At 42.4% G+C, this 72,089-nt stretch overlaps 1 protein-coding gene across 1 annotated transcript; it reads right to left on the minus strand.

Annotated features, from left to right (window-relative positions):
* Positions 1-13,410: 13,410 nt before the first annotated feature.
* On the minus strand, positions 13,411-50,097 carry LOC149450095 (butyrophilin subfamily 2 member A2-like). Its single transcript, XM_089692385.1, has 4 exons — positions 49,743-50,097; positions 31,544-31,885; positions 22,092-22,118; positions 13,411-15,352 (listed from the first exon to the last, which is right to left on the minus strand). Exons 1-4 carry the CDS (start codon positions 50,095-50,097, stop codon positions 14,745-14,747), a joined length of 1,332 nt encoding a protein of 443 aa, XP_089548511.1. The 3' UTR covers positions 13,411-14,744.
* Positions 50,098-72,089: the final 21,992 nt, after the last annotated feature.

Below are 72,089 nucleotides of genomic sequence, written 5' to 3' on the forward strand. Positions count from 1 at the left end.
AATATTACAGTGCCTCCAGCCGTTAAAATACGGCAAATATTTAGTAAACCAATAATTTGGACACCTTGACAATTTGATCACCACTTATTATTATACCTTGAATTCTTTTAGCCAATATGATTTCGTACCATACACACAAAATTTGCCTTATAATAGATAAATATAAAAATTTATTTATGTACAAAATTTATATATATATTAACACAAAACGCAAAAGACTGGTGATAAATGAATATTGGTACACACAATCAAAGATATAACCTACCAATGTAAGACACACTAATCAAGTTTCTAACTAATTACATCAATTACAATTTTTAAATGATATGATTATTTATTAAATTTATTAATAATTAATAATTTCGAATATCTCAAAGGTTATATTCTCGCACGCCGTGGCCATAGGATTGCAAGAAGTAAGCCCTTGATATGTGATACTCTGGTTATTAATATTCAATAAATTATGAAATATGGAAAAATTTATAATATGGCAATAAACAGTTTTTTTTAACAGTAACACAGTATCTGACTACAGATATCTAACTACCCAATATTGTTGTAATACACTAAGGTAATTTTATGATTCCACACAACAGAGAAAATAATTAATACAAAAATCAAATAAATATCTCACCACACCCGGAATTCAGACTAGGCAACTCTCCCGTGGATTTAGCTGGCAGTGGAACGCCTTTAGACTGATATATAGGCAAGTGATAGATTCAATAGGGGAGAATGTAGGAAGTTATAAGTTTAGAGGTTTAAAGTTTTAGGAAGTTTGAAAAGATGGAAGAGTAGTTATTTCAGCAGAGATCTTCTTCAGATGTCAGGTCTTTCCATGAGGTCTTTATGAGGGTTCCTCCTTTTTTCTTAAAGCACATGGGCTTTTATATCCACTAGTCCATTGTTCTAAGATACCTTCCCACCAGGCTTCCTGATTGGCTAGTTGAGAAATGTGTGTACATAAGCTATTTCTCACCTGCCCGCCAGGTGGCGGTCATGTATCACAGAACAATGTGAGTATTTGAGATGACTCATACCTTGGGTGGAATCTTCAGGTAATTTCAGGAATAAAATATACGGCTCTTTCCAGATATAGCAGTGATACCTATATTATTCTAAATAGGGACCATGGAATATAGGTGTATATTCGGTTATTCCTCCTTGAAGTACCATCCTGTTTGTTTCCTGATAAGACATGTAACTAATGCTAGTTTATAATACATCTTACTTCCCATCATCTCAATACTCAAGTTAGTGATATATAGTTCCCATTGCTGAGTATTTAGTGGTGTTTAAAGTCTATGACATCTTATTTATAATCTGTTTTTGTAATACATTTTTGTAATGATATACAGTGAACTTTTAGACTTAAATGTCCTGAATTTCACCCCTTTGTTTCAGAATCAACATTTTTCTCTGTGTAGGGAAAAAACTCTCTATTTGCATGGCCCTTGTATTGGGCTCATGGTAAACAATTGTTAATGCTTTCACCCTTGGTGAACAATAGTATATGGTAATAGTTTCAGAGGTCTGTTGGTTCATCACACTCTACAAGGTTTGGGTAAGCTCTCAGACAATCAGTTTGGTTCCTCTATTGTCATGTCCAGACCTTGTATATGTTTACCTGCTTATTGAAGTCTGAATAATGGTGTTTGATCACCCTTAGAACTTCAAAGTAGTATTGTCTCTAGGAGGAAAGAAAAACAATCCCTTCACCCATTCTCTCCAGTTCTTTAACTAGAATTCTTGGTGGTTCAACCAAGACAAAATTAACTCTTAACATCCGGTTATGCTGATCTGTTTGCCATATAATATTATGTCTTGATAAAAGTCATATTTTTGAGACATGATACAAAAGCCCACAACAAAATCCCCCTTTGTTTTTGGGGTATAGGCACGCGTAGAGGGGTGTCTGTATCGAAAAACATGAGTGGGACTTTTGGGTTAGAGTGATCGTTCGTCTTCTCTGGTGAAGGGAATGAAATTCAAAAAAAAAATTTCGATAATAAAATGGCAGCGGTCATGCTGGTTGTTCCTCAACTTGACTCGGCGTCTTTAGATGGACACTTCCGATGACGATCCTGGTCTTGTGATGAGGCCGGCCTGGCCTGGCACATCCACCTTGGGGTCCATGGGTCCTCCGCACGACAGGTCTCTTAGACGGTCTCCTAGGCGGGTCTTTCCCTCTGGACTGGCCCTTGGTGGCCTGGGACATCAGGTTATCGTCTCCGGGTCGATCTCTGGCATCTGGTCTTTCCCACAGGACATTATAGCTTCCTTCTAGGGTCCGGTCATTGACACCTCCGATCGCCGGTCTGGTCATAGTCTGGGCCTTCCTTTCTAAATTATTAAAATGAACAGTTTGAGTAATGGATATACATAAAATTATGTTACTGGATCCTGTAAGGCAAAAGATGAATTATATGTTTAAAGGAAATTTAATAATGATCTCAATATCTCCAGATAGGAATTGGTGGGTTCAGTCTTCCAACAACTGCAATTGAGACTTCGGCTGGCAAGCACGTAATTGATTGATGTGCACCCATCTATCACTGATTTCACCATACCGGGTAACCTGCAATTTATATGCGACCGGAGAGATTTTATCAATGATAGAGAACGGACCTTTCCAAGATGGAAGGAATTTCCGTTCCTTGATCTGGTCTCTTGCAAAGTTGTATAGATAGACCTTGTCACCAATCTCATATTCCTTCTTGGAGGTTTTGAGATCATAGTATGTCTTAGCACTAGTTGCAGCTCTTTCCAAATTTCGCTGGGCAAAGGCAAAAGCATATTGCAGATGTTTACGTAAATCCTCTATGTATTGGTGTGTGGTGGTAGCATTGATCAAATTTTGATCTGTAGTGCGATACAATAAGTGCTGGGGCAGTACCATCCGTCTACCTGTCATCAGTTCAAAAGATGACATTTTTGTAACTGTATTCGGAGTAGCCCTCAATGCCATCAGGACCAGTGGCAGTTTGACATCCCAATCTTTGCCTGTTTCCTTAACAAATTTCTTAAGGACATTAACGATGGTCTGATTGTATCGTTCTACACCACCACTAGAGGCTGGCCGATAGGCGATATGCAATTTCCTTTTAACCCCCAAAATTTTCCACAATTTGGCCATCACTTCGCTAGTGAAGTGCAATCCTCTATCAGACTCTATCCTCTGAGGTAAACCAAAACGTGAAAATACATGATTTATCAGCAATGCAGCACATGTCTCGGAGCTGTTATTTGGTGCTGGTATACATTCGACATACTTGGTGAATAAACATGTAACTGTTAACATATACCGATTTCCTCGTGAAGATTTTGTTACTGGCCCAATAAAATCCATCTGAAGGTCTGACCAAGGCATACATATCCCCCTCTTCTGGAGAGGTGCTCTGTGAGTTGGCTTGGTAGGTTGAAATTGGGGACATATTAGGCAACCTTGGCAGTATTCCTTCACATCACGTAACATATGAGGCCAGTAGGCATAATCCCGCAGGATCTCATACGTGATCTTTTCCCCACGATGACCGGAAGTGGGAGCATCATGGGCATGCTGTAGCATCAAACCTCTAAATTTAAGTGGGACGACCCATTGTTGTACGCCACCCTTTGAGGTTCGTATCAACAATCCCTGGTATAAAGAGAATTGGGATTTGGATTTCATTAAGATACGTAAATCCTCCTTCCCACTATATACTTCCTTATTTATGGGATTTTGGTTGGGATTTTCTATATGACTATAAAACAAGCCAATTATTGGGTCTTCTTTTTGGGCAGTAATTAAATCCTCACTAGGAGAATCGTGACTCCACTGTAATGCATTCGGATCACCAGCTGTTCTGGCCTGTTGCCTGGTGACAGCTTCAACCTGTACGGTACCTAAAAATTGATCAATGTCTAACAGTTCACCGGTGATTGCCCCTTCCTTGGCTAGAGAATCGGCCAGATCGTTCCCTTCTTTCTCGGCACCTAGAACCTTGGAGTGGCCTTTGGTCTTCTTGAAGTGCAGGGTGAGATCATTGGACCTTACCAGTTCATCGATGTGACAAAAGAGCTTACCATGTTTCACGGGTTTGTGATTACTCTTGTTCATGTTGTTTCGCTTCCACCTAGGGAAATACTCCACAAAACTATTCCTGACATAATTGGAATCGGTTATGATGGCACACTCTCTGATGTTGAACTCTATAGCCATCTCAACTGCTCTAAGAATTGCAGTAAGTTCAGCAACCTGACTGCTTTTTGGTCCAAGTTTGTATCCCACAGAAATTGGGGTGACACCTTGGGTCCAAACGATTCCAATACCTGCCACTAGTTGGAGCTGTTCCCCATCCTTGTGATGAAAAGCACAACCATCCACATATACACACGGCAGCTGTTTACAGTATTCTTCATCGTAAACCTTGTAGGGAGAGAACAGTTGTTCTTCCAGAAAGTCAGTGTCCGGGCCCTCCATAGTAGGCGTAGTTGCGGAACAATCATGGAGCTCGGCTAGGCCCTGGGCTACTGGACTTTCCTTGTTCTGTTTGTACCGAATTTCAAGAGGCCACCCTTGCAAAGACAAAGTCCAAGCAGTGATGCGGCTATTAGACACATTTCCTCCCTTGATACGTTCACTCTTTAAATACTGTAAAGGCTGGTGTGCCGTTTCAACAATGATTCTCTCTCCCTGAATGTAACTGCGGAAATTCTGTAATGCCCACACGGTGGACAATAGAGCTTTTTCACAGTCACTGAACTTTACTTCAACCGGGGACAAAGTTTTACTGGCATAGGCAATCACCTTACTGACATCATCACGTTTCTGGTAAAGAACAGAACTCATACTTACCTGCGTAAACCCTGTCTCTAGATAGAAATTTTTACCCCCTTCGGGATATCCGAGACACGGGGCTTGTGTGAGACGTTCCTTTAATTCCTTCATGGCGTCCTCCTGTTTCTTACCCCACGACCATTCGACATCCTTCTTCAGTAGGTGAAGCAGTGGCTTGCTTATCTCGGCGTAATTATCAATAAACTTACGCGAGTAGTTTACCATACCTAGGAAGGATCTCAATTCTTTAAGGTTAGTAGGGACTTTACAATTCAGAACCGCCTCAACTTTCTTCTTTTGTGGGTTCAAACCTTCAGCAGTAACTTCATGGCCTAGGAAGTTTACCTTCGTGCGACACCACTGGGCTTTTTGTAAGGACAGTTTTACTCCTGCTGCTTTTAATTGGCCCAGGACATGCCGAAGTTCTGTAATGTGTTTGGCCATATCCGTACTTTTGATCAGGATATCGTCCACATATGCCAACGTCCCCCTTTCGAAGGCGTCTGGCATGGCCTTGTGCATGAACACAGCAAATTCATGTCCGGAATTTATGAATCCGAAAGGCATTCGTACCCAACAATATTGTCGATTTCCAAAACTGAAAGCCAGTTTGTATTGGTCTTCCTCGCTCACCTTAATGGTCCAAAACCCCTGTGCACAATCCAAGGCTGTAAAAACTTGGGATCCTTGGAGCTGGGCTAGACATTGGTCTATGTATGGGACAGGCCATCCTGACATGTACACACGTTTGTTCAGCTGACGGAGATCAGCGCACAAACGCCATTGTCCATTGGGTTTTAAAATACCCAGGATCGGGTGGTTGTAGGAGCTGTGGATGGGCCGAATTATACCCCTTTCATGTAACTTCCTGATAATCTCAGCTAGAGATTCATAGGAAGCTAATGGTAACCTATACTGTCTTACGAATACTGGTGGGGCATCTGGATCTGTTTGGATCCTAGCGATGTGTAGGTCAGTAGTCCCACAATCGTAAGAATCCTTGGCAAAGATTTCTTGGAATTCAAGGAGAAGCTCTCGGAGCAATTGTCGGTCGAGATCACTGGCACACGCGTCGGCGAGGGCCACCATCTCTTCCACTAACTCCTTGAATCCAGGAAAGCTTTCCGGCTGACCTATCTCATATGCCTCTTCAAGTTTTGTGGTGAGGTCATTGGGTATGTGATGTGTGTGTGTGTTCTCCTGCCATCCAGGTTCTTTGGGGTACTCTTGTTCTTTGATTGGGTGATCAAAGACAATTGATGTCTCTTCGATTCGACAGGTGCCATCTTTAGAATCGAATGGATAAATGGACTCTATGGTGAAAATACCCTCTGGTAATGAATGGAATGTTTGTTCAATTAATTGTTCCTCCGACAAATATTCATCGGGGATGAGTCCAATCACCTGGTTAGTAACCCCAAAGGTATAATATTCAGTCTCTACCGCTAGACCAATAAGGGTCTCTTTGGGTAAGACGATGTCCTGATTGGACAGATTATGTATGTAAATGTACATCGGGGATTGATGTGTGTTGACTAGGGGCGTGTGTGTAATGTTCAGTCCCTCCCCCTTCATTTTATGGGAGAGGCATACCAATGCATCTGACCCCTTCAGTCTATGTCCCTTTTTAACTTGGATGGGGAGTATGAAGTTATTTATGCCCTTAGGAATTGTAATCTTCTGGGCTACCTGGACTTCAACAGCATAAGGCATCGGTTGCTGGGATTTTAAAGCTAAGTCCAGATTTTGGTATTTTTCGGGGTCCCCCTTTAGTCGACTCCATAAACAGTCATTAATTAGGTCAACTTGCATTGCAAAGCGATGTAATACATCGTTGCCAAAATAAATTTTAGTTTGGGGATTATCCAAGACTAGGAACATATGGGTGGCTGTTTTGTTTCCTACAGTGACGTTTAAGAGACACCTAGCCATTGAATTGTGATCATCAGAGTCATCAAGGGAGTCTGAAATCCAATGACGCTGAGGTGTGGAGAAACGGATCATTTCCATTTCGGTTAGGTGTTTTATCAGCCCATGGCTTACAAAGCTGTGTTCCTGTCTCAAATCTAGTTTGGCATATTTTGACCTATTAAGACCATTTATCCGGATGGGGATAAACAAGTCGCTGTTAACCCTTTCAATACCTGTCAAGAATTGGGTATGATCTCCCCCTTTTCTTGGTTTATCCTCCTGATGAAAAGATATCGTAAGGATGTCATCTTGGAGGGAAATATCTTTTATTTTATCTTGGGGAATTCTAAAAATGTGTTCCTCATCTCTTCTGATAGGGTTATGGTCATCAGGTTTGATAACCGTTACATCAGGAAGTTGGCTGTTCCTGAAATGGATTTCTAATGATCCAGGCCTTTCTTCCACCAGGTGGCAGTGTTGTCGGGAATGGGGAGTTTTAAGTTTCCCATATTTAATTGGGGTATTTACCTGTGACCACAGGACTTGGTTCACACAGTCAACTATGGTGTTCAGCCTTTTTAGGAAGTCCATCCCAATTATCATGTGGTGCTGGGAGATACTGGCAATGATGATGGGGTGTCTCAGTTCCTTATTACCCAGTTTCAATTTAAGCCAGGCGGTACCCATGACTTGTAACGGGTCTCCACCTACACCAATCAATGAGCTGTCAAAACTTTTAAGTCTCGGCTTGGTGGGCATGACATTCGCCACTTTGTCAAAATGTTCCTGTGACATGATGGTTGCTTGGGATCCAGTGTCTATTAAGCCGACAATCGAAAGATCACTGGCATCCTGCACCTGCACCGTGGCATAATATCTCCCATCAGATTCAGTCAGCTCACACATGAAATTAGTGTGGTTGAAGATCTGTGGGCCCTTCAATAACCTATGACTAGCTCTTATCTCACCGCATGTGGTGGACACATCACCCTTATCCTCCCTGGTGGGATTCTTGGACTGTCTCAAGACAGAAGCACAACTAGAAGTTGGCGCTCCGTCTGGCTTGTCAATCCTGATGACTTCCGATGCCGCGACTATATTAGGGGCAATAGATGGACACTGAATAACAGGAGAATCATTAATAACCAACAACTGGTCCCCCTTTGCCTGAGAACTAGCTTCTCCATTAGTAGGCGTGTCAGGGACGGGGCACACATCTCCTGTCATTTGACTCAGTGTCCTCCCCTGTTGGTTTAAGGCTTGGTTGCCTGTTAATTCTGTGACCCTTGGTTGGTCACAGGAGCTGCTCCTAAAAAAGGATTGGATGGAAATTGAGTGACAAGCCTGTCCATTTGTTCAGCCATTTTGCTGACCTGTGCCTCTATTTGTCCAATACGCTCAGAGGAGTCATTCTGTTGATTCTCCCTTTTCCTATACTTGCGCTTGTATTTTGGACGAGACTGGTAATGAGACTCAGAGTCAGAACTACTGCTCTGATCCCGACGCCATTGTTCTCTCTGAGGTTTTGGGGTCTCCCTGTTATTAAAGGGAGCCTGGGGTACTGTATCCCCCCTTTGAGCCTGAGGGTGTTCTTGGCGTGGAGGAAATCTTTGGAAATCGGAGTTTTTATTAAAATTGGGATTCTTATTGTAATTATGGGGCCTGTTGAAATTGGGGTTCCCATAAAAGTTCCCATGTTGGTTTTGGCGAGGATAATATAACCTCTGAGGATACCATTGACTCCTTTGATTCTCCTCACTGTACTGACCCTTACCATACTTTTTATTCTTCTCACTTCCACTACCGTAGTTTCCTGGCTTTTGTCTATCCTTTCTCACCCACTGGTTTTGGGGTGCAAAGTTATGGACCTCCTTCACTTGCTGGGTTTGAGGTACAAATCTAGGGGAACCATTGGTTTTACCCCCACGGACTACTTCCGCATATGATTTCTTCTCTGCCTGCAAATTTGGATTTGGAGGGGAGACGGTAGTGGCTGCTACTATCTTGGGGCTATTTTTAGGTTCTCTTTTTATCCCGCCCTCACTGGACTGTTGGATCGAGAATAAATAGTCACTCTCTCTCACCAACCAATCAAGAGAGCATCCCTTTCTGTAATCCTTTGCAAGTCCCAATTTTATGTAAGCAGGTAATGCTTCATAGAATAGTGTCTTGAATTCTGGCTGGTTAGGATTGGGATCCTTTTCAGCCAGGAAATAGGCATTTCTGAGGACAGCCAGAAATTCTGCAGGGCTTTGGTGAGGACCACACTTTAAATTGTAGGCCGCAGCCTTGGCAGAGGTTACAGTTTTATAAGGCCCAAATTCCATGTGGCACTTATGTTTAGCCTCTCTCCAGGACTGATTGGAATAGGCCCTCAAGGTCTCAAAGAATTGCCGGTATTTCTCTTCAAACACCCATGGCAGCAATTCTATTTTGGTGTGGTCATCTCTAATGCCCAGAATCTCTAACGTCTGTTCATATGTTCTCATGTGTTCGGTGATCTCAAGGGACCCTTTCTTAGAAAACATAGGAACAGTGTCCTTCAGGAACTTAATAACCTTTGGGGTGTCATATCTCCTGAATGACCCCTGGGATTTCCCTTCCTGCCTATATGAAACCTCATATTTTTCTTCAGAGCGCTCTGGAGTGTATCTTGAAAGCTTAGGAGGTGACCTATATTCTGACCCTGACTCACTATCAGATACTTCGCTGTGATGCGGGTATCTCCGCTCATCAGCCTCTGGCTTGACTGGGTTGGTCCGTCTTTGGACCCCAGAATTTATTTGGGCCGTCAACCTTATAATCTGCTCCTCCAGAGTTTTCTGCTCAGATTTTATCAAGGTAAGTTCTGACTGGTCATGCTTATCCCCTGGGTGAACTTTAATTTTGACAGGAGATAACCTCTCTGATCTGAAGTACTCCACCTCATCTTTTAAGTCCTGATACTTCTTTTGAAGTTGTTTTAATTCCTGAAAGTTTCTTTCATATAGGTCCTGAGCACTTCGAAAGTCTCCGACTAATCTATCATAATGTTTCTCGGATTCGTCTAAACGAACACCGGCATGACCAAGCTTCCCTTTCAAAGACTCAATGTCCTGATTTTTGCTTTCTAACAAGAGGCGGGCCTCTGACAACTCTTCCCTTAGAGTCATGGTCCGCTGGGCAGCTCCAGCGGTCATGAACCATAACATGGGCCAAGCTTCTAGGAGAAGTCTGTCACGGCTTCTATCACTTTCTGCTCCAGCAAATGCTATTAAAAACCCAACAACCTGGCCCTTTTGGTTGAACAGGTCCTCAAAGGTGCTAATAGCCTGCTCTTTCTCTTCATCCACAAATTCATTATTGCTATCCCCCAAATTCAATTTCTTGCGGAGATAATTTATTACTTCATTTTCAACATACTTCTGCCAAGCACCGGCAGCTTTCCGAGCTGGCTTCATAACTTCCTGCTCAATGCCTTGAGCCGCCATATTTTCCTCGTTATGCTTGGAAGAGGTGGATCCGTGATTACTGGATGCCATTTTGATACAAAATATATGTTTGATAAAGTGTACAAATATACAATCACCAGTGCGTTTTGTGTTATGGTACGATTTCTATGGATCTCAGCAGTGCCTCCAAATTTATGTTGTGGTGGTTTATGTAAGGATATATATTATTTATAAAGGGCGTGTCCCTTTCCCTTAGATGAAATATTACAGTGCCTCCAGCCGTTAAAATACGGCAAATATTTAGTAAACCAATAATTTGGACACCTTGACAATTTGATCACCACTTATTATTATACCTTGAATTCTTTTAGCCAATATGATTTCGTACCATACACACAAAATTTGCCTTATAATAGATAAATATAAAAATTTATTTATGTACAAAATTTATATATATATTAACACAAAACGCAAAAGACTGGTGATAAATGAATATTGGTACACACAATCAAAGATATAACCTACCAATGTAAGACACACTAATCAAGTTTCTAACTAATTACATCAATTACAATTTTTAAATGATATGATTATTTATTAAATTTATTAATAATTAATAATTTCGAATATCTCAAAGGTTATATTCTCGCACGCCGTGGCCATAGGATTGCAAGAAGTAAGCCCTTGATATGTGATACTCTGGTTATTAATATTCAATAAATTATGAAATATGGAAAAATTTATAATATGGCAATAAACAGTTTTTTTAACAGTAACACAGTATCTGACTACAGATATCTAACTACCCAATATTGTTGTAATACACTAAGGTAATTTTATGATTCCACACAACAGAGAAAATAATTAATACAAAAATCAAATAAATATCTCACCACACCCGGAATTCAGACTAGGCAACTCTCCCGTGGATTTAGCTGGCAGTGGAACGCCTTTAGACTGATATATAGGCAAGTGATAGATTCAATAGGGGAGAATGTAGGAAGTTATAAGTTTAGAGGTTTAAAGTTTTAGGAAGTTTGAAAAGATGGAAGAGTAGTTATTTCAGCAGAGATCTTCTTCAGATGTCAGGTCTTTCCATGAGGTCTTTATGAGGGTTCCTCCTTTTTTTCTTAAAGCACATGGGCTTTTATATCCACTAGTCCATTGTTCTAAGATACCTTCCCACCAGGCTTCCTGATTGGCTAGTTGAGAAATGTGTGTACATAAGCTATTTCTCACCTGCCCGCCAGGTGGCGGTCATGTATCACAGAACAATGTGAGTATTTGAGATGACTCATACCTTGGGTGGAATCTTCAGGTAATTTCAGGAATAAAATATACGGCTCTTTCCAGATATAGCAGTGATACCTATATTATTCTAAATAGGGACCATGGAATATAGGTGTATATTCGGTTATTCCTCCTTGAAGTACCATCCTGTTTGTTTCCTGATAAGACATGTAACTAATGCTAGTTTATAATACATCTTACTTCCCATCATCTCAATACTCAAGTTAGTGATATATAGTTCCCATTGCTGAGTATTTAGTGGTGTTTAAAGTCTATGACATCTTATTTATAATCTGTTTTTGTAATACATTTTTGTAATGATATACAGTGAACTTTTAGACTTAAATGTCCTGAATTTCACCCCTTTGTTTCAGAATCAACATTTTTCTCTGTGTAGGGAAAAAACTCTCTATTTGCATGGCCCTTGTATTGGGCTCATGGTAAACAATTGTTAATGCTTTCACCCTTGGTGAACAATAGTATATGGTAATAGTTTCAGAGGTCTGTTGGTTCATCACACTCTACAAGGTTTGGGTAAGCTCTCAGACAATCAGTTTGGTTCCTCTATTGTCATGTCCAGACCTTGTATATGTTTACCTGCTTATTGAAGTCTGAATAATGGTGTTTGATCACCCTTAGAACTTCAAAGTAGTATTGTCTCTAGGAGGAAAGAAAAACAATCCCTTCACCCATTCTCTCCAGTTCTTTAACTAGAATTCTTGGTGGTTCAACCAAGACAAAATTAACTCTTAACATCCGGTTATGCTGATCTGTTTGCCATATAATATTATGTCTTGATAAAAGTCATATTTTTGAGACATGATACAAAAGCCCACAACATAAAGAATTTTAATAATGTGTTTCGTGATGTGCCAATAAAGTCCGTTAGTTGTTGGTGGCAGAAGGTATTATATACCCTCTCGGCTCTATTTTTTTAAGTTAATATTTGGATGTGGCATTTTGGAAGTCTTTATTGATTTATAGCCCTTCAAAATTATATACCCCGAAGCACCCCATTCTAAGATGTGAAAAACGAAACTAATAGTTTTACATAACACAGCAACATCCACACACATAGAACATCCAATATTAGAGGAGACTTCTTCCAAAGTAAATACACCTTTGCACACACTGACTAGTATTCCAATGTTCTGCTTCTCCCTCAGCCTTTCTCCCTCACTCAGCTAGTGTGACCCCAGTGCTGATGGAGAGGGGTAAGAGTGGCAAACAAAGATGCTGCATAGGCACCCAATGTCCTCCTTATCAACCGATGACATCATTGGTTGTTAGGATACTGGCAGGTGGAAGGTTGCAATGGTACATAATGAAAATCTGTGGCTTTGTGTAGCTAAAAGACAGGCTTGATCCACTCGCTGGCTTGTATACAATTTTTGGGCACTTTTTAGGCATTTTGCCAAGGCACCCCTATAGAAACATGAAGGTACTCTGGTTGAAAAAGGTTGGTTTTGCAACTAGATTAGTACACTTCAAATCATTATTTCAGTTTTGAGTGGACGACAGCAGGATCAATCGATCAATCCCTAGCTTACATATCTTGAGTACATCTCTCTCATAAATTCTTATATTTGCACACCTGAAAGTGAGATGACGTAGTCATACTTTCCCTGATAGATGTTTCATCTAATATGATGTAACATAAGGTTGAGTAGAAATTTTGATATTACACTTGTGTGGACCTCCTAAAGAAAAACTCCACTGTGAAAAAACATATCAAATATGTGGTTCAACTTAAAGGGCATTTCTTTTTTTTTTAAAGTTAACTATGCAACTATGTAAAATGTCTACACACGTCGTATTATAATTAATCATTAATAATACTGTACAATAATTAACAACAAAATGTAAATTGTATAAAAATGATGCAACAATATTAGTTTTCATTAACATAATAAAAAATATATTTCATTGTGAGATATATATATTGTATGTGTAAAATATCAAAAGGTTGCAATGTAATGGCAAGTGTATCATGCACCTGTACACTAAAGGTAAAGTAGAACTAAAAGGTAAAACTTTTTTTTAATTTTGTTAATTTTTTGCTACCTGTGTCCCATTAGATGCAGGTGGCAAGGGCTATCCCTTCTGGAAAGAGGAAATTCCCCCACAGTGATGGAATCCATGGTTGTAATCAGGAACAACAGAACTAGTGTCCCTATTAGAAGATTTCCTCTCTATTCCTGTTCTGGTGACAACCCACAATTTGGGATTTTCTTTTTCTTTCACTTTCCGTGATAACAGTAAACAGGAAAATTCGAGAGAATGGATCTCTCTAATGGGGGCAAAGTTGGCAATAAAAACTCGATAGGGGTTGTAATCCCTCTCCACTCTATCCCAAACAAAAACAAAAAGTTTTGCCTTTATTTATACTTAAAGGATACATTCAACTTTCAGAACATTACATTTTACACTTATATTCAGGATGTAACATGTCAAATCTGTCATATTTTTTAAAAACGTGGCCTTGTGGGCCTCTGCCTGCCTGGCCACGTCACTCACTGGGTTCTTTGAGTGAGAAACTACAAGTCCCTACAACCTTAGCGGCTGTCGGCTTGTAGTCCTCAATGAACTACCACAGCACTGTGGAGTGCCATGGTAGTTCATTGAGGCTTCCTGTCAGCATATCTGCTTGCCCATACATCCCGTACAGGCAAGCAGATATACTGACAGACCTGCATGGCACCAGGTATAAAGGTGAACTTATCCTTTAAACAAATAAATGAATCATTGATTGTGACTCCTTTACATTGATTGAAATCTGTCTTCTTTTCATGTAACACATTCATAGGCCTTCGCTGTAAGTATGTAGAATGGTCACAACATTAGAGTTCACTGGTGTAGATGCAATATAAATTTGCAAAAGTCTTTGTATAAGAATATGACTATCAGACCTTGTGTTGGAAGTCTAAATGTAGAGGCTCTGGAGAGTTTGTTTCTACAAAGGAGCTTGATAGTCCTAGAAAATTCCAGCATGCACACAACTCTGGATCACCTAAGACCTCCAAAAGTCAAAGAGGAGATTTTCCCATGGTTATAGGTCCAGAAAATATGTCCTATTTTGTATGCATTTAGGCAGAATCAGGGTCGGACTGACAACTCATGGGGCTCCCGGCCAATAGGGGATCATGGGGCCCCTGTGTCATTGCCCAAACTCAAAAAACCCTATGAAAAAAGGTACCAGGGGCATCTCATGGGGCCCCCTACTGACCCCGGGCCCTCGGGCAGTGCCCGAGTTTCCAAATGGTCAGTCTGCCCCTGGGCAGAATCTTTTTCATTTAAACTTGATCCAAATTGTTCTGATTAAAGTTGTGTGGTAGCATGTTTGTTGCTTCATTGCTGACACTCGGTACACAGTGAGGACAATTTTTAGAACATATATGAATACTTTCATCAAGAGTCCAGGTGGAAAAAAATGGTAATAAAGGCACTTTATTTAGTGATGCATCTTCAAATTTGTAGAGAATGTGGCCATCACTATCGTTAAAGAAAAGGAGTTTACACTTTTCCACATTTAAATAGACCTCGACTATTTGTAGTGTCCCAGAGATTTGGATTGAGACGTTCATATTAGCCAGTGCTTTGTATTCTTTATCCATTCTTTCTATTGTCCAAAATCCTTCATTTGGTAATAGATTTATCTTCCCTATCCTGATTACATTATCACGGGCAACACCAATAGTCCAGTGAGCTGCATTTTGCACATTCACTTGCCAATAGCATTTTCCTTTTCTCAAAGGTTCCGTACCTAGTACATAAAGCCGTGTGTCAAATCTTTTGTCATTCATCTGTACATCTTTTTTGTTATATGTACGAGACAAGCGTTTATGGTCCGCTGATACTTCCAGCTCTGGGTGTGCAGTGTCCGGATCAAGATTGACTTCAACTTAGAATAGGAAAAGAAAACATATGTTAAAAGTAAAAATTACAAAAGCATAAATCCACCCACACCATGCTATTGCCAAAAATAATTGAGATTTTATTTAAAAAAAATATATATATATATATATATCAATTTCAAACAGTTTATTGATATTAATTATTTATTTTTACTGTGTATCCCAAAGTTGTTGTTTTTTAACATGTAACTAGCAGCAGATGACTAGTAGCTCCTCTGCTACTGTCTCCCTGCAGACAGTCTGGAAAAGACCTGAATCATCTGTCTATCAATTAGGTAAAAGGTACTTCGATATTTTGTTTTATTAAAATAATTACAGTGTCATCATTCACAAAAAGAAAAGGGATAATGTAAATGAAACAGTGTGTGTTTAGTCTCACTTTAAGTTCTACTTTAAAGTTGCATGTTGTGTTATGGAACTACATAATTTTCACAGATAGTCTTAGTCAGAGTAGCAGAGCATATTTGTTTGTGGATTATTTTTCTTCTTTTTTTTTCGCTTGGCATACATACATGTATACATCAGCAGCACCCTTACCCCTGGTTCACACTGATGCAGTGCGGAATTCACAGCATTTTCTGTGTGAATTCCGCACCGCATCAGAAACGCACCCCGTTCATGCAAACCGCTGCAGGTGTGTATGTTTACAACATCCCGAACGTGGTCCGCAATACGCGGTGCAATGTGCAGAATCAAATTGCATGGGTGTGAATACCCATGTGATCTGACTCTAGTGTGGTCCTAATTAAAAAGGTATGAGCTAATAACAAACTTATACAAAAGGTGTATATCATCATCCAAAAATAAATAAATAATTATAGTGACCAAACATAAATTAGTGTCCAAAAAAATATATATTAGTGTCCAAAAAAATATATATATAGATCTTCAGTAACTTAAACCAATTGTGAAAAATCCACCACCAAAAGGAGATTAAATGAACTCACCAGAGCTAATGGCTGGTCAGATTATAAACCAGCAACAGCACTTGTGCTCTGGGAGCAATGAACCCAATGTCCAAATAGATATGGTGATGTTTCAGACACTTCCGGATAGTAATAATCACAGTCAAACAACTTTGCAGCCCAAGCTCTTATGATGAACTTCTCCACTCTCTCATATCTCCATGAGAGCATACAGTACAAAACAAGGTGTCCAACAGACACCAGCTTCAATCGCAAAAAAAGGTGAGATACAATTACCGCTCACCGCGGATCTCTCCCATACAGCACAGACCAGCAAGGCTCTCAAACGTTCACATCGTGTAGGCCACCCCTTGATGACGTCGGTTTGATGAAACCGGTTGGGCGTGGCCTACACGATGTGGACGTTAGAGAGCCTTGCTGTTCTGTGCTGTATGGGAGAGATCCGTGGTGAGCGGTAATTGTATCTCACCTTGTTTTGTACTGTATGCTCTCATGGAGGTATGAGAGAGTGGAGAAGTTCATCATAAGAGCTTGGGCTGCAAAGTTGTTTGTCTGTGATTATTACTATCCGGAAGTGTCTGAAACATCACCATATCTATTTGGACATCGGGTTCATTGCTCCCAGAGCACAAGTGCTGTTGCTGGTTTATAATCTGACCAGCCATTAGCTCTGGTGAGTTCATTTAATCTCCTTTGGTGGTGGATTTTTCACAATTGGTTCAAGTCACTGAAGATCTATATATATATTTTTTTGGACACTAATATATATTTTTTTGGACACTAATTTATGTTTGGTCTCTATAATTATTTATTTAAAACACTAAATGTTTTTTTTTTTTTTTGGATGATGATATACACCTTTGTATAAGTTTGTTATTAGCGCATACCTTTTTAATTAGGATTATTGTTGCCAAAATTTATTTTGGGTGGGATATGCTGCTGACACTTTGGTGTTTTTTTGTAAATGGCGCTTTTTTCTTTTTTAATTTGGTATTGACTCTAGTGTGGATCTAAAAAAGGGTCCAGCACCTTTTTGATGTGAGTGCGGTGCAATTAGAGCCATACAAAATGAATGGCTCCAATCGCACCGCACACAAATCGCATGTGATTTGCACAGGAATGCGGTGTGCATCCTGTGCGAATCACATGCGATATACTGCACTGCATATATGTGAACCCAAGATAACTCAGTTTAAAAAAAAGACCCTTTTCAGGTAGTTTCACATGCTTTCTCATTAAGGCCTACTTTGAACAGCAGATAAAAAATTGGCCAGCAGTTCTCTGAGCTTTTTCCTATTCTCACTAATTCAAAATTATACTACTGCTGGCCATTTTCTATCAAACTCTTATAAAAAAAAATTAAAGCTCTTAGTTTATAAAAGTGCGTAAAATCAGTCAGGAGCAGAACAATTTTAATGAGAAAGACTAGGCCAAAATATACTAGCGATACAGGACACAAGCAGTGGTTTTATTTAAGAATTAGGAAGCTGCAGATGATGAGTGGCCAATAATGAGGGCCTTGAATGGGCAATCCCCTCACTATAAAAAGGGGGGCTCAGAGAGCATGGTATCTGAGGGCCATAGTTCATCTAACCAAAAAGTCATATCTGTCCCAGCAGCAGCTTGATTGCTACATTGTGGACAATTACGCCCTTTGATGCCTTCATTTTTTAAGGGTTCTTTTTACTGGGGGGGCTTTTTTAAACGTATTTTAGTTTAGCTGCTGTCCTGTAATATTAACAAACTGCTATCTGTAAATTTGCTGCAATTCTTTCCTTTTGTCATTTTGATTTGGGGGTAGTATTTTGGGGTTTCCATTTTTGAACATATGTTGGTTTTCCTTTTACATAGGCAGGGTTTTTTTAATTTTCATATGCTTGAAGTGCAGCACTCACTTCTTGCTGACCATTTGTACTAAGAGCAGCTTTTTAACCGCAACTTGTTTAAAAGAAAAACAAAAACAGTGTGCATCTAAATCACATCACATTATATTGCTTATATTCACTTCTCTAACCTGTACTGGATAGTTTTACTCTGCTTTATCATATGCTATCTAATTAGAGAACAAAAGCACCTGACTCTGCCCTGTATCTCTAGTACATTAGGACCTAGTCTTCTTACTTAAATATGTCCTGCCACAGGTCAATTATTACACTGCTTTATTATCTGCAGTCTCTTACTTCTTAATGAAAGTTTATTAGAAGTTGACCAGTGGTAAAACTATTTTTCAATAGCAAGAACAGAGACAGCCTCAGAGAACTGCTGGTTAATTTCTGTTTGCCATTTAATGTAGGCCTATTACCACTTGATTAAAAACAACACGTATGGTTGCTGAAACAAAACAACCTGATAAAGCTTTTTTTGAACTGGAATTAAATTAGACTGGGGTGTGCTTTTGTATGTAAGCCAAGATAATTGTAGGAGAAAAAAAATACACAACCAAATGTCAGAATATGTTGTAACTGCAGCTATCCATTAACACTGAACTGTTCAATAAAACGATTGACAGCTTTAAGACTAAGACACCCCCACCCCCCATTGCCAAATCTGTAATTTAAAAGTTTTGTGGCTTTCCATGTTGTCCTTAAAGTCACATGAAAAAAGACCATCTCCATGCTGTATATGATTTATTTTTTAAAAACTTTGCCATTGGTACATGTGCCCCATAACAGTGCCCAGCTTCCCATTTTTTACAATAGTATCCTATTACCCCTAAAAATTACAAGAATTTACACACAAGGTTTTCCCCACCTTTTAATTTAATAGGATTTGCTGCTAAGTTTAGATTCTCAGAATTTCTCAAATTGGATTCACCAAACTCCCCATGAATTGAACCAGGGCAAGTTCACTTATCACTAGTAGAGATGAGCGAATTTTTCAAAAATTCGATTCGGCTGATTCGGCGAATTCCAGGAAGAAATTAGATTCGATGCGAATTAATTCGCTACGAAGTTAACTTATAAAAAGGGTTTCTAGGCTTCAGAGAGCCTTTAAATTAGTGCAGAACACTGTACCTTTAATTTAAATGCCCTTGGAGATGAGGAAGGAGAAGGAGAAGGAGAAGGATGAGGAGAAGGAGAAGGATGAGAAGAAGGAGAAGGATGAGAAGAAGGAGAAGGAGAAGGATGAGAAGAAGGAGAAGGAGAAGGATGAGAAGAAGGAGAAGGATGAGAAGAAGGAGAAGGATGAGAAGAAGGAGAAGGATGAGAAGAAGGAGAAGGAGGAGAAGGAGAAGGAGGAGAAGGAGAAGGATGAGAAGAAGGAGAAGGAGAAGGATGAGAAGAAGGAGAAGGAGAAGGATGAGAAGAAGGAGAAGGATGAGAAGAAGGAGAAGGAGAAGGAGAAGGATGAGAAGAAGGAGAAGGATGAGAAGAAGGAGAAGGATGAGAAGAAGAAGAAGGATGAGAAGAAGGATGAGAAGAAGGAGAAGCCTGAGAAGAAGGATGAGAAGAAGGATGAGAAGAAGGATGAGAAGAAGCAGAAGGATGAGAAGAAGGAGAAGGATGAGAAGAAGGAGAAGGATGAGAAGAAGGATGAGAAGAAGGATGAGAAGAAGGAGAAGGATGAGAAGAAGGACAGTTCTGTGACAGTTTCTGTCTATTTCTGACAGTTCTGTGACATTCACTCCATACAGCGGTTTCAACCGCTGTATGGAGGGAATGTCCCAGAACTGTCAGAAATAGACTATTTCTGACAGTTCTGGGACATTCCCTCCATACAGCGGTTGAAACATTGTATCTATTTGTTTCCATAAATGGATCCATTTATGGAAACAAATAGATACAATGTTTCAACCGCTGTATGGAGGGAATGTCCCAGAACTGTCAGAAATAGTCTATTTCTGACAGTTCTGGGAAATTCACTCCATACAGCGGTTTCAACCACTGTATGGAGGGAATGTCCCAGAACTGTCAGAAATAGTCTATTTCTGACAGTTCTGGGACATTCCCTCCATACAGCGGTTTCAACCGCTGTATGGAGGGAATGTCCCAGAACTGTCAGAAATAGTCTATTTCTGACAGTTCTGGGACATTCACTCCATACAGCGGTTGAAACATTGTATCTATTTGTTTCCATAAATGGATCCATTTATGGAAACAAATAGATACAATGTTTCAACCGCTGTATGGAGGGAATGTCCCAGAACTGTCAGAAATAGTCTATTTCTGACAGTTCTGGGACATTCACTCCATACAGCGGTTTCAACCGCTGTATGGAGGGAATGTCCCAGAACTGTCAGAAATAGTCTATTTCTGACAGTTCTGGGACATTCCCTCCATACAGTGGTTTCAACTGTCAGAAATAGTCTATTTCTGACAGTTCTGGGACATTCCCTCCATACAGCGGTTTCAACCGCTGTATGGAGGGAATGTCCCAGAACTGTCAGAAATAGTCTATTTCTGACAGTTCTGGGACATTCACTCCATACAGCGGTTGAAACATTGTATCTATTTGTTTCCATAAATGACATTCTGCAGATACACTTAGAGGAGCTCTGCAGATACACTTTTTGCCGGCTTGGAATTATTCTTATTTTCATCCTACTTCTTCTTCTTCTTCTTCTTCTTCTTCATCCTCATCCTCATCCTCTTCTTCTTCTTCTGAGGATGAGGATGAGGATGAAGAAGAAGAAGAAGAAGTAGGATTAAAATAAGATTAATTCCAAGCCGGCAAAAAGTGTATCTGCAGAGCTCCTCTAAGTGTATCTGCAGAGCTCCTCTAAGTGTATCTGCAGAATAGAGTTACTCTGCACATACACTTTTTGCCGGCTTGGAATTATTCTTATTTTCATCCTACTTCTTCTTCTTCTTCTTCATCTTCATCCTCTTCTTCTGAGGATGAGGATGAAGAAGAAGAAGAAGTAGGATGAAAATAAGATTAATTCCAAGCCGGCAAAAAGTGTATCTGCAGAGCTCCTCTAAGTGTATCTGCAGAATAGAGGAACTCTGCACATACACTTTTTGCCGGCTTGGAATTATTCTTATTTTCATCCTACTTCTTCTTCTTCATCCTCATCCTCTTCTTCTTCTTCTGAGGATGAGGATGAGGATGAAGAAGAAGAAGTAGGATGAAAATAAGATTAATTCCAAGCCGGCAAAAAGTGTATCTGCAGAGCTCCTCTAAGTGTATCTGCAGAGCTCCTCTAAGTGTATCTGCAGAATAGAGGAACTCTGCACATACACTTTTTGCCGGCTTGGAATTATTCTTATTTTCATCCTACTTCTTCTTCTTCTTCTTCCTCATCCTCTTCTTCTTCTTCTGAGGATGAGGATGAAGAAGAAGAAGAAGAAGAAGATGAAAATAAGAATTCCAAACCGGCAAAAAGTGTATGTGCAGAGTTCCTCTATTTCTGACAGTTCTCTGACAGCTTCTTCACATGTACAGCGGTTGAAACATCTGTATCCTAAATGGAAACTAATAGATACAATGTTTCAACCGCTGTACATGTGAAGGAACTGTCAGAGAACTGTCAGAAATTGCGGAGCTCTCTGCAGGGACACTTTTGCCGGCTGATCGGGAAAAATCCGATTCGCGCACCCGAAGTAGGCAAATATTCGGATTCGCCGCGAATCAAATTTTTCCTGAAATTCGTATCGAATTCCGGTTCGCCTGGTTCGATTCGCTCATCTCTAATCACTAGTACTGACATTTTTCCTCTAAGGGCAGTCATCTTCTTCACAGACTTTATGGACAATACAATGCTCCTTCCATGAACCCATAGGAGGGGCAGTTGCAGTGCTTTATGTAAAATGTTATACTCTTTTGAAACCTAACAGAAATATGATTTCATTAAACATACCTGAATTTTGTGAGGCTTTCGTAAATTCTATGGGCAAGATAAAAACATTGAGTTAAACAAACTGGATACAGCAAGTCACTTCCGATGGTGTTTTAAATTTATTATTATTATTATTATACAGTATTTATATAGTGCCAACAGTTCGCTCAGTACACTTAAATGTACTGTACAATTAAATTCAACATTAGGTCTAAGAAAAATTGGCTGACACCATAAAGCAATTAAGGCAATTGCTTTCGTACTGTCGTACTTTAAAATACTTTCAGTAACACAATAAAAGGTACGAAAAACAAGATGTAGAACTTCTGGTCACACACAAAACAAAAAGTCACTTTAGTTCACCGAACAAATGATGACTGAATTCCAAAAGATTGTATTCATTCTAATGATTTTCGCATAATTTTCAGGCATACATGCAATGTTTTTTCTTCATCATTTCAAACAGACATGGTTAAGGGTTAGAATGAGAGGCTTAGCTAGCCAGCTGAGAACTGTATTTAACCTTTTCACCATTTATTACAGGTATTATTATATATATTGTGCCAACAGTCACTTTTGCAGCAGTTGTTTTCTTATTCCCAATCACAATCCTGTGCAATGTCCTTTTGTCTTGTTTGGTCAGTTGACCATGTTGACTGCACTTATGCTTATCAGACGGCGTTTTCCCGAAAGCTGTATATGCCATCATAACCTATGATACTGTACCTCAGGACACGGCATATACTGTAAATTGGGAACTTCAGTCACAAAGCCACCAGCTAATTAGCACCAACAATTTGACCTCTTTGAAGCTCAGTAAGCTCCGACATGACTCCGTATTACTATATGCGCATGCAGTGAATGATGAAAGTGAGGCTTCCCACTTGTTAGCTAGGTGCCTCATTACACAGGGGAAGCAAAAGAATGTTACATCACATCCGCTTTCAATGTAAAACATGTCGTCACTTTCATACCTGCAAATCATGTAGTCTGTTTTTGTCTAACCCCTGTATATTTTGTACATTCTTACAATCCTAACTTAACTAGGCTCCTGTTGTGTCAAGCTGGACCCTACACCTTGCATATGCTATGGCTTTTTTACATCTCACAGGTCCTAGATTTGTGCATGATTAACTTTTTTGGAGTGTTTAGCCCCTAAATTGTTCTCTTTCTTCAGAATATCCCCTCAGTGCTGGAGGACTTGCTTGTTTGAACCATAATTTATTATATATGTGATGCTACCCTTACAGGGTGTACCAGGAACACTGATATTATGCACTTCTTGAACTTCTTCAGAGCAGAGCTATTTCATGTTTAGCGGGCCTCCCTGCTGGGGGTTCCTCCTCCCCAGAGAGCATCTCTATACTTTTGCAACATAGTGTATTGTGGTCTTGCCCTAAGCTCAATTACTTCTGGATGGAGGTGCACAGAATTTCACATAAATTTACAAACTACTAGATTCTGGAAGTTCCCTCTTTTTTCTTCTGCATGTCTCGGACATTCCAGCCAAAACGTACAAAATACCCATCCTATGGCATCTTCTTATTGCAGCCAAGTCATGCATTGCTCTTAGGTGGAAAGATGCACATTCCCCTTCCATTGAGCTCTGGCCTAATAGAGCAGAAGAGTTAAACCAGATGGAGGACCCTGTGCTTTCCACTCAAACAAAGGTTAGCTGCAATCCATAACCTGGCTTCACTGGAATATGTTTACCTGTTCTGAGAAGGGTGAGACCATTTTCGAGACAGGCCCAAGCAGACAGTGAGTTTCTGCCTTGACTCCATTGGTATTTTTTGTATTAACCCATCCTTGGCCCTCCCTGGTCTTCTCCTCCCTTTTTTTGTTTGTCTAAAAATACAGTGTACTTCTCTACTACGGCCATCTCCTTGAATTTGAGACATGAAACCTTATAGACCACTTCACAAATGGAAACAGAGATCACAGTGAAACCCTGCCTCTGGTGTTTCAGTCTAAGTATATGTCTACTTTATTGTACTGGGTTTTACCTATCAATGGCATTGTTCTTTTTTTATATTGGTGGGGTTGTATTGTTACCTAACAATGGGCTATATAAAACAGATTGTATGGTTGGATACTGCAATTCCTAAATCTCATAGTAACCTGTTAATACAAGTTGACCATAGTTTTTGTCTTACCTAAACCATTCACTCAAAATTTCACATTCATCACTTTCAACCACTAGAACCTAAATGATTGCTATAAAAGAGACAAAAACAATCCTAAATGACTTCTTGGAGCACAATTCTTAGCTTGCTCAATCCAATGGAATGGAGGCCAGAAACAGACAACTATATTTGATATATACATCCTCTTTTTTCCTCTAGAACATAAAAAATGTGGTCTTACCATATAGTGTTCTTTCTAAAAAGAAAAGAAAAAATGCACTATTATTTTTGATACTAACATTTTGTATAATACCACTTTACCCCTTATTCTCTATGTTCATATTTTTATACTTCGAATATGCAATTTCTACCCGGGTGTCTAGATGTCTATTTTCTATTGAATTATGAGTGCAATTTTTGTGCTTGCTTCAACAAAGTTACACTGCTCAAGTTTGGAGGAAATGTAGTGGTTGACCAATGAAACACTGGAGAGTTTTTCAGCCTTCTTTGAAAATTAACCAAAAATCTGAGCATTAAATGGCAAGTTTATGTTTTGGAGCATTTTACATGTTACACCCATATTTAGGTTGTAACATATAACATGCTCCTATCCACCCACCTCCTGCCATCAGCGCTCCCCTTCTGTGACAGTGGGCAGGGTATCCTGTCCCTGCACCCACTGTCACAATTTGAAAACAGCTGTGAGCTGTGTAATGTGATCAGATGCAGGCAAAGCACTGCATTTTCAACCAGCTTTTTGGGTGTCATTTACTTACCATTGACCCCCACTGCAGATCGCTCATGCAGACTAGAAGGCTTGATTTCTGCTTGCTATCAGAACACTGGTCACTCTGTACTGCTGGTTACAGACAGTATGAATTTATGAAACCACATGTCTTCTCTAAAAATTGAATATACAGTATTCAACATCAGCTTTGGGTGGAGAAAATCATTAGCAGTAACTACTTACGTTTTTTACGTTTTCTTTTGTGTAAGGCATCTCTTACATATAACATTATTGCAAATATTATTGGGAGTAGTACGTTTATACTGATGGATGCAATTAATCCTGAAGTTGCAGGAAAAACAGAGTCTAAAAAAATATTTGGATGTTACTTAGTATGCATAAATTAAATAAAAAACTGCATTTACAATGTATGTTTTTTGTATGTCAAACTAACGATACATCTACAGTAGATAGACTTTCACTTATCAGAAAGTCAATTTAGATATACACTATATTGCCAAAAGAATTGGGATGCCTGCCTTTACACGCATATGAACTTTAATAGCATCCCAGTCTTAGTTCGTAGGGTTCAATATTGAGTTGGCCCACCCTTTGCAGCTATAACAGCTTCAACTCTTCTGGGAAGGCTGTCCAAAAGCACATTTGTGAGGTCAGGCACTGATGTCGGACAAGAAGGCCTGGCTCTCAGTCTTCATATCACATACCTGGTGATGGAGGCCAATGGAGAGAGGGCTTCCCTTGTGGCTAAGTTCTGGACTCCCCTGAGAGTGGGACAGCGGGAGTCAGGCTCAAAGTTGCACAGGTCACCTGTAGGAGTGCTGGTTGGTGGTCCACTCAGCAGCACAGCTGGTGCACGGGCATAGGTCTGCAGACTGGAGACGCCTGTGAGTGGTATGCAAGCCTTCCGGGATTTGGATGTTTGCTGGTTAGTCAGTTCGAGCCAAAGTCAGGTGGGATAGCCGAGGTCATACACTGAGGAGCGAGAGAGAGAGAATCCTTTAGCCAAGCTGAGGTCAGAAAAGGGGTTCAGTAGAGCAGACAGGTCCAAGTACAAGCCACGTCAGAATCAGGAAGTCACAAGCCACAGGAAACAGGAACAAACCACGAGGAGCTAGAGATCATCCAGCAACCAGAGGAAGTGATGAGCCTCCTTATAAAGGCCGTCTGGCACCAGACTGAGGCTGATGTGTCCTTCTGCGGCCATGTAAAGTATTGGCATAAACACCAGAACTTCTGCTGTGGACAGGACCCTGACACTCCACTCTAATTCATCCCAAAGGTGTTCTATCGGGTTGAGGTCAGGACTCTGTGCAGGCCAGTCAAGTTCCTCCACCCCAAATCGTTCATCCATGTCTTTATGGACCTTGCTTTGTGCACTGGTGCGCAGTCATGTTGGAACAGAAAGGGGCCATCCCCAAACTGTTCCCACAAAGTTGGAAGCATGAAATTGTCCAAAATGTATTGGTATGCTGACGCCTTAAGAGTTCCCTTCACTGGAACTAAGGGGCCAAGCCCAACCCCTGAGAAACAACCCCACACCATAATCCCTGTCCACCGAACTCTACAAATGGCAAAATGCAGTCAGGCAAGTACCGTTCTCCTGGCAACCACCAAACTCAGACACGTCCATCAGATTGCCAGACAGAGAAGCGCAATTTGTCACTCAAGAGAACACATCTCTACTGCTCTAGAGTCCAGTGGTAGTGTGCTTTTCACCACTGCATCCAAGCTTTGCATTGCAATTGATGATGTAAGGCTTGGATGCAACTGCCTGGCCATGGAAACCCATTCCATGAAGCTCTCTACACACTGTTGTTGTGCTAATCTGAAGGCCACATGAAGTTTGGAGGTCTTTAGCTATTGATTCTGCAGACAGTTGATGACTTCTGCGCACTGTGCGCTTCAACATGCGCTTACCTTGCTCTGTCATTTTACGAGGCCGATCACTTCAAGGATGACTTACTCATTTCCAGTTTGTTATAATACCACTAACAGTTGACCACAGAATATTTAGTAGCTAGGAAATTTCAAGGATGAATTCATTGCACAGGTGGCAACCTATTACAGTACCATGCTTGAGTTCATTGAGCTACCGAGAGCGGCCCATTTTTTTACAAATGTTTGTAGAAGCAGTATGCATGCCTAGGTGCTTGATTTTATACACCTGTGGCCATGGAGGTGATTGGGACACCTGAATCCAATCTGATTTGGAGGGGTCCCAATACTTTTGGCAATATAGTGTATTTACTGCATATAAGCTACTACTGCAGCTTACTGTATTTTGCAACATTTGAATAAGTGACATTTTCTACATTTATACCCAACCATGTGCATGGGAAATTTTAAAAAAACTGGATTTTTGCTTGCACATTATTGAATGATTGATGTCAGCACAGTTTCAATGCATTTACTAAACTAAGTGAAAATTTGGTTTTCAAAGTGAACACTCTAAACTCCTTTGGAAAAATAACCTCAGCCTTTCATTTATTTTTTACACTTTGTAAAGTAAGGCAAAATATCTATATAAAGGACCTACAATAACTAGTAAGCATTAAGAACAGAAAATTTATTTTTTACTTGGAGTAGTTTCTTCTGTGTTATTTAAGTTTAGGTTACCTATAATGCTACCACCTCCCCCTCACTCCCCCTCTCTGTTGGGGTCCCTCAAGGCTCCGTCCTCAGGCCCCTTCTCTTCTCCATCTACACCTCCTCCCTATATGCCGACGACACACAAATCTCTCAACCCCCCACCTCAGTCTCCGCCCGAATCACACACCTACTGAGCGACATATCAGCCTGGATGTTGCTCCACTTCCTTAAACTGAACCTCTCCAAAACCGAGTTTTTTGTCTTCCCCCCAGTCCGGACACTACCCCCCACTGACTTCTCCACGTCCAACAACGCCACCATCAAACCCGCCCTGCAGGCCAGAGTACTTGGTGTCATTCTGGACTCCAAACTATCCTTCCAGCCCCAAGTCCAATCTTTAACAAACTTGTGCAGACTCCACCTCCGCAACATCGCCAAAATCCGCACGTTCCTAACCCCAGAAACCACTAAACAGCTCATCCACTCCCTCATCATATCACGACTGGATTACTGCAACTCCCTCCTTACTGGCCTGCCTTGCCTCTGGCTATCCCCACTTCAGTCAATCCTGAATACGGCTGCCAGACTCATTCACCTTTCCAACCGCTCCATTTCCGCCACCCCCCTCTGCCAATCCCTCCACTGGCTTCCGATTGCGCAACGGATCAAATTCAAAAATCTTACACTGACGTACAAAGCCGTCCACCATACTGCCCCGAACTACATCTCTGACCTAATATCCAAGTACCGCCCAGCACGCACACTCTGCTCCTCACAAGACCTCCTTCTCTCTAGTTCCCTGGTCTCCTCCTCCCATGCCCGCCTCCAGGACTTCTCCAGGGTGTCACCCATCCTCTGGAACTCCCTGCCCCAACCCATCAGATTATCACCTACTCTCCTCTCCTTTAGGCGCACCCTGAAAACCCATCTCTTCAGTGAAGCCTACCCCACCACCTGCTAACTTGCTGACCTCCTCCACTCTTCCTACCACTCCATCCCTCCTCCTGTGCCACCATCCCCTCCCTCCTAGATTGTAAGCTCGAAAGAGCAGGGCCCTCGATCCCCTCATGTTTTGCTTTGTATTGTTGTTGTTCTGTCACATGTTCTGTCCCCCTTTGTAATGTACAATGCTGAGCAAACTATTGGCGCTTTATAAATACTGTATAATAATAATAATAATTTGCATATTTATGAAATCTTTAGTAGAATGAAACTTGCTTGCACAAAAAACAAAAGAATCAAAGCAAAATTAAAATAAATTATACACTGTCCTGAAACCGGAGCCATGGGACACATCTTTACCAGAAACCATGAAGGGCCCCCCTGACCTTCAGCTTGGGGCCTTTCCCTTCCAGCCTGGTGGGGGAACACCATGGCCCAATTGCAAGTGCTCCTTTGTGACCCTAATAGTTCCACCACTGGTGTCAGTAGTTTTTTTTTTTCAATTTCAATAATTTTTTTACCATTATATATATTTTTTTATTTACAATTTACAAGAACTGGCAACTATGTTTCATCTTGATCAGCTGTGTCATTGGACACAGCTGATCACATGGTAAAGGGCTCCTGTGATTGGCATATGACACCCTCCCAAAACTTGATAACCGTGCTAAACCTGTCATTTGGCTACAACTTGGTCATCAGGTGGTTAAGGGCTGTCACTGAATCTGGAGAATGCAACAGAAATTGTATAACTATAACATGAGTAAGTACACTGGTGCTAGAATTCAACAAGAGATATACAAACCATGGTGTGATTTGTCCCATCCTCCACCCATAAGTAAAATAAATTGTGCTTCCCAAAAAAAATCAGTAATACATTTTCACTGTAAAAACTAAACGAATAAATAACTCACCTGCAATATGAATGGAAGCTACTTTTAGGCCTCCTGGCTGTTGAATCTCAATCAAGCAAGATATCTTTTTTGCAGTTTTGTTAAAATATATAGATGTGTTAACATCGTACATATTGGCCTCATTGGCAGTCACTGCAATTGAATGTTCCTTCAGTCTTTTACTGTTGCTGTCAATCCAATATGCTTCTGGTTTTGGATACCAATGGGAAGAGAAACATGACACTTTCATTTTTTCATTTGAACGGGATTCAATTTTGAAATCCGGCCCTGTGCCAATTGCTTTAAGAAGAAAAAAATAATAAGTATTTATATATTAGGTTACCGTTGTAGTTTTCTTTCTTTTCTTTTTTTTTGGGGTGGGGGGGGGATCAAAACTCATAATCAAATCAGGAAAATTAATAATCTGCTTTACCTAAACATCTGCATATAGACCTGGTTTATCTGCAGAGGATCACATGCAATCATACTGAGTTGTGTGATCAGAGATGCCTGAACAAGAGGGGCATCTGTGACATCTGCCTTATTTCCAAAAATCCAAGGGGCAACTCTCAGTCCCTCAGTCAGTCCTTTGCAGGGTCTCTGCAGAGCAATAATCATCTTGGCCGCACTATACAGGAATACAGTGCCCTAGCTACAGCAGCTCTTGCACCAGAGAGAACCAAGGAAGTCTCTTCACCATTGATATGCCATATGACATAGGAGAGGAAAAGCCAAGGAAATCAACCACTCATGCTGCATGGCACAGGTGAGTGTCTATGGAGGGAGGGGATAGTTTTGTTTCTACTGAGAAGACGAGGAGAACATGTCTGCTTGGGAGTGGGATGGAGTATGTGTGTACTTTGCATACTCCTGACCTCTGCGCTGTGTATGATATACTCCAGACCCCTACACTTCATGCTTTTCATAATTCAAATCTATTCACTGTGTACACTGGTCTGTACTTTACATATTTCTTGTACAATAATTTTTATTGTTTTTTCAAAATGTTCATGGTTAAGACAATATCAGAGTACAATTGGTAAGAAAAAAAAGGAGCCTCCCAAGGGACCAATTGTCAGATAAGCAGTGCAAACAGCAACATATAAACAAATAGCCATCAATAAGAACACGCCCCAAATAGAGCTTGAATATTAGCTCTGATAAGTCATGGTGGAGAGCTGTGGGGAGGGTGGGGAGGAAAAAGGAGAGAGAGAGAGAGACAATCTTGTGGAAGAGCAAGGAAAAAGGGAACACAGGTGAAAAGAGAGAAAGAAAAGGTCAGGAATAAACAAAAGTAATGATATGGCCTGAGCATGGGGGTCCTCCCCAGGGGCAGACTGACAACTCATGGGGCCCCCGGGCAATAGGGGATCATGGGGCCCCTGTGTCCTTTCCCAAACTCAAAAAAGCCTATGAAAAATGTACCAGGGGCATCTCATGGGGCCCCCTACTGACCCCGGGCCCTCGGGCAGTGCCCGAGTTTCCAAATGGTCAGTCCGCCCCTGCTCCTCCCTAATATTGGTGCAAGCCTAAACTGTATTCAGGAATGGAAGGGTGAGCGTATGGATCATGAGGGTGGTCATAATTGTTCTCACCTCCGTAAACTGAACAGTTGGCTTCTTCCAGGCCCTAGCAAAGGCCCTTTTAGCTGCTACAAAAAGAAAGGTAGCCAATCTGTGCTGTTATTAGGCCAGGAAGTGGGCAATGGAGGAGCACACAGATCTCTATATAAGGTTTAGTGGAAAAGGGATGACAAAAGACTATATACTCTGCACCAAAAGACCACCAACCGTGGACACGTTCACCATATGTGAAGTTCTTCTCAACGGATGTACTTTACATATTTCTGACATCTGAGTTGTACATTAAATACTCCAACCCCTGAATTACGCCTTGCTCACTGACAACAATACTAAAGAATTATTTCCTTCCTCTGGCTACTCACTCCCTGGAATTTTTTTCCCATTTGCCACTAAACCCAGGCATTTCCCCCCCCCCCCACCAATTCCCAAACATTCCAAAAAGGAACACCATCTAATTTGTTTATTGGAGCTGGCGGCCTCTGTGCTGTTTGGAAAAGGACCAGTTAATATCAGCGGCTTCTGCGGGGGGTGACACTATACAGTATTAGGGGAAATTATAATAGCTCTTTTATGCTCCTTTTTTATTACTTACCCACTGGAAGTATTTCTGTTGTGTCTTCATCAAACATATATTCATTCTGAAAGTAACATGTGTAGGAGCCTTCATCTGAAACTTTAATGTTCTGTATCCTCAGGGAGATATTTCCTCTCTTTATTTCATCTTTAATTAATTGGATACGACCATAAAAATCTGGGTTCACAGTTTCATCCCTTCCATTGCGATAGTGATTTACCAGAGATGCATCTTGAGATCTTAGCCATTTAATCTCCATGTTCTCAGCATTTATTTCTGGCTTCAAGTAACAGTTGATAAGTACATCTTCTCCAACAGAAACCCTGACAGATTTTGTTTGGCTGTAAACAGTAAATGTTGCTACGAAGGAAAAAAAAAAAGTTTTGATATTGCATTGGATGCACTCAATGCTATTTATTGTTATCGGTGTACAATATGGTATAAGCAGATGATAGCACAAGAACTTGCAATCTAAATAGATAACTTCTATCAAATATAAAAGGTACAATGTCACAATTATACAGTAAATGGTACAATGTAGCAACTCGACCAGATATCAATTATTTTCATTTGAAACTTTACTGGTACCAATAGATTCCAGAACTAAAAAAAAGTTGTATATCTTGTTGAGTTAACGTGGGATGTGGGTACTGAGTCAAAGTTTGAGATTCCAAAACCCCAAATGGAATTTGGTGTACAGGGGTTAGACAAAAATACGGAAACATTACATGATTTGCAGGCATGAAAGTGATAACATGTTTCACGTTGTAAGCGGAAGTGATGTAACATTCTTTTGCTTCCACTGTGTGATGAGACACCTAGCTAACAGGTGGGGAGGCTCACTTTCACCATTCGCTGCATGTACTGCTAGTAATACGGAGTCATGTCAGAGCTTACTGAGTTTCAAAAAGGGCAAATTGTTGGTACTTGTTTAGCTGGTGCCTTTGTGACTGAAGTTGCCAATTTATTTGCGGTGTCATGAGGTACAGTTTCAAAGGCTATGACGACATGTACAGTTTCAGGGAAAATGTCTGATAAGTATCAGCGCAGTCAACATGGTCAACTGACCGAAAGAAACAAAAAGAACATTGCGCAGGATTGTGACCTGGAATAAGAAAACAACTGCTGAAAAAGTGCCTGCAGAGCTCAATCTCAGTCCCATGAATAAATTGGCAACTTCAATCACAGGGGCACCAGCTAAGTGGCCACCAACAATTTACCCTCTTTGAAGCTCACTAAGCTCTTACATGACTCCATATTACTAGCAGCGCACGCAGTGAATGACAAAAGTGAGGCTTCCCACTTGTTAGCTAGGTGTTTCATCACTCAGGGGAAGCAAAAGAATGTTACATCACTTTTGCTTTCAACGCAAAACATGTCATCACTTTCACACCTGCAAATCATGTAGTGTTTCCATTTTGCTGGCTAACTCCTGCATATACAGTATTTGTGTAACACACTGCACTGTTACTGTTTGCAGGATGTTGTATGACCACAAGATGGTGGTGTTTCGCAGTTTAGCTATTACAGACTTGAGTATAGCAAAGTATTGTTGAACTTGTATACTGAAGGCAGGACTGTTGTGCCGGACAGGCTGAAAGCAGACTACATTTCCCAGAGGAGCTCAGGAACCTCCTGGAGAGAGGAAAGAGACTCTGGGAGGGTGAGGATGTGTGCTGGATGCAAGTGCAGGACTCAGAGGGCCCCTCTGTCACATCAGAGAGCTGGAAAGAAGGACTACAAATCAGTGGTATTGGTGACAAGCAGGACAGTCTGCCAAACAAGCTGCTGATTAGGCCTTTGTTTTTAATTCACACTAGAATAAATACCATTGTAGGTCCAGTTCACTCCTGGTCTGTTCACTTTATTGCCAGTCAAGCCCTAATGAAGGGGGCACTTGGACCCCCGAAAACGTGTTGGATACTCCTCAAATTATACCCCTGACATTTAATGGAATAAATTTGTATCTAAACAGTGGTGTGGCACTTCAATTTCAACTTACAACACACTACAAGCCAAGGAGACTGTGGAGATCATCTGGGGTTTAGAAACTGCCTGCCCAAAAACCAGATCATTGACACCAACATGATATCTTAAGATAAAAATACCAGTGGAGTGTTACCAGTACTACCAATACCGGTGACCTGCGGGTCCAGCACTATGTTTCCACTTTCCTCAAGCAAGAGAGTCGACTCTGCAGGCAAGCAAATTGAGGAATCATGACCAGTATTGCTTCACTTTCAGAGGGACCTAGAGGACAAAGGGGCCCCCAACCAATAGACTGTCCATTCTGCTAAGACTACAGACTGGATGAGAGGGTTCCACACCCCAAATCATTTTCAGTTACCAGAGATCCTGCAGTTTTCTCAGTTATTTCAGTTCAATACATTTGCATCACAGTCTACCACTTAAAATACCAACTTCTTAGCCCAATTCAGTACTGCAGCATACAGCTTTAGTGCCCCCCCTTCCTATTCAATTGCCCTGAATGCAGGTCTCCTTCTGCAGCGCATGTGTTTTTGCAGACAGTAATACTGTTGAAACCTCATCTCCAATATATTTTAGCTGTAAAGGAACTTGCTTCATCAAGCCAATTCCCTACCAATTGAAATTCAAAATCTACTGGAGTCTGCTCCTGCCCCTTCCTCTACTATATCAGTCCTTGGTATCACCTTCTTCCACAAAGGGACACTTTCAAGTTCCGCTACCATAAGTCAAGGGGGGGGGGGGGTTTCTTACTAAGGTACTTTTTCTTCTTCAGGGAATCAAGCTTTTACATAAAAAGGACCTCAACCCTGATGTGCACCAACTAGGACCCATCAAGCAAGCAGAATAATTTCTTTATATACTTTGAAGTGATACTAAAGGGGACATTATTATTTGAAAATTCATCTGTAGAGTTAAACCCTGTTCTCAGCCATTGAGAACCCAAAGGTGAGTTAGGCCAATTTCTTGATAGCCTATTTCAGCTCATTTGGGGAAAAATATCTCAGTGCGGGAATTAGCATTTAAACTCTCGTCCTGCAAGGCAATTGGATTTGTTTAAAATGGTACCATGCATGATTACTTTACTAAGCTTTTCACAATCTAAAATATATTGAATAACTCAAGCGCAAACTAAGGTGAAATAAAAACAAAAAATTACAATAAATTGCTATAGTCGCTAGTGCACACAACCCATGTCTCAGTGGGGCAAATTATACAATCATAAAGTGAAGTGAAAAAATGCTGCGCTACATAAACCAATTGTACAAACCATTAGATTACCAAAAAACAAAGTGAAAAAATAAATAATTATTAGAAGAAAAAAATAGTAGTAGTACAAATGTTAAAATATATATATATACATATATATATATATATATATATATATATATATACACACATATATATATATACATATATATATAAAATATACATATAAAAGACACACAAAAATAAAATATAAAAATTAAGAATATTTTAAGTATGAATCAAATAAAAGTCAATCAAAAATTAAGTTCAATCAATAAAGTGTTAATTCAGTGAACCCTACTTTGGATAACAAAAAATATGTGCATCTGTCATCAATCCCCATTCAAAGACATCCTCCACCATATATCTGCTCACCTCACGCAGTGTGACCTCACATTATACAATATTACGGTCAAACTGTACTTTTGGTCCCATATGAACTCAGAAGATCAGCTTGCTGAATGAAGACTTCAAAGTAAGCTCCCTCCAAAAGAGTGTCTTTGTATCAGCCCCATTCCTCATTAAAAAGAACTCGACATAGTGCTGTATCCTTGTAAACTTTTATTCATCAATTAAAACATAAGAAATACACTCATGTTCCGGAGGTGTATTCTGCACCTGGTATGATGAAGAGCCTGTGATGTACTGATTGAACACAAGATGGCAGTATCATCTCAGCAGCAGAGTCCTGTACATTCTCCTGCTTTGCCTTGCAATTTATTACAGATGGTGTCCGTTTTGAGCAATTACAGGACTCTGCTGCTGAGATGATACTGCCATCTTGTGTTCAAACAGTACATCACTGGATCTTCATCATACCTGATGCAAAATACACCTCCGGAACATATATATGTGTATTTCTTATGTTTTAACCTCCCTAGCGGTATGATTATTTCAGATTTTTGGTGCTGAAAGTGGTACCATTATTTTGCATGGAAATATGTAGTTTTTTTTATTGTAGGCTGTAATATTTAGGAATAACTCACTGAAATCTGTCCGAACAAGAGTCTATTAAACATCCCAGGTATGATAAAATTTGAAACACAAAATCATAGAGACTGGAGGGGGGAGGAGCCTGACCATGGCGGCAGGGGAGAGAGCGATGTGAGCGCTCTCCTTGGGACAGCCACCCTCACCCCATCGTTCCTAAGAAACATGCTGCCGAGGAGCCCAGCTAAACCCTACCTTTGAGAGGGGGTCCCGCCTGAAGAGCGGAGAGGACGGAGCTTTCGGGGACCATGGCAGTGGGACGGACTAAGCCTCTCGTCGGATGCAGCGGGTTGCTGGGAGACTAGGGGACGTGAGGCGGTCACGTGACCTCCCGCAAGGGAGTACTGGGAGGAAGAGAAGCCGGCTATCTCTCCTAGTCAAAGGGAGACGCCGCCTCTCTCACTGACAGGCCACGAGGACCCAGCTTTGGGAGAGCAGCAACGCTGTGAGTCGGACGGCGTTCTAAGGAACCGGGGAAACACCGTCCCAACGAAGGGGAGTCCTGTATTGCTGGCCACCTGTGGAGGAGGGGCGCAAAGGATAAAGAGAGGAACCCGGAGGAATCCCCCAAAAGAGGAAACAAAGCCTGAAGGGACCCCTGAATAGAGGACAACGAGCCTGAAAGGCAGCCTTCCTGAAAAAGCAGTCGGAGAAGGGTGAGTGAGAGTGGCTGAATTACACATTAAATTTGTATATGGACTGTAAAATATGGAAGCAGGAGAGGAATAAATAGGGGGGATTCCCAAAGGGGCAGAATAAATGGACCTTCTTTAAAAGGACGTATTACAGCATATGCCCTAAAGGTTTAAAGGAGAGAGACAGGACCTACAGAAAATATGAAGAGTAAAAATAGTAAAGGGAGCGGTCCCAAGCACTCCCAATCTGGAACAATTAGAAAATATACATCCCAGGGTAACGTGACCCCAGAAAGAACTCAGGGGATATGTGAAAGAAGTATAATGGAAAATAGTATGGATAAGAGCGTCAGGTCATCTGTGGAAATGCATAATAATAGCCAATTAATACTAGAGGGAACAGAGCTGAGAGAAAATGAAGGAGAACTACAAATCCCAAATAAAAAGGAGATGGCAGAAATGTTTAGAAATTTGGAAAAATCTATTAAACAAGAGATGGGAATTATCCGGAATGATTTAGGACATTTATTATCAAGACTAGAAGAAACAGAAGAAAAAATTAAAACACATGATCAAGCTATCCCTGAATTGAGAAATCAGATAAAGGAGATAAGGAAAGCACAAAATAAGCTGTGGCATAAGCTGGAGATACAAGGTAACATGCATAGAAAAAATAACCTCAGAATAAAAGGAGTCCCGGAACCTGCACAAGGAGAAGATTTAAAAGGGACAATACATAAAATTTTAAACTATATTATGGATAAATCTAGCACAGAGACATGTGAACTGGATAATGTATACAGAATAGGAAGGCTCCAACGAGAGCAGGTGGAAGAGAGACCGAGAGATGTAGTTGTACAATTCCATAAAAATGGAGAGAGAGAAGAAATATGGAAGATAAAAGGAAGAACTAGTATTAAATATGAAGGGAAAAATATACAAGTTTTTGCAGACCTGACAGCTGAGACATTAAGGAGAAAGAGATCATTGAAACCACTATTAGAACAGATGAAAAAACAGAATATACAATATAGATGGAGTAGCTCGATGTGTTTAATCGGATGGAAGAATGGAGTTACCGCATACTTAAGATTTCCTGAGGAACTGAGAGACCTTTTTGACAAACTTAACATCCAGAGAATAGAGATTCCAGGTTGGGGGGAGGAAGAAGGAGGGATATATGCTGGGGGAAAAGAGGAATGGCAGCAAGTTAAAAAGAGAAATAGAGAATTGATAGATAAGGGAACTTTGGGGGGAAGGTGAACTGTACAGGGTCAGAGTTTAACCCCAGGGTCAAAAATCAAACGTGGCACTAGGTCCACAAATGATTAGAAGGCAATCAGTAGGCCTAATGGGGGGGTGGGAGGGAGAGGTGGGGGAGGAGAGGGGGGATGGGAGTCGGGTTGGAGGGAGGGAGGGGAGGGGCTACTGGGTTAATACTCTGCATGATAGTAGGGATAAAGAGGAAGAGGCATTTTGGAAGAGAGATAGAGCGAACTAAGAAGGATGGAAGAAATACAGTTTATAACCTATAATGTGAATGGGTTGAGTTGTCCAGGGAAAAGATTTAAGTTGTTTAAGGAGTTACATCATAGGGCAACGTCAGTGGTATTTTTACAGGAGACACATTTTGAGATAGAGGCAAATGTGAAATTGAAATCTAAATATTATCCAACATGTTATTACGCTGACTCTCCAATTAAAAGAGCAAAAGGGGTTGCAATAGGATTGGCAAAGAATATGAGATTTGAGTTGGAGGATAGAAGGACCGATCCTGAGGTTAGATTTTTATTCTTGAAAGGTAAACTTCAGGGGATTGAGTGTACATTAGCCAATATATACTGCCCCAATAAGAAACCGGAGATGTATATGAAGGGTCTGTTGAAAAAATTGATAGAATTTAAAAAAGGGCGTTTGATAGTAGCAGGAGATTTAAATTTCTGCATGGAACCACAAAAGGACGCTACCTCTTCTGTGCAAAGAGAGGGGGGTAGGTCTCTGAGAGCTTTGAAAAAAGTGATTCACGAGTATCAACTAGTGGACACCTGGAGAATAATGCATATGAAAGACAGAGACTAAACCTTCTTCTCTAATGCACACGAGACATACTCGAGACTAGATTATATTATAATAGACCATCAACTCATTGAACTTGTGGTTAAAATAGAAATAGAGACAAGAACGTTCCCTGATCATGCTCCTGTCGTAATGAAAATGGGATGGGGAAGAAGGTGGACTGGAGGTTTAGGGTGGAGGTTAAATGAGGCTCTTCTTCTGGATGAGGATATAGCTCAGAGGATCGGGAAAGAGATTGAGGTATATTTTAAGGAGAATGAAACAGAGGAAGTATCGATAGCTACAGTTTGGGAGAGTCATAAGGTATTTATAAGAGGAATTTTGATTGCGGCAGGAGCCAGGAAGAAAAAAGAAAGAAGAGAGAGGGTCAGTGGGCTTCTAAAAGAAATACTGGACCTGGAGCAGATCCATAAGAAGAAAATAACAAAAGATACAAGACAGAAGTTAATGGATAAAAAAGTTGAGCTAGAGATGTTGATGGATGAGGAGAAGAGTATATAACAAAGTCTTAAGCGAGAGATATAGATGGGGAGATAGACCAGGAAAATACTTAATGAGAGCTTTGAATAAAAAGAAAAATAGGAATTATATAGAAAAGATAAAAAGTCCTAAGGGGGAGTTGGCCCACTCAACTAAAGAGATTATTAAAGTGTTCACGGAGTATTATAGAAAGTTATATAATATTAGTCCCCAAGGCTCTCCAAAAGAAGCTCGAGAGGGAATTAATGAAAAAAGGATGATATATTTAAAAAATGCGGGACTACCAAAACTAAGTGAAGCACAGTTGAACTCCTTGGACATGGAAATTTCCCAGGAAGAAATTAAAGCAGTATTAAGAAGTACAGGGGGAGGAAAAAGCCCAGGACCGGATGGCTATACAGTTAGGTATTATAAAAAATACAGTGAATTACTGTTACCCAAGCTGAAGAAGTATATGAATGCTCTGGGAGGTGGGATGGAGGTGAGGAGGGAATCTTTACAGGCCCATGTAGTACTTATTCACAAGGAGGGAAAAGTTCCCTCTCAGTGCTCCAGCTATAGACCAATTTCATTATTGAACACTGATACCAAACTGTACGCAAAGGTTCTAGCAAACAGGTTGAAAGATCTAATGTCTGATTGGATACATGGTGATCAGGTGGGCTTTGTACCAGGGAGAGAGGGTAGAGATAACGGTTTGAGAACCCTGATGCTTATTCAGAAAAGTAGAAAAGGGAAAGTCCCGGTGGTGCTCTTGTCAATTGACGCAGAGAAGGCATTTGATAGAGTGGACTGGGGCTTTATGATAGACAACTTAAAAGCGCTGGGGATAGGAGATAGAATGCGTGAGTGGATAAGTAAATTACCGCAATCATCACGGTAAATGGGGAGAGATCAGACCCCATTGGGATGTCTAATGGAACAAGACAGGGCTGCCCACTGTCCCCTTTACTATATGTTTTGTCACTGGAACCTCTGTTGTCAATAATAAGGAATAGTGGAGCGGTAAAGGGAATTCAAATAGAAACTATAGAACATAAAGTAGCGGCCTTTGCGGACGACTTATTGTTCTATGTGGGGAATCCCCGAATAACACTCCCAAATATAATGAAGATCCTGAAGGAGTATGGTGAATTATCAAATCTAAAAATTAACCCAACAAAAACAGAGATTTTGAACATTAATATACCAAAGAACGAAAAAGAAAAGCTACAAAAAGAATTCCCCTTTATATGGAGAGAAAAAGATATAAAATACCTAGGAATAAAACTCACTGTCTCATCTAAGCATTTATATAGATTAAACTATATTTCGTTGATAAACGAGATCAGGGAAGAATTAAACATATTAGGAGGAAACCCATCCTGGATAGGACGTATAAACCTAGTCAAAATGGTAATTATACCTAAAATATTGTATAGATTTCAAATGGTACCAATTAAAATCCCAGAGGCCTTCTTTAAGATAATAAAAAAAAATGTTAAGATATATATGGAAGAATAAAAAACCAAGATTATCATATGAAACATTAAGTAGGATTAAAGAGAAAGGGGGAATGGGTCTGCCAGATGTCAAGAGATACTATAAAGCAGTGGTCTTAGCAAGAATATAAGACTGGACATTTAACCATAAGGGGAAAAGTTGGGTAAAAATTGAAAATGATCTTAGTGGAAACAGATTGAGTAAGATGATATGGGTTTCGGCACAGTTTAGAGGAATTAAAGAAAGCACAAGTATCTACACTTTAAATGTTTTAAGGGTATGGGACAACTTACACAAAAACATGAAATGGGAATTTAATTCTATATTAATGCCTCTTACAAACACTGAATACTTTCCTCCGGGAAAGGATAAGATATCAGGGAGATGGTTTAGAAAGGAAGATACCCAATTGAGAGATGTTTTGGTAGAGGGGGAATTGAGACCATTTAAAGAATTAATAGAGAAGAAGAGAGATATCTTCACTAGAATAGATGAGTGGAAATATCATCAATTAAAATGTTTTATTGGAAATCTCCCGAAACCCCTGAGATTAAAACAGGAGTGGAATATGTCTGAAAGGCTATTAGAAACACGAAGGGATGGGAAGCACGGTATTGCGAAAATTTATAGAATACTCACAGAATTAGACACAAACACAAAGTTAACTTTTATAACAAAATGGGAAAGGGATATGGAAGTAGTGTTTGATGAGGAAAAACAGAGAAAGATATTTAGACTGATACACGAGAATGTTAGTATGAGAGAGGTTGAGATTAATTATAAGTGTGTGACACGATGGCATATTACACCGAGTGTTGAGCATAAGATGAGTGGGGAAAGTTCAAAAATGTGTTGCAGAGGATGTGGAGAGATAGGCACGGTGTTTCACATATGGTGAGAATGTCCGAAAATCCAAGCTTTCTGGAAGATAATAGTCAAATTGATTGAAGAAATAACTGGAAACGACATAGGGTTAGACCCAACGACGTGCCTCCTACATAATGTTGAGACATCAGTAAATAAATACAAAGAGTCAGGCGTATGGTACTACTTAAATGCGGCGAAAGGTTTGATACCCAAGTTTTGGCAGAAAACTGAGGTACCGAAGGAGGAAGACTGGATTAATAGAGTAAACCAGATTGGTAGAATGGAAAAATCATACCATATGCAGGAAGATAGAATGGCAGTATATTATAGGAGATGGGAAAAGTGGGAAAAAGCAGGATTGAAAGAGAAATATAGAAAACTATAATCTAGGATGTTACCTAAAGTTAATAAGCCTCGAGAGATCAGAATGGGTTAGAGCTTGCAGAGGGGGAGGAGGGGGGAGGGGGGGTGGGAAGGGAGGGGGTGGGTTGGGAAAGAAAAGAGTTTTTAGAAGGGGAAATGTTATAAATGTTTATTTATATGTGAACTGTTTCCCTGCATGGATATTTGTAATAATATGAAAAATTAATAAACATTTAAATTTAAAAAAAAAAGAAACACAAAATCATAAATTATAATGTAATAAATAATCATAAAAAATAATAATATAATAATAATAATACATTTAATTCAATAATATAATCAAACCAAAAACACTGAAATTTGAAATATAGCGCCAAGTTCGCACATCACTGAGCAAAGTCGCAAAATTGTTTTCAGTGTCTGATGACGAATTTCTCCACAAATCATCACTCAATTCTGCAAGTGGTTCTGATTTACTATCGCTGTTCTCTAGCTGATCTAAACCCGCTTTTGACCTAAAGGGACGCTTTTTGGACGTCATGGACTTTTCTAAGTTTCCAGGCAGAAAGAACAGTCAAAATGCAGACAGGGGACAGGACAAAGCACTAGGGACAAAATATATGTGAAATGCTTTGAAACAGCAATGTTTTACTATGTAAAATTCATTTTGAAAAAAATGACTTTTTTTAAAATTTTCAAATTTCCCGCCGTCGGTGGCACCCGTACGTCCCGACGTCACAGGGACAGGAACACAGAAGCCGGATGCCGGCATCAGCCGGAGGAGATGGCCGGGGACGCTGCAGGGGACACATCGCGGGAGCGAAGGACAAGGTAAGCTCTGCAGGGACTCCCTATGCAGCGCCGCATGGTAAGCCAAGTGTAGCTCGGGGTTACCGCTTTTGGCACTGACATTTTACCCCGAGCTACACTCGGGAATACCGCTAAGGGGGTTAATTGATGAATAAAAGTTTATAAGGATAAAGCACTATGTTGAGTTCTTTTTAATGCAGAATACGGCTGATAAAAAGACACTTATCAGGAGGGAGCTTACTTTGGAGTCTTCACTCAGCAAGCTGATCTTCATATGGGACCAAAATTGCAGTTAGACCGTAACATTGTATAATGTGAGGTGACACTGCGTGAGGGGAGCAGATATATGGTGGAGGATGTCCTCGCATGGGAATTGATGACAAATGAACATATTTTTTGTTATCCAAAGGAGGGTTCACTGAATGAACACTTTATTGAATGAACTTGATTTTTGATTGACTTTTATTTGATTTATACTTAAAATATTCTTAATTTTTATATTTTATTTTTTGTGTATTTTTTATATGTATATTTTTTATTATATATATATATATATATATATATATATATATATATATCATATATCTATATTTTTATTCCAATAGTAATATTTTTTCTACTACAATTTTTTCTTCTAATAATTATTTATTCTTTCACTTTGTTCTTTGGTAATATAATGGTTTTGTAAGGGACCACCAGGCGGTACCACTAGCACTCCACTGGCCAGGCGTCCCCAGCGCACGGTATCTAAGCCCCAGGGTACGTGTTCACCAGAGCCCCTGATGGTGGGGATGGACTTGAAGTACCCCGAGACCAGGTCGTGGCTACTGAGCACACCCGTCAGTGGTAGCGGTATTCGCCAGGGGCTCCCGCAGGGAAGAGCCTGATGTGAGGAGGTCGGGTGATCCCGTCGGGATGGATGGATGGATGGCTGAGCAAGTGCGGGGTCAAACGGGCCGGGTCGGTAACAGTGGGGACGGAGCAGTACAAGGCAGCGGGCAGAGAGTAGTCGGGTCACACGCCAGGTCAGCAACGGAAGGTCAGATCCAAACAGGGGCATTCAGGAGAGAGGTCAGGCAAAGCAAGGGTCTGGGCAGGAGAAGGCAACAAGGTCAGGTATAATCCGGGTCAATAACTTACTAGAACAGGTTCGCAGATACAGGATACAAGGAAAGACCAGAAGGCACTGAATGACAGCTCAGGGCCGTTTAAATATCCCGCCCTGCGCTGCCATTGGTGCCACGCGCGCGCCCGCGGTCCCCACTGCGCATGCGCGAACTCCCTCGCCGCGGACGGCCAGGTCTCAGTGCCCGCATTCTGACACGGAGCGGTGCACTGCGCCTGCGCCGAGCCCGTCGCAGCGGGGATTCCTGACATTGCCCCCCCCCTACGGGCAACCTCTGGGTGCCCACCCGATCTCTCCACCACGGGTGATCACGAAGGAACCTCCGGACAAGTCGGGGTGCATGGACATTATGGGCTGGTTCCCATGAATTATCCTCAGGGCCATAGCCCTTCCATTTAATAAAAAATTGGGTCTGACCCCCCCTCCTTCGGCACTTCAGGATTGATTCCACCTCAAATTCTTCTTCACCTTCGACCGTTATGGCCTCCGGAGGTCGAGATTCTCGTTCTGGGAAGGCATCGGGGATTACTGGTTTCAGCAAGGACACATGGAAGACCGGGTGTATCTTGAGTGTGTCAGGGAGGACAAGTTCGTATGCCACCTCATTGACCGCCCGCTTTATGCAAAAGGGGCCTATGAACTTTGGTCCTAATTTCTTTGATGGACATAGCATTTTCAAGTTCGTTGTTGCCAACCACACTTTATCCCCGGGCTGCAGCACCAGGTCCCCTCTTCGTCTTTTGTTAAACGCCTTCTTGTAGTCCTCCTGGGCCCGAGCAATAGCCTCCTGTAGTATCTTATTGTTGGAGGAGAAGAAAGCTAGCGTGTCCTGTGTCGCCGGAACTGGGCATTCAGGGACCAAGTCAGGGAGAAAGACAGGGTGAAATCCGTAGTTTGAAAAAAACGGTGATTGCCCTGTTGCGGAATGGTTGGCGTTGTTGTACGCGAACTCCGCCAGGGGTAGGAGTGGTAGCCAATTATCCTGTAGGAAGGATGTGTAGCAACGCAGGTACTGTTCTAGGGTCTGGTTGGTCCTCTCGGTCTGTCCATTGGTCTGGGGGTGGAACGCAGAGGAGAGGGATAATTTGATATCCAAGGCCTTACACAGTGCCCTCCAAAATTTAGACGTGAATTGGACCCCTCGATCCGAGACGATGTCCTCCGGAATTCCATGTAGTCTTATAACTTCCTGGATAAAAATTCGCGCAGTCTCGGCTGCTGACGGAGTCTTCTTTAACGGTAAAAAGTGAGCCATTTTCGATAACCGATCAATGACTACGAGGATCGCGGTGTGGTCTTGAGACGGGGGGAGCTCGACTATAAAGTCCATTGCGATCCTTTGCCAAGGTCGCTCGGGGATCGGCAAGGGCCGCAGCAGCCCCCAGGCCTTGTTCCTCGATGGCTTGTTCTTCTGACAGATGGTGCAAGATTTTACGTAGAGCCTGCAATCCTTGGCCATGTTTGGCCACCAAAAGGAACGTTGGAGAAGTTCCAGGGTCTTCGCTGGGCCAAAGTGTCCCGCCATTGGATGGTCATGACACTGCCCCAAGACAAGGGTTCGGACCTCTTCGGGTACCATGATCAATCCTTCCTTCCAGAGGAGTCCCCCCTTGTTTTGGAGGGGTACCCCAGCTGGGGTCACTGTGGTCGTGGATGCATCCATTAGTTTGGACCGAAGGTCAGTTTGGAGAGCCAAGAAATTCCCTGAGGACAGAATAGTATCAGGTACCGGTTCTTCTTTGGAGTCTTCGAACATGCGTGATAGCGCATCGGGTTTTGTATTTTTGGACCCTGGCCTGTAAGTGATATGGAATATGAATCTGGAGAAAAACAGTGCCCATCTTGCCTGCCGCGGACGTAACCGTTTGGCAGTCCTCAGGTACTCGAGGTTTTTATGATCAGTGAAGATCAAGATGGGGTGTGAGGCCCCTTCCAGCAAGTACCTCCATTCTTCCAGTGCCGTTTTGATGGCTAACAACTCCCGATCACCAATATCGTAGTTCTTCTCGGCTGGGGTGAGCTTCCTCGAGAAGAACGCTATGGGGTGGAGTAATTCTTTGGTGCCTTTTCTCTGGGACAGGATGGAACCCACCGCATTCTCAGATGCGTCTACCTCCAGTACGTAGGGCAGGGAAGCGTCTGGATGGCCCAAAATGGGTGCCGTGGTAAATAGTTTTTTCAAGGCCTCAAAGGCTTCCTGAGCCTCCGGCGTCCATCTGAAGCGGGTTCCAAGTTTGGTTAGCTGAGTTATGGGGGAGACCAGACCTGAGAAGTTCCTAATGAATTTCCGATAGAAATTCGCAAAGCCTATAAAGCGCTGGATGCCCTTTTTGTCTGTGGGCACAGGCCAATCCAAAATTGCAGAGACCTTCTGAGGGTCCATTGCGATTCCCGTGGTGGAGATAATCAACCCCAGAAACGCGATGCTGGACTGCTCGAAACTGCACTTATCTGCTTTGGCGTATAACCCATGCTGGCGCAATCGACCCAAAACCTTTGTCACGTGTATTCTGTGATCCTCCAGAGAGGATGAGAAGATCAGTATATCGTCTAGGTAAACTATTACAAAAACGTCAAGGTAATCCCGGAAAATGTCGTTTACAAAATGTTGGAATGTGGCTGGGGCATTGCACAGTCCAAATGGCATTACCAGATATTCGAAATGCCCAAACCGGGTACGAAATGCTGTCTTCCACTCATCCCCTTCCCTTATGCGAACCAAGTTGTAGGCCCCCCTGAGATCTAGTTTAGTAAATATTGTCGCAGCCTTCAGGCTCTGAAATAATTCGGGTACCAATGGCAGAGGGTAACGATTTTTAATCGTGACTCTGTTCAGTTCACGATAGTCAATGCAGGGTCGCAGAGATTTGTCTTTTTTCTCTACAAAGAAGATCCCCGCTCCGGCTGGTGAAGTAGAGGCACGGATGAACCCCTTCTGGAGACTGTCCTCTATGTATTCCTTCAGGGCCCCCAATTCTAGCTCAGACAGGGGAAAAATCCGTCCAAAAGGGATCTCGGAGCCGGGCAACAGATCAATTGGACAGTCATACGGGCGGTGGGGGGGCAAGGTGTCTGCCCCCCGTTTACTGAATACATCTAAGAATTCGTGGTATGCTGCGGGAATAACCTGTTTCAGGTCGGAGTCTCCCTCGGAGCACAGGAGGACCTGGGGGGCTGCAGAGCCCGCAGTGTGACAGTGTTCCTGACAATACAGGGACGGGAACAAGATAGACCCGGTTTCCCAGTCAATTTGGGGGTTATGGGCCCGCAACCAAGGGAGTCCCAAAATGACTGGAAAAAGAGGTGACGCAATGGCATCTAGGCGGAGGAATTCCTGATGCTGGTTAGCAATGGTAGTGGCGATAGGGGGAGTTTCCTGGTTAACTACTCCTGACTTTATCTGGGAGCCATCTGCCAGAAATATGGTAAAGCCCCGTTTTCTGGGCTGGAGGGGAATCCCCTGCTGATGAGCAAAATCTAAATCCAGGAAACAACTGCATGCCCCTGAATCAACTATGGCCGTCACCTCCACGGTCCTTTCTGGAAGCTGAAAGGAGAGGGGCACCACTAAGTATTGGGACGGACTGACCTTGCCAATAGCCAGAGAAGAAAAAGAGGTGCACTTACTCATTTTCTGAGGGCAGGATCGTACCATATGATCGGCTTCACCGCAGTAGAAGCAGAGGTTCAGAGAGCGTCTCCGCTGGCGTTCTTCTGGCGATAATTTAGGCCGAGCCAGGCCTAGTTGCATTGGTTCCTGCGCATCTCCTGGCAGTGGGTTCTGGATCTTTGTTCTGGTTTGTTGGCTGGGGCCTGGAATTGGACCCCATGCATTTCCGTGACCCTGACCGGACCTCTCCAACCTGCGTTCCCGCAGTCTACGGTCTATTTGAATCGTCAGGGCTATTAGGTCTTCTAGTGACTCGGGAACCCCCACTCGGGCCAGCTCATCCTTCAAGGGCTCTGACAGACCCATACGGAACTGGTGTCGCAACGCGAACTCGTTCCAGCGTGTGTCCCCCATCCAACACCTAAATTCAGAGGCGTATTCTTCTGCCGCCCGGCGGCCCTGCCGAAGCGTGGATAACATTGCTTCAGCAGAGGCTGCCCGCTGTGGATCATCATAAAGGATGGCCATAGCTTCAAAAAAACCGCTGACCGTTCCCAGGTGAGGGTCATGGTTTGCCCTTAACCGATGGGCCCAATCTTGGGGTTCACCCTGCAATAGTGAAATTAAAAATCCCACTTTCACTGATTCCGTTAGGAAGGTGCGGGGTTGCAATTCAAAAAACAGGAGGCAGGAATCCCGAAAAGACCTGAAGCGTGTTCGGTCCCCGTGAAAACGCTCAGGCAGTGGTACTCGGGGTTCAACCCTCGGTAGAGGAGCAGAGGCCCCTGAAGCTGGCCCCAGAGCTTCTTCTACCGGGGGAGCGGAAACAGGGGCCTGTGGAGCAGGGCCAGATGCAGGGCGGGTCTGGAAACGGTTTTCCAGGTGCGTGCATTTGTCCTGCAAGGTTGCCACAGCCTGTGTCAGGGCTGATAGGTGCCTGCAAATATCTCCCAGCGGGGCTGACCCTCCTCCAGGCTCAGTCATGGCCTTCTGGTACTGTAAGGGACCACCAGGCGGTACCACTAGCACTCCACTGGCCAGGCGTCCCCAGCGCACGGTATCTAAGCCCCAGGGTACGTGTTCACCAGAGCCCCTGATGGTGGGGATGGACTTGAAGTACCCCGAGACCAGGTCGTGGCTACTGAGCACACCCGTCAGTGGTAGCGGTATTCGCCAGGGGCTCCCGCAGGGAAGAGCCTGATGTGAGGAGGTCGGGTGATCCCGTCGGGATGGATGGATGGATGGCTGAGCAAGTGCGGGGTCAAACGGGCCGGGTCGGTAACAGTGGGGACGGAGCAGTACAAGGCAGCGGGCAGAGAGTAGTCGGGTCACACGCCAGGTCAGCAACGGAAGGTCAGATCCAAACAGGGGCATTCAGGAGAGAGGTCAGGCAAAGCAAGGGTCTGGGCAGGAGAAGGCAACAAGGTCAGGTTTAACCTGGGTCAATAACTTACTAGAACAGGTTCGCAGATACAGGATACAAGGAAAGACCAGAAGGCACTGAATGACAGCTCAGGGCCGTTTAAATATCCCGCCCTGCGCTGCCATTGGTGCCACGCGCGCGCCCGCGGTCCCCACTGCGCATGCGCGAACTCCCTCGCCGCGGACGGCCAGGTCTCAGTGCCCGCATTCTGACACGGAGCGGTGCACTGCGCCTGCGCCGAGCCCGTCGCAGCGGGGATTCCTGACATTGCCCCCCCCCTACGGGCAACCTCTGGGTGCCCACCCGATCTCTCCACCACGGGTGATCACGAAGGAACCTCCGGACAAGTCGGGGTGCATGGACATTATGGGCTGGTTCCCATGAATTATCCTCAGGGCCATAGCCCTTCCATTTAATAAAAAATTGGGTCTGACCCCCCCTCCTTCGGCACTTCAGGATTGATTCCACCTCAAATTCTTCTTCACCTTCGACCGTTATGGCCTCCGGAGGTCGAGATTCTCGTTCTGGGAAGGCATCGGGGATTACTGGTTTCAGCAAGGACACATGGAAGACCGGGTGTATCTTGAGTGTGTCAGGGAGGACAAGTTCGTATGCCACCTCATTGACCGCCCGCTTTATGCAAAAGGGGCCTATGAACTTTGGTCCTAATTTCTTTGATGGACATAGCATTTTCAAGTTCGTTGTTGCCAACCACACTTTATCCCCGGGCTGCAGCACCAGGTCCCCTCTTCGTCTTTTGTTAAACGCCTTCTTGTAGTCCTCCTGGGCCCGAGCAATAGCCTCCTGTAGTATCTTATTGTTGGAGGAGAAGAAAGCTAGCGTGTCCTGTGTCGCCGGAACTGGGCATTCAGGGACCAAGTCAGGGAGAAAGACAGGGTGAAATCCGTAGTTTGAAAAAAACGGTGATTGCCCTGTTGCGGAATGGTTGGCGTTGTTGTACGCGAACTCCGCCAGGGGTAGGAGTGGTAGCCAATTATCCTGTAGGAAGGATGTGTAGCAACGCAGGTACTGTTCTAGGGTCTGGTTGGTCCTCTCGGTCTGTCCATTGGTCTGGGGGTGGAACGCAGAGGAGAGGGATAATTTGATATCCAAGGCCTTACACAGTGCCCTCCAAAATTTAGACGTGAATTGGACCCCTCGATCCGAGACGATGTCCTCCGGAATTCCATGTAGTCTTATAACTTCCTGGATAAAAATTTGCGCAGTCTTCGCTGCTGACGGAGTCTTCTTTAACGGTAAAAAGTGAGCCATTTTCGATAACCGATCAATGACTACGAGGATCGCGGTGTGGTCTTGAGACGGGGGGAGCTCGACTATAAAGTCCATTGCGATGCTTTGCCAAGGTCGCTCGGGGATCGGCAAGGGCCGCAGCAGCCCCCAGGCCTTGTTCCTCGATGGCTTGTTCTTCTGACAGATGGTGCAAGATTTTACGTAGAGCCTGCAATCCTTGGCCATGTTTGGCCACCAAAAGGAACGTTGGAGAAGTTCCAGGGTCTTCGCTGGGCCAAAGTGTCCCGCCATTGGATGGTCATGACACTGCCCCAAGACAAGGGTTCGGACCTCTTCGGGTACCATGATCAATCCTTCCTTCCAGAGGAGTCCCCCCTTGTTTTGGAGGGGTACCCCAGCTGGGGTCACTGTGGTCGTGGATGCATCCATTAGTTTGGACCGAAGGTCAGTTTGGAGAGCCAAGAAATTCCCTGAGGACAGAATAGTATCAGGTACCGGTTCTTCTTTGGAGTCTTCGAACATGCGTGATAGCGCATCGGGTTTTGTATTTTTGGACCCTGGCCTGTAAGTGATATGGAATATGAATCTGGAGAAAAACAGTGCCCATCTTGCCTGCCGCGGACGTAACCGTTTGGCAGTCCTCAGGTACTCGAGGTTTTTATGATCAGTGAAGATCAAGATGGGGTGTGAGGCCCCTTCCAGCAAGTACCTCCATTCTTCCAGTGCCGTTTTGATGGCTAACAACTCCCGATCACCAATATCGTAGTTCTTCTCGGCTGGGGTGAGCTTCCTCGAGAAGAACGCTATGGGGTGGAGTAATTCTTTGGTGCCTTTTCTCTGGGACAGGATGGAACCCACCGCATTCTCAGATGCGTCTACCTCCAGTACGTAGGGCAGGGAAGCGTCTGGATGGCCCAAAATGGGTGCCGTGGTAAATAGTTTTTTCAAGGCCTCAAAGGCTTCCTGAGCCTCCGGCGTCCATTTGAAGCGGGTTCCAAGTTTGGTTAGCTGAGTTATGGGGGAGACCAGACCCGAGAAGTTCCTAATGAATTTCCGATAGAAATTCGCAAAGCCTATAAAGCGCTGGATGCCCTTTTTGTCTGTGGGCACAGGCCAATCCAAAATTGCAGAGACCTTCTGAGGGTCCATTGCGATTCCCGTGGTGGAGATAATCAACCCCAGAAACACGATGCTGGACTGCTCGAAACTGCACTTATCTGCTTTGGCGTATAACCCATGCTGGCGCAATCGACCCAAAACCTTTGTCACGTGTATTCTGTGATCCTCCAGAGAGGATGAGAAGATCAGTATATCGTCTAGGTAAACTATTACAAAAACGTCAAGGTAATCCCGGAAAATGTCATTTACAAAATGTTGGAATGTGGCTGGGGCATTGCACAGTCCAAATGGCATTACCAGATATTCGAAATGCCCAAACCGGGTACGAAATGCTGTCTTCCACTCATCCCCTTCCCTTATGCGAACCAAGTTGTAGGCCCCCCTGAGATCTAGTTTAGTAAATATTGTCGCAGCCTTCAGGCTCTGAAATAATTCGGGTACCAATGGCAGAGGGTAACGATTTTTAATCGTGACTCTGTTCAGTTCACGATAGTCAATGCAGGGTTGCAGAGATTTGTCTTTTTTCTCTACAAAGAAGATCCCCGCTCCGGCTGGTGAAGTAGAGGCACGGATGAACCCCTTCTGGAGACTGTCCTCTATGTATTCCTTCAGGGCCCCCAATTCTAGCTCAGACAGGGGAAAAATCCGTCCAAAAGGGATCTCGGAGCCGGGCAACAGATCAATTGGACAGTCATACGGGCGGTGGGGGGGCAAGGTGTCTGCCCCCCGTTTACTGAATACATCTAAGAATTCGTGGTATGCTGCGGGAATAACCTGTTTCAGGTCGGAGTCTCCCTCGGAGCACAGGAGGACCTGGGGGGCTGCAGAGCCCGCAGTGTGACAGTGTTCCTGACAATACAGGGACGGTAACAAGATAGACCCGGTTTCCCAGTCAATTTGGGGGTTATGGGCCCGCAACCAAGGGAGTCCCAAAATGACTGGAAAAAGAGGTGACGCAATGGCATCTAGGCGGAGGAATTCCTGATGCTGGTTAGCAATGGTAGTGGCGATAGGGGGAGTTTCCTGGTTAACTACTCCTGACTTTATCTGGGAGCCATCTGCCAGAAATATGGTAAAGCCCCGTTTTCTGGGCTGGAGGGGAATCCCCTGCTGATGAGCAAAATCTAAATCCAGGAAACAACTGCATGCCCCTGAATCAACTATGGCCGTCACCTCCACGGTCCTTTCTGGAAGCTGAAAGGAGAGGGGCACCACTAAGTATTGGGACGGACTGACCTTGCCAATAGCCAGAGAAGAAAAAGAGGTGCACTTACTCATTTTCTGAGGGCAGGATCGTACCATATGATCGGCTTCACCGCAGTAGAAGCAGAGGTTCAGAGAGCGTCTCCGCTGGCGTTCTTCTGGCGATAATTTAGGCCGAGCCAGGCCTAGTTGCATTGGTTCCTGCGCATCTCCTGGAAGTGGGTTCTGGATCTTTGTTCTGGTTTGTTGGCTGGGGCCTGGAATTGGACCCCATGCATTTCCGTGACCCTGACCGGACCTCTCCAACCTGCGTTCCCGCAGTCTACGGTCTATTTGAATCGTCAGGGCTATTAGGTCTTCTAGTGACTCGGGAACCCCCACTCGGGCCAGCTCATCCTTCAAGGGCTCTGACAGACCCATACGGAACTGGTGTCGCAACGCGAACTCGTTCCAGCGTGTGTCCCCCATCCAACACCTAAATTCAGAGGCGTATTCTTCTGCCGCCCGGCAGCCCTGTCGAAGCGTGGATAACATTGCTTCAGCAGAGGCTGCCCGCTGTGGATCATCATAAAGGATGGCCATAGCTTCAAAAAAACCGCTGACCGTTCCCAGGTGAGGGTCATGGTTTGCCCTTAACCGATGGGCCCAATCTTGGGGTTCACCCTGCAATAGTGAAATTAAAAATCCCACTTTCACTGATTCCGTTAGGAAGGTGCGGGGTTGCAATTCAAAAAACAGGAGGCAGGAATCCCGAAAAGACCTGAAGCGTGTTCGGTCCCCGTGAAAACGCTCAGGCAGTGGTACTCGGGGTTCAACCCTCGGTAGAGGAGCAGAGGCCCCTGAAGCTGGCCCCAGAGCTTCTTCTACCGGGGGAGCGGAAACAGGGGCCTGTGGAGCAGGGCCAGATGCAGAGCGGGTCTGGAAACGGTTTTCCAGGTGCGTGCATTTGTCCTGCAAGGTTGCCACAACCTGTGTCAGGGCTGATAGGTGCCTGCAAATATCTCCCAGCGGGGCTGACCCTCCTCCAGGCTCAGTCATGGCCTTCTGGTACTGTAAGGGACCACCAGGCGGTACCACTAGCACTCCACTGGCCAGGCGTCCCCAGCGCACGGTATCTAAGCCCCAGGGTACGTGTTCACCAGAGCCCCTGATGGTGGGGATGGACTTGAAGTACCCCGAGACCAGGTCGTGGCTACTGAGCACGCCCGTCAGTGGTAGCGGTATTCGCCAGGGGCTCCCGCAGGGAAGAGCCTGATGTGAGGAGGTCGGGTGATCCCGTCGGGATGGATGGCTGAGCAAGTGCGGGGTCAAACGGGCCGGGTCGGTAACAGTGGGGACGGAGCAGTACAAGGCAGCGGGCAGAGAGTAGTCGGGTCACACGCCAGGTCAGCAACGGAAGGTCAGATCCAAACAGGGGCATTCAGGAGAGAGGTCAGGCAAAGCAAGGGTCTGGGCAGGAGAAGGCAACAAGGTCAGGTATAATCCGGGTCAATAACTTACTAGAACAGGTTCGCAGATACAGGATACAAGGAAAGACCAGAAGGCACTGAATGACAGCTCAGGGCCGTTTAAATATCCCGCCCTGCGCTGCCATTGGTGCCACGTGCGCGCCCGCGGTCCCCACTGCGCATGCGCGAACTCCCTCGCCGCGGACGGCCAGGTCTCAGTGCCCGCATTCTGACACGGAGCGGTGCACTGCGCCTGCGCCGAGCCCGTCGCAGCGGGGATTCCTGACATTGCCCCCCCCCTACGGGCAACCTCTGGGTGCCCACCCGATCTCTCCACCACGGGTGATCACGAAGGAACCTCCGGACAAGTCGGGGTGCATGGACATTATGGGCTGGTTCCCATGAATTATCCTCAGGGCCATAGCCCTTCCATTTAATAAAAAATTGGGTCTGACCCCCCCTCCTTCGGCACTTCAGGATTGATTCCACCTCAAATTCTTCTTCACCTTCGACCGTTATGGCCTCCGGAGGTCGAGATTCTCGTTCTGGGAAGGCATCGGGGATTACTGGTTTCAGCAAGGACACATGGAAGACCGGGTGTATCTTGAGTGTGTCAGGGAGGACAAGTTCGTATGCCACCTCATTGACCGCCCGCTTTATGCAAAAGGGGCCTATGAACTTTGGTCCTAATTTCCTAATGCAGAATACGGCTGATAAAAAGACAAAAGCAAGCTGATCTTCATATGGGACCAAAATTGCAGTTAGACCGTAACATTGTATAATGTGAGGTGACACTGCATGAGGGGAGCAGATATATGGTGGAGGATGTCCTCGCATGGGAATTGATGACAAATGAACATATTTTTTGTTATCCAAAGGAGGGTTCACTGAATGAACACTTTATTGAATGAACTTGATTTTTGATTGACTTTTATTTGATTTATACTTAAAATATTCTTAATTTTTATATTTTATTTTTTGTGTATTTTTTATATGTATATTTTTTATAATATATATATATATATATCATATATCTATATTTTTATTCCAATAGTAATATTTTTTCTACTACAATTTTTTCTTCTAATAATTATTTATTCTTTCACTTTGTTCTTTGGTAATATAATAGTTTTTACCATTATTTTATGCAGCGCAGCATTTTTTCACTTCACTTTAAGCTTTTCACAATGTTTAACTTTTGTACACCATTATTTCTATTTTATTGGATCGCCTTAAACTGTGTTATTATTTTGAGTTTCAACCCCAGAGGATTCTCCAAGTCAAGATTTTATGGTGGTGTCAGCAGGGGCTGTGCTCTCAAATCAGGCTCAAAACAGACAAGGAACCCACAATACTCAGCGGCTCTTAAGGGGATGATGCTACATTTGTAAGTCATTTGTGTAATGGTATGTGTATGTCAGACTACAATGGCTATCTTCTATATTGTAAACGACAAAATCAGAATAGAGAAAAGCAGGACAGTCCCCCACTTCCAACATGAAATCACCGCACCCAGCTGCCCCATCTCACCCAATAAAAGAAAATGTGACCGAGATGGTCCACCCAAAAAGTGGTTACCTATAAAGGGACTATTGTGATATACCAGATATCTATAAAAAATGATTTATTGAGGTATCAAAATATTCTAAAACTGTACATAACAGACAATGTAAGGCACATCCATTTCCTTAACCCGGACAATGTTGTCTGCCCCAATTAAAATAGGAACAAATCCATCACCTGTGGCCACTAAACTGCGATATCACCAGAATGTGGTAAATCTAATACCTCGTGGGAGGAGAGATCTCTCAATAAGTGAACCAGCCATTTAGGATAGGTGGATACAGTAAAAATGTATGCAGTAAATAGCAATTTGCGAGAGAAAATAAGTCTACTGTGCAAAGTGTATACAGAAGTGTATGCAGCTGACAGTGTCTGTCCAAAGTCACTATGATCTATAATAGCATAAACCTGTCAGTCACAACTGAATTCAATGGAAACAAGAGTATAGGCTCATTATGCTAAGCAGCCTCTGTACATTGTTACATTGATGGATAATGTCCTGCAATAGTAGTAACTATATTGGGAACTGACAGCAGTTAAAAAGGTGAAGCTATGGATACTGTATATAGGCAGGTCAGTAGAGAAAGCAAGTTTAGTGATCAGCGTAGCATGATTTTCATTAAAAGTCCCATTCAGCCATGCTGGACATGCTCCACTGCCAATGCACATAGCCCTCTGTCTTTATAGGTCAAGTCAGTGTCCGTCAGATATGTGCGGCCGTATAGGGTGACTTGCCGCTGTACAGAGAAGTTGGTCAATATCCCTTTTTTGCATACATCGTATCCACATGGCAGGATCGGCTATCCATTACCCACGGGTATGTGCAGCCACACGTGATGTCACTGACATGATGTCAATGCGTTTTGCAGATGGACATATCTCTCCCACCTTCATCAGGACCAATAGGCTGCTTCTCTATGCAACACTTTATAACTGTGGCTTCACCCACCTCTAGCTGTCCTTGTGTCTTACAGCAACATGAATATATTAATTCAATAGGGACATTTTTATGGAACATATCCTATAGACATTACCAATTTTTTTTTAATGATAGTTTACTAGAAGGAACATTTGTTTATTTATTGTTTGCAGTGGTTCCCCATGGCATTGCTCAATAATATCTTGCCTAGTCAAAAGTGTAGAATTATTTTGCCAATCCCTCCACTGGCTTCCAATTACCCAAGGCATAAAATAAAAAAAAAAACATTAACGTACAAAGCTGTTCATAACACTGCCCCAAACTACATCACCGACCTGATATCCATCTACCAACCAAAACGCACTTTCCGATCCTCACAAGACCTCCTTCTCTCCAGTTCCCTGGTCTCCTCCTCCCATGCCCGTCTCCAGGACTTCTCCAGGGCTTCCCCCATCCTCTGTAACTCAATACCCCAATCCATCAGACTGTCACCTTCCCTCCTCACCTTCGCACCCTGAAAACCCATCTCTTCAGAGAAGCCTACCCAGCCCTCACCTAATCTGCTGATCTCCTCCGCTCTTCCCACCACTCCATCCCCCACAGCTATTTCCTCCTGTACCACTCTCCCCTCCCTCCTAGATTTTAAGCTCCAAGGAGCAGGGCCCTCGAACCCCTCGTGTATTGTATTGTTACTGTACTGTCTCATATATGGTCTCCCACTATAATGTACAGCGCTGAGCAAACCATTGGCGCTATATAAATACTGTATAATAATAATTTTGGTGATGGACAAAGAAATACCCGAAGGTAAGACACCTCCATATGACTGATTTTAGCTAAATTAATTTTCCAAAAATATCTGGAGATTTAGCTCTACATTTAAGCCCTTTAGATGTAAAATGTCTAACTTATTTTTTCACATTTTTTCATGTTTTAATAATTCTCTTTCAAAACCTTCTCTTCTTTTTGAAAAATTGAAGGCATAAAACCCTTTTATTGTGGCCCCATCCTACTTTCCTTGTCCCAGCCCAGCATGTTGGTGTATAATTGGGGATCATATAAGGGAAAAAGCATTTTGACATACAGTGCACCATATTTACAAAAAATGAAAATAAAAGATATAGATTTTCTCACCTGACACAGACAGATTAAGGTTTAGGATGTTGATTAGGAAAATGAAACACAACAGCATCATTCTGTAACATAGTAATACAAAAAGGGGATTGTCAATAGCATGTACATCCTTGGATGCATTGTTGACTAACTGTAAACTCAATCTAAACTGACAAAAAGGGTGTGAACATATTTCAGCATTTTTATAAAACGTAATTAAAGTGTATGTCGATCTTAAATCTTCTTTCTCCTTTTGAACAGAGTCACTGCTACCCATGGCTGTGTTAAATAGATTTACTGCCAATTTTTGTCCGGCTAACAATGAAGACAGGAAGTGAGAGAAAATCTGCAACAGGAACACAGACAGAAGTAAAAATCTGACTGGGATGTGAGCCTTCACCTATTAAAATAAAGAAAGGTATTTTATTTCTATGTTACTTTTGGAAACCCTTACTTCCTGTCTGGAAAAACACTGTCAGGAAGACAAGAAGGGGTTTATTTACTGAACCTGGTTGACTCAGAATCTTGGGCACCTGTGCATGGTAGCCAATCAGCTTCTAACCTTAGCATGTTCAGTTAAGCTTCAGCAATAAAACCTGGAAGCTGATTGGTTTTTATGCAGAAGTGGACAAGATTCTGAGTCAACCAGGTTTAGTAAATAAACCCCAAAGTGTCATCACTCTAACTAGGCCCAAGACAGCAGTGAAACCTGATAGCAGTTCTAACCTAGTTCTAAAACCAGAAAAAACATTTTGGATTGACACACACTTTAGTGTGGATTCACAGATTTAAGATTTGCAGATTTAAGCTCAGGTTTCACAGCTAATTGACACAGTAGTTGTTCAGCAGTTTAGGTCAGGTTCAGGTCAGCTTTACATCAGGTTCAGGTCAGGATTAGATCAGGTTCAGGTCAGGATTTTCTTCTGTTCACAACTGAAGACATGTGCAGTTTAGAAACGGTTCCCATAGAAGTCAATAGCCTATAATCCGCCCCTGAACCTGTAGGCACTACTCAGAAATCGGACAAGCCTCTTTTTCAATCAGCACCGAATCTGCACTTCCAGTGCACCGGACATATGTGAACAGGCACCATAAGAAGCAATGTTATTTCACATGTCATGCGGATTGGATGCAGTTCAAACTGCATCCAATCAACATTAATGTGAACCGCCACTAAAAAGCGGAGCTCCACCCACTCCTTGTTAAGGTTTGGCACTTTTGGGGAGCAAAATTGACAGGTACCCTCTCCCACTACCTAGGTGATTGGAAGTTGTCCCCCACTCCCTCCCCGAAGAAGACTACGGGACCATTCAAAAAGCACAGTGCTACTTACGCATGCACAGTGGGCACCCGGCTGTGATGCTGCAAGCTGTCAGATCCCAATGCCCACACTGAAGATGCCAGTGCCGGGAACACAGGAAGGCTGGTGAAATGGGAGAACACTGCAGGATCGTGAGACAGGCGAGTGGCTGTTTTTAGAAAGTCAGCAGCTACAGTTTTTGTAGCTGTTGACGTTTATTTTGCTGTTGACTGGAACTCCACTTTAATGTGTTTTCAGTGTGTTTCTACATAATTCTGTTGGATGCAGTCGTACATACACTAACTACCTAAAAATAGCTGAAGGTATGTCTGGAAATACACATACATGCACTCGCACTAATGTAGGCCCATTGAACCCCTTAGGGAGAGGGGCCTTGACTGATGGACGCATGAATACACAATTGGCATTGATCTGATGCAGGGAGGCTAAATGGCTCCTTCATGGCTACAAGGACATAAAACAAAGCGGCAAAGCTTGGACTTTAGAAAAAGACTATGCTGAGGCATCCCTATAACCGGAAAAAGTTCAGCATTCAACAGAGTTGCCCACATGACTGTTCTGTGATCATTTGCCACAGATTTATTGTCAGTTTGACTTTGCAAGCAATTAAGATGTACAGAGGCAAAGAGTCATGCCTGTGCTGGATTTTTGCATTTTTTTTGCACACGTTTAAAATATAATTTTAGGCCTAAAGAATACATAATCCCCCACCCAAAAAAATATTATCCCTTGAATTTATAAAGACTGGCGCAGACAGAAATAAATGTGTCTCAGAGGCAGTGACAAATTCATGTACCTGTACAGAGACCAGGTACACTATATCGGTGCAATACTTTTCTATTTGTTTCATACCTCTTCTAAGTAAAACTGGTCTTCACTACTTATACTTTGGCACAGATGCAGATTTTTTTGTTGCATTTTTCTTCTGAGCAGGAGCGGACTGACAACTCATGGGGCCTCCGGACAGTAGGGGATCATGGGGCCTCTGTGTCCTTGCCCACATTCAAAGCATATCCAAAAAAGCCTATAAAAAAGGTACCAGGGGCATTTCATGGGGCCCCCTACTGACCCCGGGCCCTCGGGCAGCGCCCGAGTGCTCGAATGGTCAGTCCGCCCCTGCTTCTGAGTAACTCTGGCGCATTTGAGCTTTCTATTGTTTAGGTGCATTGCTGGTTAAATGTTGCAGGCTCTTTGAAGAGGAACTAAAGCACTATTTATTATTTATTTATTTCAGGTGCTTATATAGTGCTGTCAATTTACGCAGAGCTTTATATATATATATTGTACATTCACATCAGTCCCTAACCCTCAAGGGGCGTACAATCTAAGGTTCCTAACTCACATTCATACATACACATACTAGGGCCAATTTAAACAGGATCCAATTAACCTACCAGCATGTCTTTGGAGTGTGGGAGGAAACCGGAGTACCCGTAGGAAACCCACGCAGGCACAGGGAGAACAAGAAAACTCCAGGCAGGTGGTGCCGTGGCTGGGATTCGAGCCAACGGCCCCTAATACTGCCAGGCGGAAGTGCTAACCATTTAGCCACTTTTCTTTTGGGCCAGTTTGTTGCTGGGCAGATTAAAAATGCAAAACACATGAAAACGCACTACATGCACACACTCACTACATGCAGCATCTCCACTGAAGCCTGTTAAGTTTCTATTTCTATTGTAAGCTTTCTATTGTACACTCACTGGCCACTTTATTTGGTACACCTGTTCTATTGCAGGATAACACAAATTGCTAATCAGCCAACCACATGGCAGCAACACAATGCATTTAGGCATCTAGACGTAGTGATGATGAATAGCTGAAGTTCAAACCGAACATCAAAATTGGGAAGAAAGGAGATTTACGTGACTTTGAACGTGGCATGGTTGTTGGTGCCAGATGGACTGGTCTGAGTATTTCAAAAACTGCTGATCTACTAGGATTCTATTGGTTCTATAGACTTCAATGGGAATGCAGAAAAGCATGTATTGCATTTTTGCTGCGTTTTGCATTTAAAATCTGCCTAGCAACGAGAATTTTTTTTTTTCAATTTAAAAATCCTGCAAAACACAGCAAAACGCAATGCAGAAACGCATCAAATGCAACCTGCATAGGTGTGAACCAAGACTTACATGTTTACACATCTTTGAGGATCTATTCTGACCTACATGTCTCTGTGCACCAAAAGAGAGTTGGTCTTATTGCCAGTTCACACTACAAAATGCACTCTGGATGCATTCCGGATTCATTTTTGCTTACAGTTCATACCACACGCAGTTCTGATGCAGTTTGCTATGTTCCAGTACGGTTCTGTGCAGAAAAAATGCAGCATGTACTACTTTTTCTTCTGCACCAGAAACTGACTTAAACTGACTGCACTAATGTGAACCAGGACCATTGAAATACATGGAAAACACTGTGCATGCATTTTTGATGTAGAAGAAAAGCGCACTGAACTGCATCTAGTGTGAACTAGCCCTTAGAGCCAGTTTACACTAAAAAATGCACTTCGGATGTATTCCGGATACATTTTTACTTACAGTTCACACCATGCACAGTTCAGGTGCAGTTTTGATGCAGTTTACTATGTTCCAGTTTCGGAAACACCAAATTTCAATAACAATTTTTTAAATTACCCAGTTTTTGGTAAAATATAAAATATGAGGTTCCGTAAGTAAACAGATACCCAGCAGGTCAAACTTTAAATTTGTGTGCACCCGTGAAATGGTGACATACTTCAGTACCCTATATTTTCTATAGGCAATGCTTTAAAAGCCCCTAGAGGTCATCAGTTTAGTGTTGCGGAGACGTTCTGGTGCTAGAATTATTGCTCTCACTCCAGCGTGCATGGCAATATGTAACATGTGTAACACAATCACCGTTTTCATGCGTATGTGCATTTAGGTTTGTACATACTTATATGTGGGGGTGGCCTCAACTTTTTTTGGGGGGGTTTATGTGCTTGGGTGTAACTTAAATGTTTTACAATTTAAACAATTTTTTTTAAATGTAACTTTTTTTTTCATCACATGGGGACAAAAAGTCCCCTATGTGATGATTTTTTTGGTGACAGATTCTCTTTATTGAGACATCCGGGGGTCTACAAGATCCTGCATGTCTCCTCTGGGCTTCACTGACTGTAATGCAATGCAGATCATAGGCATGCTGGCTGGGGAAATGGACTTGTAAGTAATGTCAATCATGTATTTTTGTCCACTCTCCTCCCTCTCCTCTACCCACTGGCAACCACTATGTAGGTCCCAGGTCTGCAGATGGGCAAGCAGAGCCCAGGATACATGCCGTGGGATCCAAAGCCCTCATACACATTGGACGTTTTGATAATGCTGGTAATGTTAGCTGTGTAAAGTCATGTTAAAAAATTGAGTTTTTCAGGGTTTTTTAGCATTTTTTCATTAGCGTTTAGCTGCGTTTTGCCGCGATTAGCAGCGTTTTCCAACACTTGTGTTTTTTAGCATTTTTTTGACCTACAAATCTTTTTGATCAAACATCCAAAACCACTGGTTTGCTGCATTTTACAGTGTTTTACCACGTTAGAGCATTTTTACAGCTAAAAAACCCGTCTAGAAACCCACTAGTTGTTTTTCCGGCCAAAACATTGATTACAGTCTGTGTGTGCATGGACACATAGGATAACATGCTGGAGGGTTTACTGGCTGTAGGAAAAAAAAAACAGCCAAAAAGAGCCGCTGTAAGAACGTAAAGTGCGCATGAGGACTAATACTGTGAAAGGAATCGGAAGCACAGCCACCCAAATGCTTCCACCTGACAGGCAGGAGTCTGCTTGTGAGATTTACACACAATGGGTTTGATTTACTAAAACTGGAGAGTGCAAAATCTGGTGCAACACTGCATAGAAACCAATCAGTTTTCAAGTTTTATTGCCAAGGCTTAACTGAACAAGCTGAAATTAGAAGCTGATTGAACACCATGCACATCTGCACCAGATTTTGCACTCTCCAGTTTTAGTAAATCAACCCCAATGTGTGTAAAACCCTTTGCTGTCAGGTCTGTACGATGTATGGACCTGCAGCAAAAGGGTTAACTTTTATTACCTATCCCAAATTTATTTAAAAATGTCAGATATCATTTCCTAGCAATGATACATTGCATACCCTGCTTGTGATGGCTCACTGCTTATTCTAGAAGGAGCTTTTTACATTTTTTGGTAGGATACTTTTTAAAGTTCAGGGACATAGACATTGCATATTTTCTCATTACAGTGCTCAGGTGGTTATCAGGAGGGCTGACTCTCCCATCAAGTTCAGCCTGGGTTCACACTGATTTGGTGCAGAAATTTGCACTGGTTTTTCTGCGGATTCCACACTGCATCAGAATTGCACCCCATTGATGCGAACCCATGCGGGTGTGTATGTTAACAACACCCAAAAATCGGTCCTCAAAACACTGTGCGATGTGCAGAATCGGATCGCATAGGTGTGAATACCCAAGTGATCTGATTCAAGTGCGAACCAAAAAAAGGGTCCTGCACTTTTTTGGTGCAGATGCAGTGGGATTTGAGCCATACAAAATGTATGGCTCAAGTCACACCGCACAGAATTTGCATGTGATTTGCACAGGAATGCGGTGCGGTTCCTGTGCAAATCACATGCGATATACTGCACCGCAGAAGTGTGAACCCAGGCTCAGAAGGAACATGGTAAAACAAACAGCAGAAGGTACTAATCTTGCCCTTTATATAGTTCACCTGAAGGAATTCTTAGAGCATCTGACCAACTTGGATAGTCCATGGAATCAAATATGTTTAAAATAATAACAAAAATAATGGGTACTTACTTTGTTTTTTGTATTTCAGAAGTCAAGAACCTTCATTTGCAACCCAGCAATGGGAGTAATCCAATGGAACTTAAACAAAACACTTCATAAAAGTCTGTACTTTCCCTTCATTCCAAGGTCTACATTTCAGCGGGAGAAAGCAATAAAATTAAACAAACAATAATAAATGAAAACAAACAATAAAAATAATACACTTATCAGCTAAAAATACGGTACAGGTCCACATGTATCATACCATGTAGAAAATGTAGGTTCAGTAAATGAAATGTTTCCTCTAAGTAGTTTAAGAAGTATGCTGGATATGTATTCGTTATAAACTGATGTGTAGGAAAAAAGAAAGTTTGTCTATCATAAAGTTACACATTTTCTTAGACTTTGTTCTTTGCATATAAGGTGGTTACAAAGTTTATTGTCAATCAGTGATAGAATGCCTATTCACTTCTTTGGAAGTTGCCATTTTATTGTTTTATTATCAAAGATCATTGAATATACTGTAATTATTAGTTTTGTTTCTTCACAGATTAAAAGAAATAGACTCTTACCACACTACTAACATATTTTTGCTGTCAAATAGTACTTTTTTTTCTAGTTAGGAGCCCTGCTCTAGGCTTCTAATGCCAAACTAAAACATAAATTAATGTTTCTTCAGCATGGGGTATTGTGCTGAGCAAAATGAATCTACAATCTCTGGAAGGCACATAGTTAAACCATTCTGTTATTTTTAAAGGTAGTCGACTAGGTCAGATTGACCAAAAAGCCTATTTTTACTTTTAGAAACCATGTTGGGATGGCGGGTGATTTTACTGTAAGGGTCACCAAGAAGTGTTGGGCTGAACACTCCCGTGAATGAATGTTTGACTACAAACTTAATGCAAGTTTATGGGACCTGAACTTGTAAATTCAAAAGTGCTCATTGTGAAGGTTTATTGTCCATAAAAGTGGTATGGGGACCAGGGGCGGACTAATTATTTGGAAACTCGGGATCGGTAGGGGGCCCCATGAGATGCCCCTGGTACCTTTTTCACAGGCTTTTTGAGTTTGGGCAAAGACACAGGGGCCTCATGATCCCCTATTGCCCGGGGGCCCCATGAGTTGTCAGTCCGCCCCTGATGGGGACGCAGGTACTACTCTGAGGGACATGAATCAGTGAAAATTTTTAAAAAGTAGGAGGAGAAAAAAGGGGAAGCCCACCTCCAAACAATGGGGGGAGGGGGGAGTACATGGGGTTCCCCCTAAAAGCCATACCAGGCCCCTTAAGCCTGTTAGGACTTTTAAGGGGAACCCCACCTCCACAAAATGGGGAAAAAAAGCATGGGAGTTCCTCTTAAATTCCTTTCAGATCTTTGATCTTTGATCAAAGCACATGCCTGCAGGCCAGGATGGGGGGGGGGGGCGAATGAGCACCACCTTCCCTCCTGAACCATACCAGGCCACATGCCCTCAACATGGGAGGGGTGCTTTGGGGGGGCTCCCCCCAATGCACCTTGTCCCTATGTTGATGGTGAGATGGGGCTCTTCCCCACAACCCTAGGCTGTGGATGTGGGGGTCAGTGGATGGTGACTTATCAGAATTTTGATGCCCCCTTTAATGAGGGGGTCCCAGATCCCTACCCATGCACCAAAAAAGTGTATAATGTGAATAAAAACACAAGTTTTTGACACGTCCTTTATTAAAAAAGAAAGCTCAAAAAAATAGTTCTATCTTGCCAAAATTAAAAAAAAAACCTACACCCGCCGACTCATCTGCACCTGCCAGGCACTCGCTGCATGTGACAGGTCTGACTTTTGCCAGTCAGATGTAAACAATTGGGTGTATCTAGCGGTGACATCATTGCTAGCTCTGCCCAATTCTGCTGTGATTGGCCAAAGCATTGCACTTGACCTGTGTGAGGTGCATTGCTTTAGGACTTGTCGGAGATTGTGATCATGTTATAATAGTTATTGGGACATGCTTCAGAAACATGTCAAAGACTGAAGTCAAATTATATGGGACTGCTAGAGATTACTGCTATTACAGGACATAGGAAACACAGATGGAGGGTTCTCAAGGGCCACACAAAAAGTGTCAAAGGAACACAGGTTGGGCACCAGGGCTGTAGATCATTATTCACCATACAAAGAACTGTGCTACATGTGATACATCAAGCTCTTACATAAATGTACAGTCTCATTAAAAAAAAGTTAGAGAGCAATTTCTATCTCAAGCTCCCAATGTGCTGCTGTCACTCCATGTGCTAGAGAATAAATCAAGCCAGATGACATCTTGAGCTCATCTAAATAAATCAAGTGAAATATTTATTGACAATGAGATTTTAGTGAATTGTATAAGATCTGATCAATGTATGGTTAAAAGCAAGGTCTAGTCATTTGTCCTTCCACCCCATTGGATGCATTGTGTTTTTGTTACTTTAGCCCTTTTACCTTTACTTTATAGGTATGAAATACTGCTGAATACATTGTTAATAAATTGCATATATAAATCTTTTTTTCCACAACTTATCATTCTGAGTGATTCTACCATATTTTTGTACTGTAAGAATAACTATGATAGATTATATACAGATAAATAATACAGATTCAGCAATTTTACACAAAAACATATCTGTAATCAACTTTGTCTTGGCTGGTTTGACAAACCAGGAAGGACTAAATGAATTTCTGTTCTTACTGTTCTTCTTGCTGTACATAATAAATGTATCTGTGAACATCTCTGTTATGAGCTTCATCATTTTAGATAGCAGTCTGCATACTCCCATGTATTTCTTCTTAGGAAATTTATCCTTTCTTGATATCTTTTATTCCTCAGTAGTTGTACCCAGGATGCTGGTTAATTTTCTATCTTATAAGAAGACTATATCATTTAGTGGGTGCATGTCGCAAATCCATTTCTTCCATTTCTTGGGCAGTACAGAAGTAATACTTTTCTCCGTTATGTCGTATGACAGATACGTGGCTATTGGACATCCTTTGAGATACTCAACAATCATGAGTCAAAAGGTGTATGTAATTTTAGCACTCAGTTCCTGGACTATTGGATTTTTTCTTTCCTTGTTGCATACCATGATGACTGTAAAAGTAAAATTTTGTGAAAATAATCTAGCAGAGAGATACAAAGCAGCATGTCTCCCAAGTAAAACAGCACACAATGTAAAACACGCACATCACACAGTTAACCCTTTGATTGCCCCAGATGTTAACTCCTTCCTGCCCAGTGCCATTAGCAGTGAACACTGTATCAGTGTCACTGGGGATGTCAGTGGCAGTTAGTTCCCATCCAGTGTCAGAATGCCCGCCACAGTCCCGCTATACATCGCTGATCGCCGCCTATACTATTACTAGTATAAAACAAAAAAAAAATTCCAGTCTAATTTTTTAGACTAGCCTAAATTTATGGCGAAATTAGATTTTTAAAATGTTTTTTTATTGGATATGTTTTATAGCAAAAAATTATTTTTTTCAAAATGGATGGTAATTTTTTGTTTATAGCGCAAAAAATAAAAACTGCAAAGGCAATCAAATACCACCAAAAAAAAGCTCTATTTGTGGGAAAGGAATCAAAACGCATATGTGGAGGAGGGGCATAGGGTTCATATACCCTCTGGAGGTACCATTCTTCAATATTTATGTGAGACAACAGCACTTAGAGTTGGGACTGTAAATGTTCCTCCCGAGGTATATAACAAGAACAGATATGTGGGAACAGAAAGGATATACATTTAATATATATACAGCGTTGCATGACTGTGCAATTGTCAAAGTAACACAGTGCTGTATTGCAAAAATTGGCCTGGTCAGGAAGGGGGGGTAAATCCTCTGGAGGGCAAGTAGTTAAATATACCATAGAGCTTCATTACCTACAGTATATCCTTCTGGACCTCTACCACTGGGAAAATTACCATTATATATATTGTGGATAAACAGCTAACAGCACATTCTAATCCGGAATCAGAATGGTACTGTAACCTCATATTCTGCATTTAAAAGGGAAATTCAAACAGCCTTTTTTAATGGAAAGAAAATATTTATGTTGATAGTACAATAATTTGACAAAAACTAATCAGCCTTTCTGTTGTGTTGCAAAGCATTAAAGCGGTATTAAACCCAAAAACAAACATTAGTCCTCATGCACACTGGATGTTTTTACAGCGGCTGTTTTTGGCTTTTGATGTTTCTTCTACAGCTAGTAAACCCCCCAGCATGTTATCCTATGTGTCCTTGCACACAGACTGTAATCAATGTTTTTTGGCAGGGACGTATTTTGGCTGGAAAAAAAAAACAGGACTAGTGGGTTTCTAGTGGAGTTTTTTAACTGTAAAAACGCTCTAGTGCTGAAAAACGTGGTAAAACATAGCAAACCAGCATTTTTTAGACTTTTTTGACCCCCCCCCCCCCCCAAAAAAAAAGCAGAAAAACGCTAAACACAAATGCAAAAATGATAAAAAAAAAAATCAAGTTTTTAACGTGACTTTACACAGCTAATGTTACCAGCGTTATCAAAACGCCCCTTGTGCATGAGGACTTATTATATGGCATCTTACCAATTCATAGATGTAATGGCTGCATTCGTTTTTTTTTCCCTCTCTTTTATTCTCGCCTGGTGATCCTGCCAGTAGGTCTGTTATTTTTCAACAGAACAAGCTGTCCTGTGAATGTAGCAGTTAGAGGGTTGAGACAAACCATTTACCACTGGCAGGGTTGCTTTCAATAAGCAGCTTTTATTTAAAACCTTTCTGCCAAAAGGAACAAAACTGTTGCTGTAACTTCTTAAAGTGTTAGCTGAAGTTTGTTTTCAGTTTGTTAGTGTATCTATATCAGCTAGTACAGCTCCCCTCCCCCCTGGGCTAGCAATGCTGCCATCCAGAGGTCTCTGTTGCTCCTTCATCTAGAGTGGGGGCACTCTAATACAGGTAGTGTGTTACTGGCCAGATCACCAGGTGAAAACAGAGGGGGAAAGCCTAAAAACAGAAAAAAATACTAATGCAGCCACCACATCTAATGATTGGTAAGCTGCAATATATTGCATTTTTGTTTTTTTATTTAATATCTCTTTAAATGTCAACTACTGTATGTTATTATACTTTGCTTAATTATGTAACACATATACCCAATTGTACACAGATCAAAGCACTACGGATTTACAGAAATCATGCATTGGTCACCACATCTATAGGGAGAAAAAAATGCTCTCATAATGAAATATTTGGAAAGATGTTAAAAAGCTGCAGTGGTGTGTCATAAAACTACTGTTAATATATCGAGGTATGGTTCGGCCTGATCTATTGACCATGTCCTATCAAAACTCGAAGCCCAATCTTGGAATCCCATATCTTTAACATGTCAATGTGATCTCAAAATGGGAGCAATGACAGACAGCCGTCATTGAAGAGCATGCATTACCCACATGGAAGAAAAATATATATGAAATACTAAAATTTTGGCCAAATTCAATATATTGCAAAATATATTTCAATTAAAAAAAATTGTATATATATATAATTTATTACAGGTACTTATATAGCGGCGTCAATTTGTGCAGCGCTTTACATATATATAGTACATTCACATCAGTCCCTAACCCTCAAGGGGTGTACAATCTAAGGTCCCTAACTCACATTCAAACATACACATACTAGGGCCAATTTAGACAGGGTCCAATTCACCTACCAGCATGTCTTTGGAGTGTGGGAGGAAACCGAAGTACCCACATCTCTGCATTTTCACCCGATGCATTTTTTGGAAAGGGTTAGGGATTTTTTTTGAATGCAGAAAGTTGCATTTTTGGTCCTATAGACTAAAATGGAAACCCTGCAGAAAAGCATGTAGTGCATTTTTGCTGCGTTTGTGCTGCAGTTTTTATGCGTTTTGCATCTGCCTAGCAACAAGAAAAAATAAAAAAATGCGGCAAAGACGTGTCAAAAATGCATGTGCAAAATGCACAGCAGAAACGGATCAAATGCAAACTGCCTAGCCTTACTGTAAAACCAATCGCTGGCTGAAGAAAAAAAAATGATACCAGGTTCCTGGCTGCAGCTAAAATCCTGATATAACCACTTGCTGCCCAGGCCATATACAGGGAGTAGACAGAAAAATGAAAACCCTACATGTTTTGTGTTGAAAGTGGAAGTGACGTAACATTCTTTTGCTTCCACTGTGTGATGAGACATGGTAGAAAGCCTCACTTTTGTCATTCACTTTGCGCGCCGGTAGTTATACGGAGTCACATCAGAGCTTCAAAGAGGGCAAATTGTTGGCACCCCCTTAGCTGCTTACTCTATTACTGAAGTTACCAATTTATTTGCCGAATCAAAGGTTATGATGGCATACTGTATATAGTTTCCAGGAAAATGTCTGATGAGCATGGTCAACTGATTGAAAGAGACAAAAAGGACATTATGCAGGGTTGTGATCCAGAATAAGAAATACACTGCTGCAGAAGTGACTGCAGAGCTCACTTTCAGTCTTCACAGGACTGAGATTGAGCTCTGCAGTCACTATTGCAGCAGTTTTCTTATTCCGGATCACAATCCTGTGCAACATTCCTTGCCCAGCTTTAGTGCTTTGGGTGGTTGACCCTCCATGATGTCTATATACTGAATGGTGGCATTCTCGAAAAAATGCACCCATGCTGGCTATAGCTGACCTTGTAAAGGGAAGCACAGAGGCATGCAGGATCTTCAGGAATGGCAGTAGTATAGTTCAACAGTGGAGTGCTAGGTAGGACTCAGAAATCTAGTAATGAGCACTCACTGCACTAGGGCTCATAGCTCACAAGGAGACAGGAGTGTCTTAGCAAACATAGGCAACTGAGCTAACAGGAACACAGAGGTAACAATGAGATGCTTGAAAGTGCATGGAATCCCAAGGAATGCAAGCACACAGGATACAGTTGAGGGGAACAAATGGTCTAGGACAGGAAGGATGACTTGGTACCAGGGGCGGACTGACCATTTGGAAACTCGGGCACTGCCCGAGGTCAGTAGGGGACCCCATGAGATGCCCCTGGTACCTTTTTCATAGGCTTTTTTGAGTTTGGGCAAGGACACAGGGGCCCCATGATCCCCTATTGCCCGGGGGCCCCATGAGTTGTCAGTCCACCCCTGCTTGGTACTGAGTTGGGAGAACCCAGCCAGCCCACACATAAAGCAGAGGTGAAAGCTCTTGGAAGATCACACTGGAAGGCACTAGGTGACTCTTGGAAACAGACACCAGGAAAAAGGGGGATACAGCTACTGGATCTCCAAGATCCTCCCACGACATTGAATACTAGGAGTATAGGGTTCACTTTAAAACTTCTCACAAAGCCAGGGACACTAGGATATGTCTGCACTACAAATGGGGGACCACCAGGAAATTATTTAGAAATTTTTTTTAATTCTTTTATTGTAAAATTTCGAAAAACAAAATTTCAAACATTAACAACAAAATTTCTATTTACAGATTCCATCATCAAACATCAAAAGAAAGAACAAAGAACATCATACAGTCACAGGAGCAAAAGGTCACAAAAAACATATTATACAGAACATACATAATAAAAAAATTTAATTTACACAAAACAAAACCAAATAAAGTAAATAAAACATGAACATTAAAACATCATGTGTCATGTGTTTTTTTTTTTTGTTTTTTTTTTAAAACAAAAATATATACAACAAAAAGGCAACAAAAGGAAAAAAAAACACAGGAAAATCATTCCATAATTCTCCAGAAAGAAGATTTTCATATTCATAATCTCCAGATTTTCCTCCAAGACTTTGCCAAGTTCCATTCTCCTGAGACTTTACTTTTGAAGCATGAAATTCCAAACTCATACATATCCCTACCACCAACTATACATAAAGATTCCTAAAACTGTCCCTCACGAATTTTCATGAACCACCACTTGCGTGATGGCCTATAACAGAAGCAGAAAAGACATTAGATCTCATGAAACACAGACAAAAAAAAATATTTCACATAACCTACAGGCAGATATTCTATCCCCACATTCTGCTTAACTGCACCAGACCCACAGAAAAAAAAACCTCCAAAAGAAAAGTACAAAAGGCACAAGAGTTTTACCGGTAAGTTTTCCACAACCTATCCCAGCCATGTCTTCCAAGCTTTAAAATGCCAACATTTCTCCGCCTCTTCTGCCCCCAGTTTCACCCGATCATAATGACCATACCTATATACACGTCCACGGACCATGGCCGCACACTCATCCACGCTCAGCCACTCCTTCTTATATACACCTATATTTCGCACATCCCACAAACACTCTTTCACGCAACACACCAACATCCATAACACACGAGCCTCCTTCTTCCCCAACTTCCATAATCCAAACAACACCATCTCATACGTCAAACCACCCACACCACTCAAACCTTCCACCATCCTTTCCAAGCACTTCCACACTTCCCTTGCATACACACATTCCCAAAGCAGATGATATACAATCTCCACTCCCATGCACCCCGCTCTCGGACATCTTTCAGTATCACTCATCCCTCTCCTCCTCTGAAACATTCGCACTGGCAGACATCCATGCACCCCCATCCACGCTACGTCCTTCTGCCGATTTTCAACCTCCTTCATGCCTGCATTCTCCCAAGCCACTTTACACTCCTCCACATTCAAACCACCAATCCACTCCATTTCTTCCCTTGCATCCATCTCTTTCGCCACCCTCTTACAATCCCCCCACCATGCACTCTCAAAATCAGTCACCCCAAAC

This window comes from Staurois parvus, unplaced genomic scaffold (genome assembly GCF_062004578.1).
Source record: "Staurois parvus isolate SC_StPar_1 unplaced genomic scaffold, SC_StPar_1.0 ptg000583l, whole genome shotgun sequence".
NCBI lineage: Eukaryota > Metazoa > Chordata > Amphibia > Anura > Ranidae > Staurois > Staurois parvus.

Excerpts from the sequence above, each read along its gene's own strand:
- LOC149450095 (XM_089692385.1), bottom strand. The coding sequence starts at position 50,097 with ATGGCCAAGGATTGCAGGCTCTACGTAAAATCTTGCACCATCTGTCAG. Across the intron at positions 31,886-49,742 it reads TAAATTTTGGAGGGCACTGT|CAACATTTACTGTTTACAGC; the intron begins GTAAGGCCTTGG and ends TTTCCTTCGTAG. Across the intron at positions 15,353-22,091 it reads GAAAGCCTCACAAAATTCAG|TTGAAGTCAATCTTGATCCG; the intron begins GTATGTTTAATG and ends TCCTATTCTAAG.